A 64901-nucleotide genomic window follows, 5' to 3' on the forward strand; every position below is an offset into this window, starting at 1 on the left:
TCATGGAACAGACTCGAGGAACAGACTCATGGAACAGACTCATGGAACAGACTCAAGGAACAGACTCATGGAACAGACTCATGGAACAGACTCAAGGAACAGACTCATGGAACAGACTCATGGAACAGACTCATGGAACAGACTCATGGAACAGACTCATGGAACAGACTCATGGAACAGACTCATGGAACAGACTCGAGGAACAGACTCATGGAACAGACTCATGGAACAGACTCATGGAACAGACTCATGGAACAGACTCGAGGAACAGACTCATGGAACAGACTTGAGGAACAGACTCAAGGGACAGACTCATGGAACAGACTCATGGAACAGACTCATGGAACAGACTCAAGGAACAGACTCATGGAACAGACTCATGGAACAGACTCATGGAACAGACTCATGGAACAGACTCAAGGAACAGACTCATGGAACAGACTCATGGAACAGACTCATGCAACAGACTCATGGAACAGACTCATGGAACAGACTCATGGAACAGACTCATGGAACAGACTCAAGGAACAGACTCGAGGAACAGACTCATGGAACAGACTCGAGGAACAGACTCAAGGGACAGACTCATGGAACAGACTCATGCAACAGACTCATGGAACAGACTCATGCAACAGACTCATGGAACAGACTCATGGAACAGACTCAAGGAACAGACTCAAGGAACAGACTCATGGAACAGACTCATGGAACAGACTCGAGGAACAGACTCATGGAACAGACTCGAGGAACAGACTCATGGAACAGACTCATGGAACAGACTCATGGAACAGACTCAAGGAACAGACTCGAGGAACAGACTCATGGAACAGACTCGAGGAACAGACTCGAGGAACAGACTCATGGAACAGACTCGAGGAACAGACTCAGGAACAGACTCATGGAACAGACTCAAGGAACAGACTCAAGGAACAGACTCATGGAACAGACTCAAGGAACAGACTCAAGGAACAGACTCATGGAACAGACTCGAGGAACAGACTCAAGGAACAGACTCAAGGAACAGACTCATGGAACAGACTCGAGGAACAGACTCGAGGAACAGACTCGAGGAACAGACTCGAGGAACAGACTCATGGAACAGACTCAAGGAACAGACTCGAGGAACAGACTCATGGAACAGACTCAAGGAACAGACTCAAGGACCAGACTCAAGGAACAGACTCATGGAACAGACTCAAGGAACAGACTCAAGGAACAGACTCAAGGAACAGACTCATGGAACAGACTCGAGGAACAGACTCAAGGAACAGACTCATGGAACAGACTCGAGGAACAGACTCGAGGAACAGACTCGAGGAACAGACTCGAGGAACAGACTCGAGGAACAGACTCGAGGCTCAGCAGAGCACGAGACTTGAAGACTTGTTCACGGCAAAAAAAAAGGAAGTTGGTTCATGAATGACCGTATTATACAGGACTGTCTCAGAAAATTAGAATATTGTGATGAAGTTCTTTATTTTCTGCAATGCAATTAAAAAAACAAAAATGTCATGCATTCTGGATTCATTACAAATCAACTGAAATATTGCAAGCCTTTTATTCTTTTAATATTGCTGATTATGGCTTACAGCTTAAGAAAACTCAAATATCCTATCTCTAAATATTAGAATATCATGAAAAAGTATACTAGTAGGGTATTAAACAAATCACTTGAATTGTCTAATTAACTCGAAACACCTGCAAGGGTTTCCTGAGCCTTGACAAACACTCAGCTGTTATAAATCTTTTTTTTAACTTGGTCTGAGGAAATATTAAAATTTTATGAGATAGGACTTTAGAGTTTTCTTAAACTGTAAGCCATAATCAGCAATATTAAAAGAATAAAAGGCTTGCAATATTTCAGTTGATTTGTAATGAATCCAGAATGCATGACATTTTTGTTTTTTTAATTGCATTACAGAAAATAAAGAACTTCATCACAATATTCTAATTTTCTGAGACAGTCCTGTATACAATGACAATTTATATTTATGACTATTATTATAGGCCCGATCACTGACTTGGTGTCAGAATGGAGGATCTATAGATTATCATATAACGTCGATGTTCGTGGAAGTCACGAGCACACACCCCCCCCCCCCCCTCGCCTATCCTTCTCACCTTTTTCACCCCTGACCTGTTTTCAGACCTGATATATATATATATTTATATATCCGTGATTAATTAGCCGTGCCGTTTCCGTGGAGAGGTTTGGACGTGAAGCTGATGCTCTTGGTTTGACAGCTGCGCCGTCGTTAGTCACTTCCACATGAATAGCCCAATTATTAGGTTGCCATGGCAGCACCGGTCAACTCCTCATCCTCCTCTTCCTCTGTCACGCACGGCGGCCATGTTCTCTTCTCCTCCAGCTGAGCATTATTGTTGGAACTGTTCCCCGATGTGTCAGAGCTCCGGCTGCATCGGCACTGAGCCACCCGGCAACACGCCGGCCCGATTCCCTTCTGGTAACTGACAACAGCGCCGCGGGCTCCCAGGAGCCCGAGTGTAAACAAATAAACAAAAGAAAAAGACAGATGTTAAGACACGCTGGGAGATTGGCCCGGAATCTTTTTTAATTTTTATTGCATCAGCCAACAACAACAACAACAAAAAAGAATGCGGCAGCCCAACGCTCAAATAGAAAAGAATAAGAACAAAATCATGTTGCAAAATAACGTGGAACATTCAGAATAATGTTTAGATTGATCGGCACATAAAGGAGTTCATTAGTTTATTAATATTTTATTTACAAAACTTTCTGTCACTCAAGGGAATTAAAAGGCACATTGTCTCCATTTTCTTTTTAAACCAAATAAATCACATAAAAATAAATTTAAAAAAGTCCACTTAATGAATTGGATGTTAACAAAATTATAAATATGACGTATGAACCTTTATTGTCAGTGAGAACGCTGAGACTTCAAATGCATCGGCGGCCCAATAGCCCATAATAATCATCAGGATATAAACTTTATAGAATATTAAAGCTGCACAAGACAAGAAATACAAAATAAAAATAAAACATCACTGCAGTCCTGAAGATATGTGTTCACCACAGAGAGGGCCGGTGGACATGGAGTCAATACAACAATAATCATGTCCACCAGCAGCTCTCTGATCATTCTGCTATAAAAGAGGAAAAAACATTCAACATTTTGGGTTCTTTTGGACTTTTCAATTTCATGTTGACGTGAAAGAGACGAGACGCCTGGATTAGATTAAGGCGACGAGGCCAAATATATAGATTAAAATATTTTCTTTGTGACCTCAAACAGGACTTTACACACATGTCCTATCAGACCCATCGTCAGTAGTGCAGGGTGGTGATGTGGGGGGGGGGGGGTTAGACTACGGGGGTCTCCGGGGCCTGAGGGGGGGCCTCGGCCTCCGGGGCGTCTCCGCCCGGCGGGGAGCCCTCGTGACTGAAGAGGTAGTACGGAGGCGTCTGGCGAGCCTCGATGATGAGGACGCCCTCCGGAGACAGCGAGGCAAAGACGGTCACGGGGTCCACGTCGAGCGGGATCCTGGAAGGAGAGGTCAGAGGTCAGAGGTCAAGATGCTTAAAGCGGCAGAAGTTTACTTGCTGTGTTTGAAAAGCACGAGCGGGGTGAACAGTTCACTTTCTGCTCGGAGGTCGTTTCCCTCCATTAGAGACGTTGTTTATAACAATAATTATTACATCATAATAATTTGGCTTGGATTATTGACAGTTATAAAAAAATTATCATCCGGTACTCATCACACACACACACACACACACACACACACACACACACACACACACACACACACACACACACACACACACACACACACACACACACACACACACACACACACACACACACACACACACACACACACACACACACACAGGCTCCAGGTGTGAGGGCAAAAAATAAACCAGATTTTCCAATTAGCGAGAGTGTCTGCCCCCCCCCCCCCCCCCCCAGAACAATGATATTCATCATCATTCTTCTTCACATTAAACTTATTTTTCCATCCCCAACTCCTTGCTTTCCTCCTCTCAATACGTCCTCTTAATATTACTTCATAAGCTTTATATATATATATATATGTATATAAATATATTTAAATAAATATGTTTTAATTATTACTTATAATACATATATATGAAAAATAATATATATATATCTTTGTATATAAATATATAAAAAATAAATATGCTTTGATTATTACTTATATATATACATATAAATATATGAATAAATATGTTTTGATTATTACTTATAATATATATATATGTGAATATATACAGTATATAAATATAAATAAGTTTTATTTTAATTATTACTTATAATATATATAAATACATATATATAAATACATATTTTGTTAATTATTACTCAATTGTTAAAACCTTTACATGGATACAGAAAATTAAAAGCCATCATTTTCATTATTATAATTGTTTTCCTCCATTTTCCATTAATTACAATTCAACTTTAAAATATTTAATTTCAGTTGGCCGTTGTTACATCATCAAACGATGCTGCTCTTAAAGTATCGCGTTGATTTCAAAGTTTGTTTTTCAAAATAATACACCTCACCCGAGGAATGAAAATCCTCCAAATGGCCAATGCACAGACTTCGAGGACAACTCTGTTCTCCATCCAGCCAGCGATGACCAAATATGGGCATCGTGGTTTTTTCGCCGCGAGTGGCCGAGTGTCTCTGGGAGTTCATGTAAACACCAGGCGGCCGTGACTCACACTGTGTAGTCACAGAGGACCCTCCTCCTCCTCCTGAGGAAATAAGTCCAGAGGGACCAAAGACCTCATCACACAGAAGCAGACAAGAGGCGTCAAGTCAGGCTAAATATCACACACCCACACAACAACAACAACAACAACAACTTCCTCCAGAACCATCGCACGATAATCAAATAGAGGCCCTACACCTCCTCAAATGGCGAGGGGTGTAATAGGTGGGAGAAAGGCAATAACCAAAACAAAGATGGAGGAAGTTGTTATTTAGGTCGAGCCTAACCAGACCTGTGCCGAGGCCCGGTGGTGTCTGGTGTCTGGCAATGTGCACACATAAGATAAGTCCAACTGTGTCTGCCCCTCGTGAATCTGATCGTCTCCACAGGTTTTATGGGTTCTTCCTCGTTTTTAATGAAAACATCGGGAACCAAGAACATAAACCTTCGTGGCCGGAGGGAACAAAGCCGATAAAACTCAACGCTAAAAAACAATAAAAGTAGCAGGAAGTAGCTCCATGAACATGTCTAAACGTTATTCCAAAGACAAAGGAGGTCAGGTATGTGGAGGAGATGGGGGGGGGGGGGACATATATATAATATATATCAAGACACGAGCATTGGCTCTGCTCCTCATAGTTCTCCTTCATGATAACTTATGCAAATCTATTGAATCTACTGTGTAACGTAATACGTGTCAATTAAAAAAATTACAAAACTTAAATATCATATTATAATACTGTAAAAGGACTACGAGTCCTACAGGCAGGCTAGCGTAGCCTGTAGCTAGTGCTACAAGCTAAATGTTAAAGCTAGTTGACAAACATGCTGATTATTGCAACTTTATTTATTAAAAATGTTAAATTAACTTAAAATATAATTATATATTGCTATTATATACAAACTAATATATTTAATCTAATGTGCAACATGTATATATGTTGTATATACATATATACATATATATGTATATATACAGGACTGTCTCAGAAAATTAGAATAAAATCCTATCTCATAAAATTTTAATATTTCCTCAGACCAAGTAAAAAGATTTATAACAGCTGAGTGTTTGTCACAATTCAAGTGATTTGTTTAATACCCTACTAGTATACTTTTTCATGATATTCTAATATTTAGAGATAGGATATTTGAGTTTTCTTAAGCTGTCATTATATTAGGGCTGTCAGCGTTAACGCGTTAATCTATGTGATTAATTTGGCCGCGATTAACGCACTAAAATATTTTAACGCAATTAACGCAACTTTGTTTACTTCCGGTGTCGTTGAAGTTGTTGCACTCCTCTGAGTGTCAAACCTCGGCAGTCCGCCTCCTTCCTCCCGTCTGCTCCTCGATATTCACAGAGAAGCAGAGGGCGACGTGTCGGTGACGCGGGGCGGAAGGTGCAGGTGACTTTTGTTGTTGCTCCGCCCCGATGCGCGCGCAGACACGCCGGCATGGAGCTCTGCGGCGCGCGGGACGGAGAGCCGAGAAGAGTGAACGACACGTCGAGACAGAATGACATGCTGCTGTAGAGACGACCAACAACAGACGTTTAGTTTAATAAAAGAACAAAGACGTCTTGAAGAAAATAACCTTACATTACTTCTGCTGTAATCTGGCGCGATAGAGAACATTACAGGGGGGCGGGGCCTCACCCTGATAGAATGGTGGGGGAAACACTGGGATGTGTCACATGCAAAGGCCTTTAACCCTTGTGTTGCCTTAGGGTCATTTTGACCCGAATCAATATTACACCCTCCCCCCGCCTTTGGGTCATTTTGACCCGATTCAATGTTTCACCCTCCTGTTACCTTTATATTTACTAACATATTTTACCCTTTGGGTTCAATTTGACGCCAGCAATTAAAACCTCCAGAAAATTATTAGAATTAATATTGTTTTCCAAGTTTAAGTGTGAGGCACTTTATGTTTGTTTGTTGACTACCGAAAGAACACCGACATTAAACATTGAATGGGGTCAAATTAATCCTAAGGCGGGGGGAGGGTGTAATATTGATTCGGGTCAAAATGACCCTAAGGCAACACAAGGGTTAAAAGGTGAATTTACATTTTTTTGTAAAATCGAGAAAATGAGCCCAGCCTCCAGAGGGTTAACATGACATATGTGTCAGTTTACCAAGGCCACTGGTTCTGCTGCTGTTCAGTGTTAAAGATGACAGGACCAATGGGGTCTCTAATACACCTTTGTTTACTAATCTGATGTTTCACTGAAGAAACAATTTATCATCCACGATATTAAATACCTCACTGGCACTTTATAGGTAGGAGCCTCTTTGAAAACACAGCTGTGTGAAGTTTTGTCTTTAAAAAAGAATACAATTAAACAAGTGTCTAAAATACACGCTGTTTTAAAAAAAGAATCAGTCGGAAAAATATATTATTTTGAAAAAGGACCGGATACCCGTGTGTACGTCTGAGCCGCGTTCAGGAGTCTTAAAGTTCGGATTTATCGCTGCAGGCGAGTCTCACGCGCCGAACCCTCTGCTGGCGGCACATTTCTGTGACAAAGAATCTTAAAACATATTCAACCTGCTCAATGAATTCTGTCACTTCAGGGAAATGACAACTGTTTTCAAGTTGGCCGATAAAGTCGCTGCTGTGTGGGCGAGTGAACAGCGGAATATTCTACATGTTTCAGACGTTGACCGGGTGGAAGAGGCTTTTAAAAGAGTTTGAGCGGTACTCCAACCACAAAAGACCCGACTGCAAAAGAATAGACCTGCAACCCATTTGTAAACAAACCCACCCGGTGAATCGAGCCCGTCCGAGCTAGAAGAAAATGTGTTCGAGATGCAAATGACGGTGGCCTTAAGGGACATTTCACACAACAACTCTGCCGGTGTTCTAATGACAGCGACCAGAACTCGGTTCGGAGCAGCGGACCAATCACACGTCTGTGTCGCCGTCTCCATTAGCGGCTCGTTGCAGGTAAACAAGCGCACGGCTCACACTCGGCGTAATGATGAGTTGTAGTTTTGGCACTTTATGCCATTCGTATAATTGTATGACGTCTTATTTATTAAGTCATTTATATTGCCGGTCCGTGAAAATAATTTCTGACACGGATCTGGTCCGTGGCTCAAAAAAGGTTGGGGACCGCTGATTTAGAAGATTTAGTCTTTAGAAGAAAAAAAAACTTGTAATCGCGATTAATGAGTTTCAAAATGTGCGATTAATTAGTTAATTTTTTTTAATCGATTGACAGCCCTAATATATATATATATATAGGCACCTGACGTAAACATATTTTTTTTTAGCATACACACGTACTGCACTGCGGTCGCCACCAGTCTATATATTGATGAAAAAAAAAACCTCAATGATAGCCCCTACCCCCCCCCACCAATACATCCTTCAGGAGCCAATCGGTGCGAAGCAAAGTTTTGATCACGTGGAATCCCTCAGCCGTCCCGTTAACATGGGACCCTTATCTTTCCGGCTCGGGGGTTTGTTTACCTCGAGGCGAGCGCACATTTTATCTCACACATCGATTCTGTACAGCAGCCAAACAATGTCCAATACCCCTCACCCCCCCCCCCCACACACACACACACCAACTCCCACCTAGATGCAGGGACAGAACCGAGACAAGAGTGTGTGTTCACCCTCTGAACTGATTTAACAAACTATATATTTGGTTAATAAGTGACACATTTCATGTTTAACAGAGTTCACCCTTGGACCCCCGAATTACGAGTGTATTCTGTCAATGCGTTCTGAAATGAACACTTTAATCCGCCCCCCCCCTCCTCCCCCCCGCTAGTATCCACATGTCCTTGTTGCGTTCATTTGAAGGTCAAACTAGTTTATCGTAGAACTAAAACTTATAAGATATATTCTGAGACGCATCCATATAAAGCTTCACGCATTCGACCGCTTATATCTTTTATTTGTTAGTTTTTACGGTTCACTTTTTTACTGTTTGATCACTTATTTATAAAAGTACTGATGTGTCTTCGTGGGCCTAATAAAGGATTCTCTTCACATTATCTCATAGTTTATCTCCTTTATTAAACCATCCAGAGGAAATATCTGCATTTTATTAAAAATGATCATATGCCTGTGCATCTATGTCAGTCTGCACAATCTTTCTTTTTCTCATATGCATATCAAGAAAATAAAATTTATAAAAAATGTGATCACAAAAAAAGAAACAGACTAGGACGAGTCTCTGAGCTTTAAGAGTATCTAGGTCAGTTATTTATACATATGACCCCTCCCCCACCAGAACCCCCTATATATAGATATAGTCAGTCATTGATTGCATGTTTTTCTGAGCTGAGAGCTTTCCAATGACCAGGATTGTGTGATAAGCCCAACTTCTTCCTAATTAGCCGACAGGAAGTTAGACCGGACTGGAGAGACAGCGAGCCGCACCAGCGGGTTAGAAACACGGCCGTCTGAACTCCTCTTGCTGCCCAATCAATAAACACACACACACACACACACCTCAGTTCAAACCCAAACAGTATCGTCTAACACCAAAAAGTAAGGACCGGCCAAAATGTCCTCACTTTGCATTTCGGTCCGCACTCCAACGGTTAATAACCCATGATGGTCCTCACTTTGATAGCAGTGCAAACACACACACACACACACACACACACAAACGCGCGGGATGTCGTTGGAAGTGATGCTCTGTATTGATCTTATATGTAAAGTAATACTTCAGTTACAACGTGACAGTTGTACAATGTACATTACTCTCCCTGTGTTACCTTTAATTTATAAAGAAAAACTATATTTTAAGGTCTAATTCATCAGAATACTTCGGCATAAACAGTCTGACCAAACTGTTTTCTTTTTTAATACTCTGGTCGCCATGAAGACACGTGAGAAAAACAATGTTATCACGCACTGGGCGTGTGAATGATATACTAATGACCTGTATATCATTTACTCATTTTGTTGGTGAAGTTTTCCTTCAACAATTCTCCATAAAAACGTTTTTAAAGTCTTCCGGGCTTTTTGTATTCAGTAAACAAACACGTTAAAAAATAGACAAAGAGCTTTTCAAAAGTTGTTCCATATATTATTATGAAAAAGTGTTTTTTTTAAAAGTTAGAATATTCTTTCTCTAAATGAAGCCAATGAGGGAGTTAATGTGACCGAGAAACAAACCTACAAAATCAATCAATCATCTTTTTCTTCTTTTAACCATTTAATCTGAAGACGTGTCGACTAGTTTCCTTTGTGAGTCGCTGGTTAGAAAAGGGATTGTCTTCTGAATAATATTAATATGCATTTAAGAAATAAAACTGCTATCTTAAATATATGATCCTAAACATGGTGCGTGTAAGAGTTATTACTCACTGTATCTTCTTTGTGAAGTTCTTTGTGACGATGCCTCCCTCTTCCTGTTTCTCTTCGTGTTTTCCTGTTTTAAAAAACACATGAAATAAATGAGTGAGTGAGTGGAGAGTAAATAGAGTCAAATAACATCATATGCACTATATATATATATAAATATATATAAATATATATTTATATATACATATCAAAATGTATATTTATATAAATATATATATATATAATATATATACATATATAGTGACGATGTAAAATGCATCGATGAGCTTCGTAACGTGTAAAACACAACACAAACATAATTTTGTTTCCCATTGCTCAGCCAGTGTTGGTGGTTTGGGTTTTTATGCTTTTGGAGCCACTGGGGGATTGAACATGAATATGAACATGAGTATGAACATGAATATGAACATGACATGATGAAACACCTCCCTCTGGCTCGGCTTACGGGACGTCGACTCCAGCAGCTGCTCTGGGGCTGCTAAATATCACACACCCCTCCCCCCCTCACACACACACATAAACACACACTCCGGGCTCCACCGTCCGCTGCCTTCTACCCCTCACGGTGCCGCAGAGGCCTGAGCTGAGTTCACCGGTGAAGTCATGTGACATTATTATTTCCCAGTTCATGAACGATGGAGGTCTGGTCCCACCGGGCGGCGCCTCGGATTCGTTTAAAAAAAAATTCTTACGACAGAGACGCCAAATTCCAGAAGCTCCGTGTGAAACTCGTCATATCGAATGTTCTGGGAGGGAAGATGGCCGACGGGCCGGGAACGCTTCACCGAGAAAATACTTCAATACTTTAGTCCATAGTTATTTTTTACTTTTTCATGGAACTCACGTCATCATTAATTGTTTTAACAAAATATTATATATATTTTTTAACATATTATATTTATTATTATTTGTATTATTATCTGTATATATACATATATATATATTATATATATGTATTATATATATATACAGTACATATATATATATATACATATATATATTTTTTTTCTTTTCTTAGAATCCCACATATTTAACAATGCTCTTGGCCCAGTGCTGTGATGCTACAGGGACCCGATATCCGTTTAGCTGGATTAGCTCGAGCCGAAGAGAACATCGAGTTCTTCTGGAAGCTTCTTCGCTCCTCCGCGTGCCGAGCGCCTCCGGCACGCTCGGTGCATCACCCCGTGTGTCACTCTTTTAGACCGGGGGGTCGAGTCCCCAGCAGGCCCAACATGGCGCTGATTGAATGACCCAGCTGGCATGCCAACGACGTGTTTATTAAAAACTCAGGGAGCCTGCTGTCCCCCCCCCCTCAATCCATCCGTCTCCACCAAGTCATGTCCTGTAACTTAGTGTCCCGTGACTGAGCGTGACTGTGTGGACACCGGGAGACAAGAGGGACCGGCGGGGGTGAAAGAGACCCGTCTCCAGAACACGGCCCCCGGGCGTCCAGCCTGTTGTCACGGGCCCTCGGCCTGAAATCTAAATCGAGCCCCTCGCCGGGCGGACCCAGGGACCCATTCTCCAGGAATCTGAAACAGGTGTCCGGGGCTTCAGGGTCCGCCTGCCAACATGAGGGTCCCCCCCCCCAAAGAAAAGAGAGTGTTTAGCTTCCATATGAAGACTCATTGTGAGGCCCTGTGGTCCGGTCAGGTGGGAGACCCTCAGAGAGAGAGAGGGCTTTGGCTTCTGATTGGCTGGACCGCTGCTCTTGAGCAAGTTGTATGTCTCCCGTGACGGTTGTTTAAGATATTGTCTTAAATGTGGAGGGAAAATGGTAAATATATTGAAGGGATGGGAGGTTTTTTTGAAATATTGGAGGTCAAGAGTCCACATTCCCTAAATTAAAACAACGATTTATTCTGTTTATATTATAAATATAAATGCAGATGTTCAATTATTTTGAATTTGCAATTTTTAAAATCTTCCTAATTCAGATGTATATATGTTTTTATTCATATTCCCACACAGCCAGAGACAATATTACTCATCCAAATATAAATATTCATAGAGCTGGAGTCCTCAGAACTACACCTTTAAAAACACATGATGTAATATTCCTCCATCCTGAGGTCGCGCTGCACCTTTAATTAGTTTTTTAGGTATTTTTCACAAGCATGTTTGCCCTTTTTAAAGTGTGTAATCTTGTGTTATGTCTATTATTTTCATCCTGATGATGTTTTTGCACGATGACATCATCATTTAAAAAAAGGCATTTGATGTTGTGTTCAATAAAACTGACCTGATGATGTCACAGAGGTCAAAGTACCAGCTGGGTTCACTTCCACCTCCAGATATCAAGTAAGATCCTCATTAATAACTTATATAATATGAATATAAGTGGTTTAAACTCATTAATCACTTATATAATATTAGTATAAGTGGTTTAAAGTTATATAATATGAATATAAGTGGTCTTCCAGACTCACCGGACACGTCTACAAATCCGTCCCGGGTCTTGATGGTGAGCTCTTCCGGTGTGAAGCTGTGGACATTCACGCAGACCTTCCACGGTTCCCCCCCGGTGGCCCCGGTGCCGCCGGTGGGGGAGCTCCGGGAGGAGGGCTCTCCGTACCGGCTGGTGTACACCGCGGGGCCTCCGGCCGCGGACTGCCGCGACGGGAACCCGGCGGCGGCGCGCAGACCTCCGCCGCCGAACGGCGACGTGCTGAGGCGCGTACCGAGCCGACCGGGCCGAGCCCAGCCGGGCCAGTCCATCGCCAGGTCGTCGGGGAACGCCGGGATCCCGAACTCGTCCTCCATGAACCGGGAGCCGAGCTGGTCCCTGAACGGAGACTCCGCGAACGGGTCCCGGGGGAACCGCTGGCGGCTCCCCATCGTGTAGAAGTCTCCCTCGGCCATGCCCACAGAGTTCTGGACCACTTCCAAGTTCTGCTGGACCAGAACACCCGAACTGAGACTTTGTAAAAACTAATGAAATAACTATATAATCACTTTAATCTGCGCTATCTATCCGGTGTTGCGCGTGACGCGGTCACCGACACCAGCCCGTGTGACGCGGCCTGTTTCCCGTTAACACGAGCACGTGAAGCCTCTCCTGGTCTGGGGTTTTTATAACGGGACCGGGATTTCACAAGACCACGAGTCCTCCTGGGAGGGCCTGGAGGAGCAAAAAATATCCGCCTCTAGAAGTCCAAAAAAAGAAAAGAGTCCTGCAGGAGACCCCCCCCCCTCCCCCCTCAGCTGTTTATTAGCTTCAGTAGGGGGTCAAGGGGTCAAGTCAGATGACGTGACCTGTTGTGGATTCTTTTTTTGAAGCGCAGGGGCAACAGCTGACCGCAGCACCCCCCCCCCCCCCCCCTCACTTAAATTAGTGTCCACATGGAGCTGGAGCGCCATCCTCCTCCCCCTCCTTCTCCTCCCCTCCTCCTCCTCCTCCTCCTCCTCCTCCTCATCCTGCTCCTCCTCCTCTCTTGGTGACTCACTGGCTTTTTAATAGCAGAATAATGTTATGGGTCAAACGCACTGATGATGTCACAGTATACGGATAAACAAGGGATGGGGGGGGGGGGGGGGTCGTGTTTCAAGAAGCGTGTTCTGGACTAAAACAAGACGATTTTTTTTATTCAGGACATGATTTCATATACAGATAATTCTACACACACACAAACACAAACACGCAGTAAAAGGAGAAGTGTTGTTTTTTTATCCCCTCTTCAGGCGACACGCGGTATTACAGGGTGGCAGCCTGTAAACATTACGCTGCTTCGCTTATGAATTATTAAACACTGACACTCACTTTCGCTTTATGACCTTGTTATTGGGATTTATTTGTATATATATTTATGTTTTACGATAACAGAAGACTTGATAATCGGAAAGAGGAATCTTTAGCGCAGAGACATCTCGAGTCCGTCGAGGGGCCTTTAGTCTCCTCCCCCTCGGTCCACTAGCTTATCCACATTTATAACATCCACAAGGCCCAAACCACATTCTGTACATTTAAATAATTAGAATTGTACAATATATACAACGCAGATGTAGATATTTACTCCACAGTAATCACATCTTCAAAAATGACTCTGCACAACAACGGATGTAAACTTTGTTCCCCGGAGCCCGATCTATAAAAGTTCATCGACGGCATGAACCCTCCACGGTGCAGCTGGATGATCTCTTCCTCTCCTCTTCTTCTTGCGTTACTTCCGCCTCACTCGTCCAATTTCGTCAACATTCAGGGGGAAATCAAAATGAGTGTGTTGAGAGCAAAGAGTCCGTCGGGCCTGGATCGGTGACAGGGAGGATGATGGATTTTAAGTGATTGAGAAATATAACTTCTAAATATATGGTTTAATATTCCTTTAGCACAATTTAAACTCTGCAGGCAAAGCCTCCTGGAAATGAACTTATTTTCAACCGCTTTGACACTTTGATAAAGTTTCGATTAGCAGCTGTTTAGCCTAGCTTAGCATACGGACAAGAAACTCCCAATATTACGTTTCATATCTCGTTTTCCGTCATGAGGTTTCCAGAATGACTTTCTGTCTGCTGAGAAAAACTTCCGTAATCACAACGTGTCATTTTAACACTTAAAGTCACTACAGGGAACGTTAATGTGGTTTATGGCGGCCCCTGTGGACGAAAGCGGTACTATCCCTTCAGAAAATGTAAAAAAAATCTATTATGCACAGTCTGGGTTCTCCCGTGTCCCCCTTTCCCTCCTGCAGGAGCCAGCTGGTTTCAAGTGGTTATGCTAAGCTAACTGAGCTTCATATTGAACACACGTATATGAGAGTGGTTTCAGTCCTCCAACTCTCTCAGGACAGCAACATGTTTCCCAAAATGTCAAAGCACCCAAAAAACTAAAAGGTCAAACTCTTTATTTTTTGTGCTGGTGTTGAACATCTGCCTCCGCGTTGAGGTCGACATGTGAGATGTGAGGAAAACCCCAAATAACATCAAACTAAACGTAAACCACAGCAGCGTCTTCACAACTACATTGGCGCTGTTGCATAGAAAGACCGCCGACCGCCGAGAAGGACGACGAACAATGAATAAATAAATAAACAATAAATATGGAGGGTAAAAAAATAAAAACGTGTTTGTTCCCGCGAGGACTCGGAAGGCTCAAAGGTTGCGTAACACGGACTGACGTTTCAATCCTTTCCACTTCGATCGGAGGATAAATGAACTTGACATTTACTCTCCGTCGGTTCATTTCTCAAAACACGTTTGTTCTCCCCGTTGAGACGAGATCGAGCACTGAAGATATTCCTTTCACCCCGAGCCGCTCGTAAAAAAGAAGTCCAGACTGTACATCCACGCCGCGGCCCGCCAGCTTTCCGTTAAAAAAAAAAACCTAACGGCGGGTGTTGTGCCGTTTGCGCATCGAGCCACGACTCCGACTGCGACTCCGGCTGCGACTTCGGCTGCGAGCCCCGAAGATGGAGTTCCAGGACGAGCTGCGGCTGTAGCTCCGGTAGGAGGAGTTGCTGCGGCTGCGGCTGCGGGTGAAGATGCTGCTCCAGGACGACGCGCTGGTGGAGCGGCTGCTGGACGACGGGCTGGGCCGGAAGTAAGGGATGGGCCGCTTCCTGGCGCTGTGGAGAGAGCAAGAGGTGTGAGACAGGAAGTAGAGCGAGGCTGCAACACTTGAGCCACGTGTCACATGACCACTTCATTCCTTCAATGTCACTGTCGTGGTCCTCTCTTCAGCATCCTCCTCAAAGGAAGTGAGCGACCAGCTGTCAAAGGGGGGGAGAGGGGGGAGGGGCGTTACCTGGTGATCCGCCGTGCCTCCAGATGGCTCGGCGAGTCTCTCCTCCTCTTCTTCATCGGCGAGTAGGATCTCCTTCTCGGCCTCTTGCCGCCGACCTTGTGTCCACGCGTCACGCCTGTCGGCCCGGAGCCGGTCGTTCTCCTTCTGTCTCGGAGTCTGACGGGAAAAACACAACAAAGAGGTAAATTTAACGCCATTGGCGTCGACGCCTCCTCGAGACGTGTTCCCCGCGGTCTCACCTGTCGGAGCAGCTTCCTCTGGAGCTCAGGCTGCCGCGCCGCCTCGGAGCCGCCGACGAACTTCTTGGCGAGCGCGAGTACGAGCTGGCGGGGCGGGGAAAATAACGAACCGTTATCCGGCGAAATGACAGCTGATACAACTTCCTTTGAAATGTAGCCCGATGGCAGGAGTGTGTTTCTCTTCTTCTGTTTCCAGACTCATGAACCGTGGTTTATATTTTGGTGACATCATTTTGCTCCGTGTCTTCTGAGTTTACTGATTTATTTGAACATTTCTTAAAGTGCTTTTGTTTCCTAAAGTTAAGACGTGGAGAGAAAAAGCCGAAAAATGCCCTTAAAATATCGATGTGCTATTTCCACGCTTCGTTATTCTCAGGATCTCTTTGACAATCCGTTTGACAGTTGTTGAGATTATTTCAACACATTCACATTTTTAAAAAGTATAAGCTTATATATCATAACCCGGCTATTATTGGATATCAGTGATATAAACATCGGCGCGGTGAACCCACTTGCAGGATGACGGCGACAGGCTTCGAGAGTAGCGGCCAGAGTATCTGGAGCTACCCGATGACCGGCTCCGGCTCCGGCTCCGGCTCCGGCTGCTGGACGGCCGTGTTTTCTTTCGCCTTCCGGACGACTTTCTCCTCCTCTGGGAACACCTGGAAGTCTTTGGTGACCTCGCGACATTGACCCGACACCCCAAGGTCACCGGCCCTCTGCGACCGACACAATTTTCACTGCGTTTGAGCGATGAAGCTCTGAGACGTTCACGCATCAGATCAATATATTTATTTAAGTTACCTGTCGCCGTTTCCTCCGAGCGGGCCGTCCTCCGGCTCGCAGAGCGAGTCGTAGCTGGTGACGGAGTTTCCCGAGTCAGAGGCGTCATCTCTGTCGGGGAACCTGAGCTTCTCCGGCGAGGCCAGACGCTCAACGCCGCCGCCGCTGCGGTTCCTCTCGTCGGCGGCGGCGCCGCTCGGCCGGAACACGCCGGTTTTGCTGGACGACGGCGGCGACGACGTGTCGTTGCCTGAATCGTAATCACGCGTGGCTTCGTTGCCGCCAGAAAAACGGCGAGAGCCTTTCCCGACTTCCGAGGACAAAATCTGCAAAACAGACGAAATGGGCGTCGGCTTAAAAACCAAAACGCGAGTGGATAAAACGACTCCGGCTCATCGGCTGTGAACGCATCTTTACCCTTTGAACTCAGAGGAGGATTTATTCTCCCTTTCTTTTCTCGGGACAGAATAAAAATGCTTAAAGATAAAGAAATCATGCACATTTTATTTATTAAAGCATGCGATTGATCCCACCCCCTGAAAAGAAAAGCCTAAACTCAAACTTAAATCGTAAGAAGAAACAAATTGATATTAAAAGAGCTTAAAACACTATTCTACATGAAAGGAAAGAACTAAAGAGCAGAAGGAGAACGAGAAGCTGAGATCTAGCGGCTCTACCTGGAGAGGAAAGAGAAAACAATAGCCCCCTGGTGTAAGAACATGGAGCATCACAGGATGGGTGTTCAGGAGAATGAAACAGGAGACACAGAGATCCCTCAGAGCGACTAAGAGCCCTCAGAGCGGCGGGTTGTGCTCCCGCTCCCGTCAAGAAGAAGTCAATCATTTGCTTTGCCTGAATCTGGGAGAGCATCGACTTACCAATCGAGATTTCCTCCTTAAGTAGGTAAGGTGTAAGAAAAAGGGGAAGAGCGGGCAACATAAGTGCATCGTTAGAGTCGTGAATAGCAAGAAAAAGACAATTACCCCCTCTCTGCAAACCCCGAGGCAGAGTTCCTACAACACCGGAGACTCTATGGGGGGGAAACAAGATGGCCGACTCTACTTAGTTGGCTTATTCAGTCGAAATGATAATATCTTTTTACTTTCAGGACGACAGTTCATCCTGTCGGTCATCCCTGAGGTCTCCCCATCATCTAGTCTAAACCCCCCCCCCTTCCGACTTTCGACTTACATTTCTGGTCTAAGAAAGGTAAAACATTTTTTCAAATATTTTCTGAGCTGCTTTTCTGTTTATTACATCTTATTTCGGATTCAATATGGCGAGAACATATTTAAAAAGTCCATAACTCTTGATCCCTAAGAGATATTAATGAATAAGGAGGGAACAGGACCGCCACACAGTGCGTCACCATCATCTAGTCTGCAGACCGGCGCCCCCTGGTGGGAGATCTAGTCTCTGCTCGTCTTTGCCGCTTCTCATCGAACCCCAGAAGTAAAAAATAATCAACTTATTGGACAAAAATAAAATCAGGGACATTCTCCAATGTTTTTTGACGACATTCAGATAAATCATGTCTGCCGCAACGTTTCTCATGAATCCACCACACAATAAATTCATCGCTGATATTTTTACAAGAAAGGTTAATCAACCAGACTCAGGTTATATTTTTTATATACCTACCTTTCCCTTTATGGATTGCTTTTTTTGAGGGAGGAGGGGAAGAAATATTAAACAACAGATAATTCTGCAATACTTAATAAGTGACCAAACCCCAAATAATAATAATAAAAGAATAAAACAGCGGTTAATAACCGTGACCTTCCTCCTCCTGATGTTAATATATTGAATGCACGACTCGATATATGGATTCATTTATTGAATTTCAATTAAAAGCCTGTGGTGTGTGATTAAAAAATAATTTCTCTGCGCAATTAGCCTAATTTAATGATCACTGGAGAGAAATTAATTACGGCGCACGCTCCAATAAGCTGGAGACAAAGAGTTGAAGGACATTAAATGTATTTATGCTCTTTTAGGCTCTCTGGGAGAACATCACTTAAAAAAAGAAATAAATCAACCTGCAACAAACAGCTCCAAGTCGCCAACTAGGAGTGGAAGGGAAAAGGACGTATTTAAAAAATAAAAAATAAAAATTATATATATATATATATATATATCCCACTTCTGGCTCCAGAAAGACTGCATTTTGTAAAATTGTAATATAAAAACATCTCCAGGAGAAGAGTCTCATCTACATAAATCTAACAAAGTTAATATTTTTTTTTCTTTTAGCATTTACAAACATTTTCTGAGCTGCTTTTCTGTGTTTTAGTATTTTATTTAGTATTTAATATGACAAGAAAATAATTTTTAAAATCCATAATCAATCTAAGTGATCACTCTTGATCCCAAACAGATATTAATACATAAGGAAGGTAGAGAGCCTGAGGGCCAGAGGCCGCCATTACACTTTTGAAAAGCCCAAATTTCAAGATGTTGCCGTTTCTGAATATCAAAATAAAGGAGGACTTTAGTTGTGAAGAACTAATAGAAAATAGTGTGTTAAATATGTATAACAATGTATTATAGCGGAGCTTTGTTGGTGGTTATTCTTCACGAGAACAAGTCGACTAATACTGCGAGGAGGAAGATAATAAGGGAGGCTTTTATTTTGAAGGAAAATGAATGAAATGTGTTCGTCCACCGATTTACAGCAGCTCATTTAACGACGAAATGTCTCCAATCACAGGCAAGAATAACTAAAATCTCCATAGCGAGATAGTACTAGAGTTACGCAAGAAAAGAAAAAAAGAAAAAAAATTAAATATATATATATATTTATACTCGGCACAAATTGAAATGCCTCAGATCAAAAAAGTTGCATTGAAAATTTGACCGAGTGCTTCAATTCCTGTTTTATTTCCCTAATTGTAATCACAGTGGCAATGCACAGTGTGTTGAAATAATTAATCAAACATATTGGAACTCAATATTCATTAAAAACCGACACGTAACAAACACATATCCTCTGATGAAGGACTATAAACATCTAGTGGGTTATTGAATGTGTCACTATATTTCTCAACCGGAGGACCAATTTGCTTTTAAAATGTGATATAATATAGATAATGTTATGATATATATATATATAAATATAAAAATATATACAGTATATTTATATATTAATATATAAATATATATGTATTTCTTTTACCTCTAGTGAACAGGAATTTTCATATATACAATATATAAATATATATATACATTTCTATATATATGTATATATATATACAGGACTGTCTCAGAAAATTAGAATATTGTGATAAAGTTCTTTATTTTCTGTAATGCAATTAAAAAAACAAAAATGTCATGCATTCTGGATTCATTACAAATCAACTGAAATATTGCAAGCCTTTTATTCTTTTAATATTTAATAATTTTTTAATTGCATTACAGAAAATAAAGAACTTTATCACAATATTCTAATTTTCTGAGACAGTCCTGTATATATTACACTTTTAGTGAACGGGCATTTATCATATATATATATATATAAATAGATATATACTGTAGATAATGTGTCTTTTTTGCATCGGTACCATTATTGTAGTGGGGGAGTCTCCATGTTTTTGTTTTTCCATAAGTTCTCTCTCTTCTACAGAACCAACAGAATAACTGTGATATAAAGAATGTATGAAATGAGCTCAGAGTCAAGACACGAACAGTTTCCATACATTAGAGAATAAACAGCTAAACGGGTTTAGATGACTCATGGCAACAACAAAAATTTGAATCCTGTATTTTGATTGAAGATAATACCCGGATGTGGAATTGCAATTAGTTTTTACTAACGAGCTAAAAGAAGAAGAACGCGGTTTCAAACCCGGCTGCCGTGACTGAGCCGGTCCTGAAGTGGACTTACGGTGGCGGTGGAGTGGGCGGAGCCATATTTTGGGGCCATTTTATAGCCTGACTTGGTTGCAGGTCTCCACTCCGTGTCAACGCCGCTGGACTCCGGGTCTCCGAGTAGCGGGCGCCCCATAGAGCGACCCAGGTGCCTGCTGGGAAAAAATACACAACAGACAAAGTTCTGAAGTAAATGTAACGTCAGAATAATTAAACCCTCGGTGTCATAGAGGAAAGCGCTCAAGTTGAAAAGGTAATGGAGGAAAAACACTGAAGACTAATTTCATCTGAACGGACCACGAATGCATCATTATGGCTCCTTACTTAGTTTCACTGATTTTATTACTTACTTTTAATAATATGTATTACTTACTTTTAATGCTTTTTATTACTTTAATACTATTACGACTAAGTTTTAACTGTACATGGTCCCTTTTTAAATAAAGATAATAATAATAATCACAATGTATCTCAACAATCTTTCCACCTGATTTCTACGCACATTTGTTGTTCACCACGCGGCATCAACAGGAAGAATAAAGAGTGTTTGTCCACAGGTGTTGCCATACTAGTTGACACACTTGCAGTAGCACATCTGGCCACATGGACATCAGGAATATGGACCCGGCATCCAGAGGCCATGTGGGAGACTTCTCACTAACTGAGCTCTTTAAGGACACCGCTCCCATTAAACAAGCAACACTTTGCATTCAGCAGGCGATCAATGATTTCATGATTTCATGATTTCACGATTTATCTCAGGATTAATTGCCTGTCGGAGCTCCGGGGAGAAAAAAAATGGTTACAGTAAAATCCATAAAAACCCCCGAGAAAAACAACATTCCTTCATCCTTTCAGAAACTTGCAATGTGTCCTTATAATTGAGTTCTTCGATCTGTGGAGTGAATATGGGGGGGGGGGGGTACTTCCTGTGAAGCCGCGATAAGGGATCATGAAGTCACCTCTGCCTTATCAGTCATCATGTGGTGTGACCAGGAAGTCTGCAGACACCTCGAGCTGTTAAGATAACGGAAAGGACTAAGAGAAGATGGTGTGTGTGTGTGTGTGTGGGGGGGGGGGGGGGGCATCCTACCTGTCCTCTGCAGCAGATTGGTAAGACAAACTGTCCGTCTCTGACCTCCGATAGCGTCGCCTCCGCCGAGAGTGAGTCCGAGAACTGATGGAGGAGATGAGGAGAGAGGACACGAGTGGATAAGGAGCCGAGAGCGTGACGATGAATCCATTGAAAGGAAGTAACGTGTTGTAGTTTATCAATGATGTCATTTAAGTACCAAGTCCAGCATCTCAAATGTGAGTACTTGCTGCTCTAACTTTTATTTTCTCTTTTCTGTTTGTTCCCACTCTGTTCTATTTTTACACGCTCTTTCCTATTTCCCGCACTTTTTTATTTTTCCCGCTCTTTTAAAAATGTTCCCGCTTTTTTCTATTTATCCCGACCTTGAACGTAACTTTTTTTTTACTTTTGAACCTTTTTTCAGTGATGTACCTCCTTGTGACTTTTTTTGGGACATTTTTTAACCAGCCTAAATCATTTTTGGTTGAAAAAAAAAGGAATGGTATGTGATTTAAACATTTATTTAGACATAATTATATATATATATATAATATATAAATATCTATATACAAATTTTGTTCATGAACTTCCCTATCTTATATTTTTTAATGAATGCTAATTTAAAAAAATAGCTGTAGTAAATCTGCCGTAGCCCCTGGAGCGTCTTCACGTTGATAACCACTGAACTATAAATATATTTATCTTGTTTGTTTCCAATATGTTTATGTTTGAGAGACATGAATAAACCTTATGTGTAAATGTATCTGTCGTGTTTATGAAAATGAAATGATCATCATGGTTTTATTAAATATAAAGTTTCGTATACCAGTTTAGTTTAGCATGTGGAGACACTGTACAGATGTCTATTCATAAAGCATCATAGGTCTAGTTCTAAGTATTTCACTTGTGATTTTATTTGTATTCTATCTTATTTTAATGTTGTGTACTCTCTGGACCTTCAGTCTGAAGTGAAAGTTTGATGGATTGACAGGAGAGCTCTCCGGAAGAGAGTATGAGAGGAGCGATGGAGGGATGAGGACCTCAAAGAGAGAGAGGAGAGACTCTCACAGACGACGTTCAGCCCCAAAGAGTCCAGATTGTAAAATGTTTTGCAAGAACATGGAATTGGTTTCTCTCGCCCTCTTTCACCCCTTTATCTCTTTTTTTCTCTCTCTCTGCGGCTCGAGCGTTCAATCTGTTCTCCTGCTTCTCTTTCGGAGGGTTTTATCTTTGCGCATCAGGGAAAAAAAAAGAAGAAGATGAAAACGAAGATAAAGAAGAAGAAGATGACGAAGAAAACAAAGAAGAAGAAGAAGACGAAGAAGAAGACGAAGAAGAAGAAGAAGTCTGCTTGTTTCTGCATTCAGCCATCGGGCCCTCAACATGAGAGGATGTTCTCTCTCTCTCTCTCTCTCTTCTTCATCGGCGACAGGGGGAAGAAGAGGAGGTGAGTGAGGAAGTGGAGGATGAGACATTGATTCTCCCTGCAGCACACTGACCTTTTCTTGTGTTTGCGCTCATACTTCCTCTTCTGTTTTAAACTGGACGAGCTGCTGAGTGACGAGAGGAACAGAGGGATGAGAGGAAGAGAGGGATGAGAGGAGGGTGGTTAAGGCCACACACACACACACACAGACACAGACAGACACACACACAGACACACACACACACAGACACACACACACAGACACACACACACAGACATACACACACAGACATACACACACACACATACAGACAGACACACACACAGACATACACACACACAGACAGACACACACACACACACAGACAGACACACACACACACACACACACAAGCACAGACACACACACGACAATGCTGCTATATCTTCGAACACACATACCTGTGTTTTGACTTTTTGGAGGTGAACCTGGAAGAGACGAAACATTTATATGATATATTTATATTATATATGTATATTATATATGTATATTATACATTTATATTATATATTAATATGATATATTAATATGATATATTAATATTATACATTTATATTCTATATTTATATTATAAATTTATATTATACATTTATATTATATATTTATATTAATATTATATATTAATATTTCCTCCCCTGATGATAATAATCTCATGTGGCTGAGTTAACGTCGCGGCGGCGAGTTTTACCTGTGCCGCTTGCTTTTCTTGGCACTCTTCTTCCTCTTCTTCTTCTTCTTCTTCTTCTTCCTCAGCGGCGACAGGCTGAAGGATGGAGACCTGAAGGAGAGCAGAGGTGAGCTTCACCTGGCGGTCATCTCATCCACAGAGGCGTCCACATGTATGCCGGGGGGGGCCGGACTGACCTCCGGACTGACCTTTTCCTTTTCCGCTCAGACTTTCTATTCTTCTTCTTCTTCTTCTTCCTCTTCGGCCGAGGGGAGAGCTCCTTGTCGAAGGAGGCGCTGTGAGGAGAGACGGGGACGCTTTATGATTTATTAAACATATATTTCATATACGATGTGAAGAGTTACGGCTTCTGAATTCCAATATCTGCACTTTTAGAATCTAAGGTGCACACAGTGTGGGGAGGGTACTGGTACTGGCCTGTTTGTGTGTGTGTGTCTGTGTGTGTGTGGCCCATGTCGGGTGTCTGATGTCTCTGCCTCCTCTCCTAAGGTGCCTTCGCAAAACAGAGTAGATCATATGCAAATTTTGCGGAAGTCCTTCAGACGTAGAGGTGAAAGTCACGGAGCTGTGTGAGCCTACAGGTGATGTCATGTATAAATATATATATATTCATATATATACATATATATACATATATGTATATATATGAATATATATGTATATATATTCTCTAAATCAGTCCTGAATAGTTTTGAGGCTTCAGGGTTTTTAAAAAGGACTTAAAAAAGTGGTGAGGGGTGACGGTACAAAGCTATACTTTACGTTGCTATTTTATTTAATTTTAAGGCGAAAATCTGATTTCTTTCCTTTTTTTATTAAAAAGAAAATGGCTCCAAAAATGTGCAATAATTACATGTAAGAAATAAATTCTAAATTAAATTAATAATTAAATAAAAAATAAATTCTTCTCTGCACGTGACCCGTCCTCCGTAGTTTAGGAGCTGCAGACTGGTCTGTTTGAACATCTCGACACTCAAATGAAACCGAATAAAATTAAAATAAAAGTCATCCCAGGGTTTCTTTTCTCAAGTTAAGCAGCTTTTGTAACATCCACTTTGTTAAAAATAAAACTCCAGCAAACTGATCATAGAGCGGCGCCATCAGAAGCTTCAGGTTCCACGTCATAGGTTCGGGGGGGAATCGGGCCGTCGACCAATTACAAGATAAGAGTCCAGAGAAGAAACGCGTCGCTCGGCCGAGGACAGTTCTTCTCTGAGCTTAGTCACCGAGACAAAGACTTTAAATGACTTCACCTCATTAGTGGAGATGAATAAACACTAACGCATTATTCTCACACATTCATTATTGGCTTATAGCCAACAACACTGTCTCTCTTTTAAAACTCATCTCAAAACCCTTCCTAACAAATACTATATTCTCTGATTATCTTGGTATATACAGTACATTGAGTGTATTATTGTACAGTCAAACAGTATATATGTGTGTGTGTGTGTATTTATACATTTCTTGTCATAGTTTTCTCCCCCTGGAGCAGTTGTAATGCTTCTTTTTCCCCTTTTTTTCCGCTCTATAATTGACCTTTATTAATCTGATTAATTGCTCTTAAGACTATGATGAGACACAAGGTGTGTAGCTGCTTGGTGGCGGGAGTTGTTTTTAAACAATATTTATTAAGGCTCGAGAGAAAAGCAAACGTTTTTTAAAAATCTTGAAAATCTGCCATTTTGAATGTATCACAACTCGTTTTCTGCACCTCGTGTTACTGAAAACGTGTAAAATGTTTTATATAACTAGAGAAAATAAATAACTCGAGATGGAGTTTTGTATTCTTTCATTAGTAAAATAACTTTCATATTGGATTCAATGTTTTAAGTAGCTGCAACCAGGTCAATACGAACATCCAGGCTCCCCCTCATTTTATTTTTTAAGTACGACTTTGGAAGAAATTCCGCAAATGTATTTTGGCGACCCAGACAACGTCCCTCGCGGCCCACCTGCGGGTCCCGACCCAGTCTTTAGGAATACCTGCTCTACGGTGTAACTGTAGCTCACAGAACAGAAGGAGAGAGAGAGAGAGAGAGAGAGAGAGAGAAAAAGAGAAACTCTCAGTTTCAAGCACAAACACAATAAATCTTTCTCCCGGAGCTTTATTTTTCCAACAGAAGTCTTTGACTTGTTCTGAGGCGCTCGCCGTTAAATAAAAAGAAAACATTGAGGATCAGTGATTCATGTTTATGATCCTGTCCTGTGCCTCAGATCTGGCTCCGGTCCTGTTTGACATATTTCGCTTTGAGGTGTCGTATTATTGAGGGTTTAACAACAAATGAACAATTTGTTTATAATATATTTTATCATATATTTGTAATAAATATTTTGTTAAAATATTTTGTTGAAATATTTTGTTGAAATATTTTGTTGAAATATTTTGTTGAAATAGTTTGTTTCCCACTTCGGAAACACAAAACAACTAAATTTTCCGCGTGCGAAGAAGACTTTTAACTGAATGCGCCGGTGAAAAGATGATTCTGAATGACGCCGCGTGGAAAAATTCCTCACGCCGCGGTTTTTTTCTTTTCTCCGCTTTGGCCGAACCAGATAAGATAAATACAGAGAATCTAATAAGAATCTTTACATCAGAGTATAGAGACTAGCTCTGTGTCCTGAGTCAGGACCTGAAGGAGCGTTTACAAGTGCTTTTATCATCAGCACCTGAAATATAAGAAAATATAAATAAACATTCATCACCACAAAATATTTCAGCACATCAACAATACAAGTTTCTGACATGTTGGACTCACCTCCGGGCTTGGCGGTGGCCGTGGTGTTTGCGTCTTTTCCCTTTAATGCCGCCGTCCACCCTGAGGTCCACCCTGGGGTCGAACCTGAGGTCCAGCCTGGGGTCCAACCTGAGGTCCACCCTGGGGTCCATCCTGAGGTCCGCCGCTGTCCTCTCATCGGTCTTGAGCGTCTGGCCGGCCGTCTTCTCGAAACTGTGAGGAGAGCATAAAAAAGTACAATAAATAAACAAGTTGTTGTCCACAGTCGACGCTCCCCGTATAGTTCCAGACGCTCGCTTTAGCCGCGTTCCCTCCGGTCGGCTGGCTGTGTGTTCTATTCTCCTCCATTTCTCCCACCAGCCATTCTTCTCTGGGAGACGTTGGAGGTCAACGCTCAACATTCAGATCCAGCTGTCAGTGTCAATGTAGTTATTTACTCGCCGAGCTCGGCCTGACATTTGGGGGAATGGTTCTTTCTATCTGGCGCCGAGCAGACGCAGAAACACGGTCATAAGAAAAGTGGAAGTTGTCCTTGACTTAGTTTCTGCACCATTAGCACCATTAGCAGCATTAGCACCATTAGCAGCGTTCTGCACCATTAGCAGTGTTAGCACCATTAGCAGTGTTAGCAGCATTAGCACCATTAGCAGTGTTAGCAGCATTAGCAGTGTTGGCAGCATTAGCCGAGCGTTAATGTGTACGGTTGTAGTTCAACTCTGTGTTTCAGTGTTTGATTAGCTCGTGGCCAGACAGGTGAATCATCTCCAGCTTCCAACACTGACACAATGCTGCTGCCATACCCCCCCCCCCCCCCCCGATTCACAGTGAAACGTGTCCGCAGAGCGGAGGACAGATCACCTGATGATGAGACGTGAGCTGACAGATCTGAACTCCTCATCCTCCGGTTCTTAGTCACAGGAGATTTGAGCGTAATTACACATTCTGCTCTTCTTGGAGCGCCTCCGTCTGATTGTAATGACGAGATAAACGGAGGCCGGAGATTAGGCCCCCCCCCCCCCCCCCGGCGACGAGCAGGCAGGAGCCGTTGTCGGTTCCCATCTTCCTCTACTATGCCCCCCCCACCCCCACACCTAATATGCAAAGCGCTCCGACATGCCGAGTGTCGTCGGGAGGTGAGGACCGCCGCTGGTCGGATGATGGAGGGCTGAAGGAGGGAAGTAGCTCTCCATGGACCTGACGTCCTCCTCTCCTCTCGGGGAACGCAAATGCTTCTGTTTCTATGATCTATTCATAGTGGGCGGCTAACGGGGAAACACAACTACAGTAACTACTCAGAGAACTTGATGACATGACATAGATAGATAGATAGATAGATAGATAAATACTTTATTAATCCCCAAGGGGAAATTTGTCGTAGCAGTAGCAGCACCAATAAACTAAACACACGAGAATAAAAAAAAAATATATATATATAAAAAACAGGGATGAAAGATATAGATGTATACAAGAAGTATACAAAGAAAAATATAAAATAAAATATATATGTATATATACAACATATATGCAAACACAATACAATACTACATGAGGACGATTGTCACGCCTTCAAAGCACCACAACGCTATCCACAAGCATCCTCCTCCTCCTCCTCCTCCTCCTCCTCCTCCTCCTCTTCATATTTGCATTTAGATGTGTGTGGATGTGTGGATGAGTCTCTCTAATCAACCACAGGAGGATTGTGGTGAGGGGCACGTTGGTCCCGGTGGTGCCGCTGGCTACACCGGCGGTCAGGGTCACCGTCAACGTGCCTCCATTTATTAAAGAGGAGACTCTGATGAAGGAGCTGGTGAAGCACGGGAAGGTGGTGTCCCGGCTGAGGATGATCCCCTCGGCGTGGAAGTCGCCCCGGATGAGGCACGTGTGGTCCCACACGATAAAGGTTTTCTAAAAATCCAAAATCTCTCTCTCTCTCCCCTCTCTCTCTCTCTCTCCCCTTCTCTCTCTCTCCCTCTCTCTCCCCCCTCTCTCTCCCTCTCCCCTCTCTCTCCCTCTCTCTCCCTCTCTCCCTCTCTCTCCCCCTCTCTGTCCCTCTCGCTCTCCCCTCTCCCTCTCTCTCTCTCTCTCTCTCTATATATATATCTCCTTCAATTCAGTTTATTCTGTAGAGCCCCCAAATCCCAAATTTTAAATGTTCCTCAGAGAGCTTTACAATCTGTTCACATCCCCCCCCCCCGCCCGGGTCTCCTCATTGGTGGTAAATAACTTTTAGTCGATATCTGTGTTCAGATGATAAAAACCTGAGACGTTTGGTTTAGTTTAGGAGTTCATCCCGTCTGAGTCTCGTGGTTTTATAGGAAAGGGTCGGAAAATAATTAATTCCCAGAATGAGAAATATTTGAATCTGTTTATTCTTTCAGTGGATTATATTTGATTATATTTTTATATATATTTGTATTTCTTTTAAGCCTCTTGAGCATTTTAGATATTTGGTGTGAATCTTTCAGCGATGAGGCTTTTAGTTTCCAGAGACTTCCTGATTTCAATAAACACGTGTCGGTCACAGCCTCAGAGATCCATAGCGGTCGGACCCTGGGTCGTCTCGGTTACCATGACGACAACACATGCTGCGCTGGTTACCGAGAAGTGATCAACAAAAAACAAGTTAGGGGCTCTACGTGGAAGGAACGCTGACACCCGAAGGAACAACAGGAAAACAACAAGAAGAAGACAACAACAGGAAGACAAAACTTGGAAAACAACATCAGGAAGACAACACCAGGAAGACAACACTTGGAAAACAACACCAGGAACACAACACCAGGAAGACAACACTTGGAAAACAACACCAGGAACACAACACCAGGAAGACAACAGGACAACCAAAGCAGGAAGACAACAACTGGAACATAAAAACAGGAAGACAACAATAAGAAGACAACACCAGGAAGACACCAGGAAAACAACAACAGGAAGACAACAAGAAGAAGACAACAACTTGAACACAAAAACAGAATGACAACACCAAAAAAACAACAACAGGAAGACACTAGGAAAATAACACCAGGAAGACAACACCAGGAAGACAACAACAGGAAGACAATAACTGGAAAACAACAAAAGGAAGACAACAACAGGAAGACAATAACTGGAAAACAACAAAAGGAAGACAACAACAGGAAAACAACAACTGGAAGACAACAACAAGAAGACAACACCAGGAAGACTAAAAGAAGACAACACCAGGAAGACTAAAGGAAGACAATACCTGGAAGACAACAACAGGAAAACAACAACTGGAACACAACAGCAGGAAGACAACAATAACAAGACAACACAGGAAAACAACATCAAGAAAACAACAACAGGAAGACAACAGGAAAACAACAACAGGAAGACAATAACAGGAAGACAAAAACAGAAAGACAACAACAAGAAGACAACACCAGGATGACAAGAAGAAGACAACACCAGGAAGACAACAACAGGAAGACAACAACATGAAGACAACATGAAAACAACAACAGGAAAACAACAACAGGGAGACAACAGCAGACAACAACAAGACAACACTTTATAAGTTCCCCTTTCCAAAAACTAAGAATCATTATAATTATCATGATTTATTAATTGTGTGCAAATGTAATGAAGTTTATTTGAAAAACTTTTCTTTCAACTCTGATAAAATAAATGTTCAGAGGAAGTTATGCATTCATAAAACATTTTTAAAAACAGCAACTTCTGCTTAAATCAATAATAATAATAATAATAATAATAATGCTCAAAGGGATGTAAAATTATTTAGTTTTAAATCAAAAACCTTCAGATGTATCTCCTAATATCTTTCATTCGCTCCCCACATTCATGATGTGATCATAACTGCAGAGACGCATTTAAATAATGAAGATACTGACATTTCAATAACTGGTTATACATATTTATATAGAGCATAAAATGAGCTCCATGCTTAAATACAGTTTACTCCCTGAAGCAGCGCTTTGAATGACTCACATGTCACATGTCAGGTAGAGAACACTACATCGGGGATATTAAAATGCTTTTAACTGGTAATAAACTATTAATACTCGTCACCGCCTGTGGATGAACTCTGGGTCCCTGATTGTGTGCGTATGATGATGAAGATGATGATGAAGATGCGGCTTCGTGATTACAGACACGGGAGAACAACCGGCCCTGATTACCACAATCAGAAGAACCGCCGAGCATTTTGAATATTAAATAAAAGTCAACGGTCCTCGCCTCAGCCATCAGCCAATCAGCTCGCGGCGAGCCCTCTGACCTCCGGGCTGAACGCTGGAGTGACTTTAAAAGGGCGAGCGAGGTCTGTACATCACGGATTGATTTCCTTATCACGGCAAGCAGAGAGCAGTTAGAAGTGAATCCACCGGCTCGGAGAAACCAACGCACCAATCAGAGGAAAGCAGTCGCTTCTCAGGACGCCGACGCCGCCCGAAGAGCTCGAGACACCCGGAGGAGAGAAATGTCACACAGAGGTCACACAGAGGTCACAAAGAGGTCACCTCTAAACACCTGAGACATCATGAGTAGAAATGACATATAAACACTTATGATGCCTCTCTGACACACACACACACACACACATATACACATATATACACAACACACACACACATACATATACACACACAGACACACACACACACACACACATACACACACACACACACACACACACACACACATACATACACACAGGGCTGCCCCCCCGAAGTGGTTGTTAAAGCTCGTCACAATCTTGACCTTTGGCTCCGCCTCTAACTACGAGGCTGCGACCAAACGTTAAGGCACGTGACCTCTACGACCTCCAATCACATCCACGACCACTTAGCACACAATGCTCATCACCCAAAAGTTATAATAGTTCTGAAATCTTGTGAAGAGGCTGGTACGGCGAGGTGGAAGCAAAGACGGTGACCTTTGACCTCGGCGCCCAGGTCTTACACGGCCGCTCGTCACATTTCTTTAAATAAACCGTGAGGAAGCGGAATGAAATTCACAAGGTACGATATCATATTAAGAAGCACATGGTATGTTTAAAAAAATTTCATTTGTACGTTGTTAAAAGTCAGATCGACCATTTCTCTGCAGAAATAAATTAATAGAAAGCTTTGAGGTCAAGTCTGCCAGAGAGACTCTCTCACATGGTGATGGTTGAAAAAGCTCATTCAGAAAGCGCTTCACAAGTGGTATGAAACAAATGAAATGCAGCTCATTAAAATTAAAATAACGTGCAGACAGAGGAGCTGCCGGAGTCCAGGCTGCTGCAGGCCTGTGTGGGCGGAGCCACACGGAGGCTCCAGGCTGCTGCAGGTCTGTGTGGGCGGAGCCACAAGGAGGCTCCAGGCTGCTGCAGGCCTGTGTGGGCGGAGCCACAAGGAGGCTCCAGGCTGCTGCAGGTCTGTGTGGGCGGAGCCACAAGGAGGCTCCAGGCTGCTGCAGGCCTGTGTGGGCGGAGCCACATGGAGGCTCCAGGCTGCTGCAGGCCTGTGTGGGCGGAGACACAAGGAGGCTCCAGGCTGCTGCAGGCCTGTGGGCGGAGCCACATGGAGGCTCCAGGCTGCTGCAGGCCTGTGTGGGCGGAGACACAAGGAGGCTCCAGGCTGCTGCAGGCCTGTGTGGGCGGAGCCACAAGGAGTCCAGGTCGCTCGTTAAACCTCTTTAGCCCCACATGATTTTTGAGGTTTCTGCTAGAAATGACATACACAAACTAAAAAGGGTGTAGCTCTGCAACCACAACAGCTATCTGAATAATGTTGGTGTTATAATAAAGGCAACACATGTGAGCTTTTGTTCAGATGTGTAAATATTTGTATATATGTTACTGGTTAAGAGTAAATAAAGATGACACTTCGATGAAAATAGAAGTTTCAGGTTCGATTAGGAAAAAAACCACTTCTAGGATGAATATCTCCTGGATGGATGCACAACAAAGGCCTCAAATCACCCAGATAATAACACAACGTGTGAACAGAATCTCTGCAAAGTATGTCAAATAAAGTAAAACAATAGTTGGAGAGTTTTTAGTAAAGATAGTTTAGGTGAGGTCTCTAAAATGTGCACATTGGAGCACCATCTGTGCCATTTGACTTTTCTCATGGACCAAACCATTTATTTCACTTTCACTTTTACTTTTGGTGTTCAATACATCCAAATACATCATTCTGTGGCTTTAAAACAGTAAACCAAAGATAAAAAATGATCAAACAAAGTGCACGCGCGCGTGCGTGCTGCGCGTTAAATACCTGTATAATCTCCACGTGACCTGAGTGTCGCCGTCATCTCATCGAGCTGCAGCGAGAAGCTTCTGATTCATATCGTCTGAAGAGCTTCGCAGATGAAAGATTAACATTTTGGAAATGATCCAAAGACGCGAGGAGCAGGTCTGAGAGTTAAACCCCGTGACACGGAGATTTTTTTAGTCTATTTAGAACTTCTGATTCATTCTAATTTTACTGTAACTGAATACAGTTATTTACAGTTCTGAGTGGTTAGTCACAGTTATTAAAGGAGAGGATCTGCACATCAGTGACTCCTCACGTTGGTTTGTATACTGACACTTTCTTTTATTTTAAATGTCATAACTTGTTTGACACAAGGCCAGGGGGCGTGTCCGACCACCTGGAGAGTAAATAATCATGTTGTAGTTGTAGTTGTTTTTTACAATGCAATGCTAATAGTCTTATTACTGCCTAATAGTCTTATTATTGCCCAATAGTCTTATTATTGACTAATAGTCTTATTATTGCCTAATAGTCTTATTATTATCTAATAGTCTTATTACTGCCGAATAGCCTTATTACTGCCTAATAGTCTTATTATTGTCTAATAGTCTTATTATTGTCTAATAGTCTTATTATTGCCTAATAGTCTTATTACTGCCGAATAGCCTTATTACTGCCTAATAGTCTTATTATTGTCTAATAGTCTTATTATTGTCTAATAGTCTTATTATTGCCTAATAGTCTTATTACTGCCTAATAGTCTTATTATTGTCTAATAGTCTTATTACTGCCTAATAGTCTTATTATTGTCTAATAGTCTTATTACTGCCTAATAGTCTTATTATTGCCGTTTTTACGACAATAATAAGACAATTATTATTGTTATTTCACAAGTTTCAAAAAGTGCCCCCAATTTCTTTTTGAATGCCCCTGATTTCAGTCCGTGGTGTAAAAACTGATCCGAAAAAACATTTCCATCCCGACCGTTGTCTCTGTCACGCGTCATGAACCAGCATCAAGGTACAAGTTTGCTTAAACGAGTTGGAGGAGAAATTAGAGGGTTCTGTGTGTGTGTGTGTGTGTGTGTGTGAGAGAGTGTGTGTGTCTGTGTGTGTGTGTGTGTGGGGGGGGGTAGTTTGGGTTTAATCAGCCGCTTGGTGAGGCGCACTTCCTCGCTGCTCTTCTCTTCCTGTGTGAAGGAGATTACTGAAGAGCCTTCTGCACATGCTAATGTGGCTAATGCTAATCACAGCATGGCAAGTTTTAATTGGCGCGACGACGAAGACGAAGATGAATAGGAAGGCCGCCGGAAGGAAGGAATCCGAGAGTCGGAGGACGTTTTATATGCAGAGATAGAGAGAGAGAAACTGAAGAAGAAGAAGAAGAAGAAGGAGAAGAAGGAGAAGAAGGAGAAGAAGAAGAAGAAGGAGAAGAAGAAGGAGTAAGAGGAGAAGAAGGAGAAGAAGAAGAAGAAGGAGTAAGAGGAGAAGAAGGAGAAGGAGAAGAAGAAGGAGAAGAAGAAGGAGGAGTAAGAGGAGAAGAAGGAGAAGAAGAAGAAGAAGGAGGAGTAAGAGGAGGAGAAGGAGAAGGAGTAGAAGAAGAAGAAGAAGGAGAAGAAGAAGGAGGAGTAAGAGGAGAAGAAGAAGAAGAAGAAGGCGGCAAGAAAGAAGCGGACCTCCTCCTCTTCCTCCTCCTCCTCCTCCTCTGATGTAAACAAACAAACAGCTCTCCCAATTAATTGTTAGGACTGACAAGAAAAATAAGAAAGTGTCATCTGGTTGAAACTCAGTCAGCCAATTAAACCTCGTCATATTTACCGCAAGAAGAAGAAGAAGAAGAAGAAGAAGAAGAAGAAGAAGAAGAAGTGTAAATGACTTCCTCCGTGACACGGAGAGCGTTGGGAAAATCGTCTTTGACGGACCGCGGCGGCCATTGTTTTGTCTTCCGTTTCTCCAATTATCCTCCGTCACGTTTCTCCACGGGGATAATTCACACACACACACACACACACACACACCTGCCTGGATGTGCACACCGCCCGCCTTTAATGAGCTGCCGGTGTTTCCGCTCTAATTTGAGTCGGTACACAAATCAGGGTTCTGCAGCCGGCCATGACGGAGGAGACGAAGACCCAGAGACGAAGACTGTGTTCCTCTGCTTCCTCCTCTGCAGCTTCCTGGTGCTGGAGGTGACCTCCAACCATGTTGGTACAAATAATTATCTTTTCCCTCCGGGGGGGGGGGGGGGGGGGGTCAATGACAGCGACCTTCCCCTCTGCACGCGCTCCGTCCTCAAAGTCGGATAATAAATTGGCTCACCGACCGGCTGTGTTATTTATTTCCCGGCTGCATCGGAGGGGAGGCCATTACCGTTTTATTTTATGGAGAGGAGGTTCGTTCACATTGCCGTGACCCCGAAGACCCGGAGAGGAGAGAGGAAAGAGGGGGGGGGGGACAGGACAGAAGAGAACCCGATGAGGAGCGACTGAATTCATATCCAATTCATGCTATTATTGAACAACGTGCCAACCTCAGTGTCTCCTCGTCAGGAATGAGATTTTTTTTTTCTCCCTCTGGCAAAGAATCTGAAGATTTAAAAACACAAAGAATCCTGATGCAGGACGCTGCAGAACATCTGCCTCCTCCGACCACGTTCACCTTCTTCTACGTGTATATTTGGATATGCAGAAGAACGCAGAACGCTGCATTATTATCATCAGCATCATGTGGAGGACAGGTTGACTGCAACGCCGTCATCCCGCTTCATGGATCCATTGCTGTACATCTGTGAAAGGGGGTTTACGTTGGGGTTGAGCTTGAATGTGGGCGTGGTCTAAGGGGGCGTGGTCTAAGGGGTGGAGGGTTGCAGCTGCTGTGATCCCATCGGAACCTTTGAAACTTGGTTATTTCAGCTTTGTTATTTTCTGTTTTTGTATATGCTAATCATAGTAGTGGGAGAGTTGCATTGTGGGTAAATATGGAAGGTATCAAGCTTTATTCCTTCTACTTCTTTCATTTCATTTAATTCCAATACCTCATCGTTATGTATGCTGTATCATGTGCATTCATTTTTGGATCAAATGTGTCATGACTCCTCAAGACTCAAGACTCACAACCGTACTTCAGACCAATATCAGCATATTTTGGGGTTTTTAGTCTCATGTTTTGAGGAATCTTTTGGAGGGCCGCGGTTTGAAGTCGGGAAGTGAAACTGAGCTTCAGCGAGACTCTGACTTCTAATTCAGCGTCAGCTTTAATTTGAGATGTAATAATGTGTGATGGAGGGATGAGGCGCTCTAATAAGGCGTCCCGTCACCTCACCGCTCGCTGTCACGTCGCCTCACCGTCCTTGTCAGGCTCAGGAGCGCTCAGACAAACCCCGTCGGACACATCGCTAAGAAATCCGGTTTAAATCCATCAGATATCTAAAATCCATTATTACAACCACAGAAACTGTGTTTCTCTTTCACATCAACGTTTAAGAAATCCGTCTCCGGCTCCTAGCATCCTCCATCTCGTTTGAGGTCATCCAGACAATTTGGTGTTTTCCATGAAAACTCACTTGTATTTATCAAATGAATATAAAATAAAGTCAAGACATTGACGAGGTTATAAATAATGATTTTTGGAGTAAATATTAATGTAGTTCTTTTTGTATCTCAAAGGAAGGCCAGTTTTTATAGCTTCTCTCACCAGCATTACTGTTTTAAGCTGCGCTCACATCAAAAGGGTTGCAAGGGTTTTCTACCCCTCCGTTTGTCTTCTAAGGCGATAACACAATGTACCATCTGAACACTGGAGATGGGCCTCTACACACCTCTGTAGAGACTTCATTAAACACCAGAGAATAGTCATTTACACATTAACTTTGTACAGAAAGTATTTATGATTCATTTAATGTGATCTTCATTGGAAAAAATAAGGACATTTCTATGTGACCCCAAACTCTTGAACGGTAGTGTATGTATTTTGGTGCTATGTGATGGGGAACAAGGCTTTAGGCCCCGGATTAGAGCCGATAGTTGCCATGGTGACCCCGAGGCGTAAGACGCTGACTGGCTTTTGAACTGGACTCTAACCTGTCAGTCGATGAGCGTCTGTCCGTCAGGCTGGTTTAAAAGAAAAGATAGGGGGTGTTTGAGGGATTATATTCCTGCCTTTCAACACATATTGGCCCTATAATCTCCCGCCTCTCTCGGGCCGTTCTCAGCAGGATGAGGTGTCGTTCAGGGCGGCGGGCAGATGGAGAGAGGGATGCTGGAGGACTCCAGGAGTAAATATGTAAGAGATGAGAGAGAGATGAGATATATACTTTATTAATCCGCAAGGGGAAATTAGTTCTCTGCATTTAACCCATCCTTAGTTAATAAGGAGCAGTGGGCTGCAGTGATGCGCCTGGGATTCAGTGCCTTGCTCAAGGACACTTCGACTTGCAACAACTAATGGGGAGAGCCGGGATCGAACCGACAACCTTGGGGTTGCAGGACGACCCCCTTACCCCACTGAGCTACAGCCGCCCATGTAAATCACTTCAGGCGCCGAGGAGGAGCCTTCCTCGCCAACATGTCCAACAGCCGACGCACTGCCGACTGTCTGCTGCCGGGGACTCATTATGCAGAGAAATGTTTTCCTCATCGACACGCAGCACAGACGCTGGTTTGGATTCATGTGCAAAAAAACAACAACCTGTAGTTTAAAAAACATTTCAAAATGCATATTTCATCGGGTTGTGAATAACCAGCCAGACGAGACCATTCCGCTGTTTGACTTTGACGTTGACGTATCGTTGCGTTAAGTTTGCCCTTTGGCCACCAGGAGAGGGATTACGCCACCAGTCAGGGTGTATTTGTTTGTGCAAATCATCCCTTGATAGGCCTCTCCCCCTCCCAACAGAACGAGCCCCCCCCCCCCCCTACCAACAGAACGAGCCCCTCCCAACAGAACAACCCCCAACAGAAGGAGGCCCTGCAGTCCACACGTAGCCGGCATGTCGATGATAATAATGCCATTTTCATGATTCTCCATGCAGTAAATCCAGAATTAATATCCACATGTAGACGATGTGGAGTAAATGTGGGTTGGATGTGTGTTGGATGAGGCAGATGTTCTGCACGAGGCATTGGGATCACATTCTTTAGTATTTAAAATCTTTGGATTGAGGGGAGGCAGGAAAATCCAAAAAATGCTAAATTCTTACATCTGTGGAATAAAGTTTGAGTCTTCCACAGAAGTATGAACAGAAGAGACTCGAGCATCAGTCCTTAGCGTTTACTCTGAGCCTCGTGCCGTCCTCAGATCTGATGCTTCCCTAAAACTGTCCTCGGAGTCAAAAAAGAAAGAAAGATGCTGAGACAAAGCCATTCTATCCCCCTGCGAGGGCTTCTGCTGAGCCCTGAGTTTAAATTGAATGCCCCCAAAAAATACCCGTTTAATTATGTGGCTGCCGGAGAGGAGAGGCTTTCATGTGTTTCCCACATGAATCAAAGCGAGTGCGATAACCAATTCTCTCATCGATAGGCAACTAAAGGGGGGAGTAGGGAGGAGGGAGGAGAGAGGAGAGAGGAGAGAGGAGGGAGTGATAGGAAGCCACTGAAACGAGCTTGCATGCCAGAGACATTAATTCTATTTCTTATAATTGGGTAGAATATGGCCCTGATCAACCCCCTGATTCCCTGCTAGATAACATTAATTAGTGGACAAATTAAAGTGTCCGTATCTTTGCCCAGGATCCTTCTGAGGCTGCCGGATGTCTCCGTTCCTATTGGCTTACGCTCACGGTGTGGTCAAAGACAGTTACACCACACCGGGACCGGGCTGATGAAGCTGTATTGTAAAGAACATTTCATCTCAATGTTGTAATGCCGAATAATTTTTGACGAAAAATACCGTTTATTAGTTTTTAATTGAGAGATGTGTGCTGAATGGAAGCGTGTGGCAGCAGACGTATGACCCATGTGATCATGAGAACTGCTGGCCTGGATATAGAACCTCTCCATGAGGCTGACTTCACAAGGCAGGAGGAGTAAATTAAACTTCATCGCGGGGGCCTCGGCACTTCAGAGAATCATTGATTATTTATGTTTACGAGACAACATGTCACACTACGAAGGGTTCTTATTTCCCAGGTGGTCTCGAGACGTTGAAATTACAGCGACACAAAGACTTTCATGTCGATGTCAAATTTCATGACAATGCGGTGAATAATTGTCGAGACATTTCACTCAAAACCACAAAGTAAAAACCAAAGTTATTAGAATTCATTGTCTGGGAGCCTCTAACTATTCACTGACACGTAGCTGAAGTCCATTGACTGATTGAGAATGACTATTAGCCACTATTAGCTGAGTAAAAACTAATAGTGGCTAATAGTCATTCTTTAAAGGCCCACTTTTGTCATATTGTGGTTATAATCATTTAATGTATGGTGATAGCAGGAGTTTTTAACTGCAGTGAAAATGAATATATATTTCATTATTTTAAGGCTAAATGCTAAAAAAGAATGTATTGAAGCAGAATATTTATAAAAACTAGACTATTAGAAAATTAGATAAAAACATGAAAAAAAATACGTATTTGACTTATGGACTGGATATTTTCATATTTTCTCAAACGATAACAATAATTCAAATAGCAAAGTTATGAATGAGGCTTCGAAGCTTCAAACTATTGGGTAAAACCCTGATATTAACCCAAGTAGCTCTAAATCCATGAAAGTTTGGTTCATAGATATCTACATGCGTCGTTTGTACCATAATTATACTGTTCTTTTGATTAAAGCAAAATTGTCAGTAGGGGAATTTTTTACGTCGCCCAACCCCGAAGACGGAGCAGCTCCCCCGGCTGCTTCTTAACATAATTAAGGAAAGATATGAGCCATTTCCAGAGCCACGGCAACAGAAACACCAATCTTCTGGGTTTTTTGGGGCAATGTGCTGATGTTGGTGAAACATGAAAAACCCTCTTTAATAATTTTTTCTTTGTCGTCCGCAAATGTGCAAAAATTGCACGATGGTGCTTTCCTGAAGTCGTTATAATTTGAGAGATCATCAATATGCTGTGTTGCTTGTCCTTTGAGGTTGTTGCTGTTAGAAGGTCGTGAAGGTTACGCCAAGAAAAAAAAGTCGACAAGAGGCAATCCAAAGTTTGCTCAGAAGATCATATCTCATAACCTCAGAGTAATGTGACCTGACAGAACAAGAGATTCTGACTCCCCGAGCTCGCCCTCTCACTCCGAGAACAGCGCCCAACCCCCGTTAACTCCATGTGTCCTCATCAGTTCTCACTGGGGACGCGCCGGCTACTGGAACGTCACTGGGAATGACGCTCACACTGGAAAGGACGAGCCTCGGAAACGGCCGCCTGATTGCCCTCTGCCAGAACGCTCTCGACCTACGAGACGCCGACGCTCCGTGACCTTGATGGCGACCTTCACGGAGAAGCGTCTCTCGCTCGGCTCAGAATCCCCCGCCTGCTGCTGCTGCTCGGGATTTCTGATCCGTGTTGGTCTGATGTGGCATTAGGGAGTGAGTGTGCAGAGGGAGACATGAGCTGGAGCACCACAGATGTGCATTGAGGTGGAAAATAGCACCGAGAGCTAAAGAGCAGAAACGTTGCCGAAGGAACTTGTGAGGCCGCATTTATTTTTATTTTATTTCTTACTGCTGATAAGGAAATGTGTCACACTTAATGTGTAACAAAAATAGTTAAAATGCAATATTCACACTCTCTGTTAAAGCCTAATGTTATCATTTAGATAGGCTGTCAAATAGTATATACCTACTCACAAAAAAGCCAGCGCGAGAGGTTTAGTGACGTTGGGAATATTCAGTTGTTGAGCTAAACAAAGGCTAAAAGCATAGGCTAAATGTGTAACGGCATATGCTAACGGCTAGAGCTTGAATGGGTAGGGTAAAGGCGTTGGCTAAAGGCGGAGGCTAAAGGCTAAAGGCTTTCCATCTGCCCGATGGATTATCGAGGTCTGGATCGTGGAATATGCTTACTACCAACTATTCATACACTCTGTCATATTCATTGATTGTGTTGTTACTGTGTTTTAATTTGTGTATAATGATTTCTTCTGTACACATGGCATCTATTACACCTGTCCATCCTGGAGAGGGATCATTTGTAAAGAATATATATATTATAGCTTAGCATAGCCTAGTGTATTGTGCATAAATGTTATGTGTAAAGTGGAAAAACACTGGACGAGAGTTAGAAACATCAGCAGGGCATTCCGGCGCCTGAACTGATCAAAGAAGATAACAGTGACACACTAAAGAACTTTATGCACCAACGCTCACCCTAGATTTGAATAGAACAAAGCAACACTCATGCTCACATGAACAGGAGAGCCACAGAGACAACTACTGAGTGCAGATAAGATAAGGAAAGGTCCAGCTTTGACAATTAATATCCGGATTCAACCACAGCCCTCTCTGACACACACACATACACACACACACACACACACACCGACACTGGCCCTTTGTAAATATCCTGGGAACGACCTTCTAGAAACAGTTCGTCCCACCTCGGAAGAGATAAGATTATCTTAGGAAACTCCCCAGCTCAGTCAAGGAAGCTACATGTGAATTCCATCTTCCTTTCTCACACTTTCACAACATATGCTCTCATTGGCTGGCCACAAGAACCAATGAAGGAGCGACAACGATGGAAGCAGAGGAACAAGACCCAATGAGAAAACACCGCCCTCTTTACTCCTGACCAATCAGAACTGTCCCTGTTGATTATTTCAATGGCCGTGCGAGCTCTGCTCAGCATCCTTTCTGCAGCGCTGGGGCCATTGGTGACAGCTCTGGATTGGGGTCCATGCGCATGATTGTCTATTTGTATCTTGATTTTGAATAAACGCTTTATAGAGTTAAAGTAAAAGTCTACTGCTGTTTTTCCCAGTGAGTGCCGTCCAGGTGGTGTGTCGCTGTCCAAATCCAACAAATGGTAGCAGAGGATGGTTGTGAAAACCGGTCCAGAGACCTGAGGAGGACAGCACCCGAGACCCCCGGACGGACCACTGCTTTCAAAGCCCGCTCCGAGAAACTGATCAAACCTGCAGGTGTCGAAATAAGGTAAGACTGAACCTGTTTATTTCAAATCAGTCAAATTGAACACTCTAAATTTGATCAGGAGTATTGGAAGTGAGTATTGAAACTGCCAAATTTTTGACTTGATTTAAATAAATCAAATAAAGCGTAAAAACAGAGATCACAATACAGTTTGACAGAAAGACCTCAGGGAGGCATAAAAGACTCAACAGAGAGCCGGTCAGGGGCCCGCATTTAAAGACTCCACAGAGAGCCGGTCAGGGGCCGAAGACGGGTCAGGGGCCCGCATTTAAAGACTCTACAGAGAGCCGGTCAGGGGCCGAAGACGGGTCAGGGGCCCGCATTTAAAGACTCTACAGAGAGCCGGTCAGGGGCCGAAGACGGGTCAGGGGCCCGCATTTAAAGACTCTACAGAGAGCCGGTCAGGGGCCGAAGACGGGTCAGGGGCCCGCATTTAAAGTCTCTACAGAGAGCCGGTCAGGGGCCGAAGACGGGTCAGGGGCCCGCATTAAAAGACTCTACAGAGAGCCAGTCAGGGACTGAAGACCTCAAGGAGGCATTAAAAGACTCTACAAAGAGCCAGTCAGGGACTGAAGACCTCAGGGAGGCACGTAGAAAGACTTCATAGGAAGCCGGCCAGGGGCCGAAGCCGGGTCAGGGACCTGCATCAGAACACATGTGTATGCATAAACTGTGAATGAATGTTGAATACCGGTGGTGAATACATGTTATCAAAGTGGAATCAACAGAGCAAAGTCGAAACCTTACGGTGTCAACGTAAGCTCTGGTCTGTTGAATTGCACGAGTGATAAATGAGGATTTATTGTTCTGAAAGGCACGTTGCCGAGTAAAGAACACATTGTAGGGCAATTATGTACTATGTTTAAAGAGCAGTTACGAGTTTGAGATTGAGGAGGATACTGAGAAACAACGAGGAAACTCCGCTTAACAAGAGCAGAAACGTAAACACACGAGGGGGAGACCAGTAACAGAGCTGCTGCGCGGCCCCGCGGAAAGCACGTGCCTTCACAGAACAGCAGCCCCTCCCCTCCCCACTTAGCTGCGCGAGCCGTTCTTCACCCTGCAGGCACTCAGAGCGAGACAATAACAGAGCAGGACAGAGCAAGAACAGTGACGGAAGAATTCCTTTTGAAGATAACTATTAATTAGTAGAGTGTGCGACCATCTTTTACTTTTTGAAATGATGCTTTAAAGAAATGCATTGTTTAACCAAACTTTTAATTTTTCTTTAAATTAACTGATCAATTGCCTGGCTAGCTCAGTCGGTAGAGAATGAGACTTCTAATTCAAAGGTTGTAGGTTATTCAGTTTTAAATTGATCCCCTTTATTATTTTATATTTTATATTTTTATTATAATTTTTCCTCAGTCTCTCTTAAAGATTTGACCCCTTTCAAGCATAACTGCAGTTTTTTCAGCCACAAGGCACCTCTCTTAGCAGTTCAGATAAAAATAATAAAAGAAAAAACTGAGAAAAAGGTTGATGTTTCTAAGATAATGATGATGCCACCATTTGATGGTGAGGGAGGAGCAGCCTATTTAGGTAGAATCAGAGAGTTGTAGAACGACAAACTAGGGAAGATTTCCTTGAAGATAGCATGACTGAACAGTTTTTAGGTTATCAATAGAATCATCTGTGACTGTGACCATACAGACTGAACTGAAAGGGATAGTAGGACTAAAGTACATGAACTTCTATGACTTGGAAGCTCAGGTCAGACGCCATATAGATACAAATAAACAAGAGCAGGGAAAAGATGAACCTGACCAAAGCAGAAGTAAATGGCACAAGCCACGGTGCAGCAGACTGCAGCACAACTACATGGACCTTAAGTCCTGTATAGTCCGTATCCAGCCCCTCCTCCAAATCCATAAGCACTGATCTATCAACAGCCACAGCAAGCCACGTTTGCACCGCTTCAAGCTTAGTTCCCTCAAACCTTATGTTCCGCAACAGGCGGGTCAGCAGCCCATAAATGGGGCCCAACAACAGAGAGAGAATATGCATAAAAGAAGCCCGTTCAGGAGTAAGAGGGGTAACAACTGGGGCGACGGAGGCTTTAGACGATCATTAATAACTGTTTTTATTATAGTCAGGCTGGAAATTGGGCTAATTTTTGTCCTTATCCACCACAGGGTTAGCAATCTCAGTCAGGACCGCTTCAGTGCTCCCATAATGTCAACCCCGCCATAACAAGCACCCAACACACAGCCACAAGGCAACAGTGATCCACGGCACCAGGCCCGGACCAGAGACACAACATTAGGAGTGCCCAGATCCAACAGCTGACAGCGAACTGTATCCACTGAACAGAAATGTGCCACACCCACTAGTCACCCAATGATTCAACTGGAGACTAAAGAGACACTGAACAGGAAGCAAAGCGTCCGGTGGGACAGAGTAGATGATGATGACATCACACCTCTGCATGACAACATCCAGCAGTGGAGACTTTGGTTCAAAGTCCTGCATCCCTACTCGCCACCAGGGGACCAAAAACATTGTGCCCTCAACTACACCTTGATACAAAATGAGATCTGAGATCCTGAGGGACTGCCTGTAACACGAGATTGAGGTTCATGAAAACCCAACTGTGGAGGCTTGGAGATCTATGCAGAGAAGCAAGGAGTAGCAGCGGCTGTTGAATGAACACCAGAGCTGCAGATTGTATGCAGTCGTTGACACCGCAGCTCCACATCACAGTGTTTGTCCAGAGTGGAGGCACAGAGAAGAACAATGGTGGAAGCAGAGGTTGAGGCTACGGACTGGGTGCGCACACAATGAACACTTGCATTACTCCACATTTGAGAACATGTACAGAACTGCACACACATCGGAGGTCCAGTTAGTATTAGAGACACATGCTTAGCCACACACATAGTAGAGAGAACACTGATCATGGGGACACTGACAACATGCTTAACTTATTTCCAGACACTTTTAGGACTGAAGGGTGAACTGATGTGTGACTGATTCCGATAGCTCCCGTTGAGATAGAGTTAAAACCGTGTACGATTCCTATTTAATCGTCACCAACATCCCTTAAGGATGGAACAAACTGTAGATATTTCTAAAACAATAGAATGGTTGTTATAAGCAGGTGTACTGGAGAGGACGAGGGCTCCCTGGAATACATTAATTAATTAATTTCCTAAACTTGGAAAATGGGCCTTGATTTGGGGCCAATAAATGAATTTGTAACCCGTTCTTTACTAATTATGCCGACTTATTATGACATTCCTAACCCAAGCACAATGATGACGCTATGAGTTCAGACAAGACATGGTTCTCCTGCATTCATTTGACAGACGCATGCATTTTTATTTTATTTCTCTCCTTTCTTCAAGAGGTTGACTGTTTGTTAAGATTATTATTATTGAAAAGGACGGATTTAGGAATTCCATCCTATTTCAAAAGAGGGATAGAAGCACACAACAATCTATGTTGACGCCAGAATAGGCAGAAGAGGGCCAGACAAGTACAGACTAATAGATCAGATAGCAGTAGGTTTAGAATCAGTGACTCAAACGAGAACCATAAAAATATTTTTTTGAAATCATAATATGCTTGATAAATGAAAAGATGTAATCTTATTTGTGTTCCTTCCATAGTTGTGGTGATAGTAGATGGGGTTCAACGTCGTCGGATTCGAAGAAGAGCCGCCACTCCTGTACACATAACTTGCTAGTGTTTGACCACATCCCATATAGTGCACACATGCACACACTCAAGGTATAGAGTTACAAGACGCATCAGGTCCGACAACGGAACACATTTTAACAACAAACTGCTGGGGAAAGTTGATATGCACTGGGCATAACCCACAAGTTTGGGTCCATATATCACCCTCAGTCTCAAGGATTGGTTGAGAGAGCCAAATCAAATTATTAAAAGGAAAATGTGCGAAGGCGCTTCCACTAGGTATTGATGACCATGAGATCATTACCAGGGGGGAAGACGTCACCAAGTGAGTTGTTAACAGGAAGAAGTATGCCAGAGCCACCCAGAGATGGAGGTCATATGCCACCTCTGGATGTCTGTAAAATTGAAATGTCAGAATACATAAAAGCTCTAATTTCTCTCTCACCAAAGCTCTCTCAAACCAGGTTGTTCGAGCCCAGACGAGCGATCAGGAGGCAGCAGAGCCAAACAAAGTAGAAGTAGGTGACTGGGTCAGGGTCAGCGTTCACAAGAGAAAGTGGATTGAGCCTAGGTGGACTGGTCTGTACGAAGTGGAGGAGGTTACTTCACACATGGTCCAGGTCAAGGGTAAGGCAGAGGCACCTTGACACCACCTGACACATTGTGCCCCAGCCACCTGTCCAACAAGGACATTGACAGAAACACAATCAGATCTAAAAATGTTGATGCCACAGAGGTCGTTCCGTAGGTGTTTCAGGGAGCCTGATAGCCCAGCTAGAAGGTCCCCCCGCAAACCACTATAGTAACAGTTGGGAGTCAGACAAAATATTCTAATAGTGATGGGACTAACCCTTGAGATTATCGTAGGATTAGTCATGTGAGGTTTAGAGAAGAACCTGCCAAAAAAGACATTATAATAGAAAAGATTAGGGAGAATATTGTTTTTAATGAATGTTGCATGAGAGCGACTGTATGTTGATATTATAAATTGACGAAGCCAGTTGAATTACGTGAAGTGACTTACAATAACAATGACAGGACTTTTATTGTGAAAATGACTTTGGAAAAGAAGTCATTGAAGAACACTATTGTCACGAGGGTACGCTGGCGCACGCTGGCTGCCGCTCCTCTTGACACTTTGTTATCGCTTGTATGATTTATGTGACTTTTTATAGCTATTTTATTCAACCGCCTCTCGTGTTGGAAGACACTAGGAATACGGCGGACTTTTGATTGATCAGTGAAACTGAGAGCCTACCTGCTCTACTGGAGTCCCTTTTTGTTTTGTTTTGTTTTTGTGATGATTATTGGTGTGCTTTTTGAACTGTTGGCATCTGGGAGAGGTGACGTTGCCCTGGCTGGAGCTGGGGTTGGACGGGGTGTGGTCGTTGCAAGACGGCGCGGTTTGTTTTGTGCTCCGTTTTTGACATCAGTGCTGGCAATGATTTCCTACGCCGCCCCGCAGCTGCGGCGTTTTCGCAGCTTAATGGTTCCATCCGACAAGGGGTTTATAGCCCGCTGTCAAGAGTGTGGGGTTCTGAGGAGCAGACCTCGCTATATCCACAGAGGTTCGCGCCGTGGTCTCAACGTGGAATCAGGAAGCAAAACCAACCTGGGAGTCATCGTCGGAAACATCGCGAGACTACCCAACACTAGGCTCAATAGAAAACACGGAGTGGATCGCAGTGTATTACGGAGCTTGCAGAGACTTCCACCCCCTGCTCTGTCTCCTGCCATCATTGAGCTGCTAAACACTCAATCCCTCACAAACAAATCCCTCCTCATATACGACCACATTCTGGACAAAGGGCTTGACTTCATGTGCCTAACAGAGACCTGGCATAAACCAGGGGACTACTCTGTGCTTAATGAAGCATGTCCCCCTGGCTATAGCTACATGGAGAAAGCCCGCAGCTCTGGTCGTGGTGGTGGACTAGCCATCATGCACCGGGCTGAACTAAAACTGTCCCCTCTGCCAATGCCTGATCTTTCTTCTATGGAATGCATTGCCTTCAAATGCAAATCTCCTTACTCCATGACAGTGCTTCTCATATACCGTCCTCCAAAACCAAACCCATCTTTTCTACCGGAGATAAGTGATCTCCTCACCTCACTCTGCACTATGTCAACTAATATAGTCATTGTTGGTGATTTAAATATCCATGTCGACAACCCCTCCTGTCAGTTTGCAGCAGATTTCCTGGGTGTGCTTGAGGGTCTTGGCCTGCAGCAGCATGTTGAGGTTCCTACGCACACCAAGGGGCACACTCTGGATCTGGTTATCACTGACTCTGCTTCCATCAGTAACATACAGGTTTATGATCTCGGTGTGTCCGACCACAACGTGGTCTCAGTGGCCTTGACTTTTATGCTACCTACCATTAGTCCTAAGCGTCAAATGTCTTTTCGGAACTGGAAGAACATTGACCCAGCCACTATGACCATGGATCTCCAGCTCATCACCTGCCCAGCCTCTGCATCAATGGATGAATTAGTGGAGCACTATAATACATCCTTGAGCAGTGTTTTTGACCATGCCCCTGTCAAATCACGTGAGGTCAACTTCTCACGCTCCGCTCCCTGGTTCACTCATGAGCTGCGGAAAATAAAAACAGCTGGGCGTGCCATAGAACGACGCTACAGACACTCTGGGCTCACTGTCCATAAACTGGACTTCCGTGAGCATCAAAGGGCCTACTCCAACTCCCTTAAGGATGCTCGCTCACGGTTCTATTCCAGCGTAATCAATAAAAACCCTGGAAACTCTAAACAGCTTTTTTCTACAATAAATCATCTCCTGAAGCCACAATCATCCTCTTCAACTGAGGCTACAGAGGAGCGATGCAACAGCTTCATTGACTTCTTCAGAACAAAGGTCAACAACATCCGCTCTACGATGGCCAGCTCTCCAACTCGGCTTCCCTCTGACACCAACATCTTATCTGCGAGTGTGCTGTCTCCTCTCGATCTCGCTGAGGTTCAGGAGAGCCATGTTGAGAAAATCCTCAGAAATATGAAATCCTGTACCTGTACCCTGGACCCCATTCCCACTGCTCTGCTCAAGTCACATATCCCCACTCTCAGTCCTTTCATCACCAAAGTTGTTAACCTTTCCCTTCGCTCTGGCTGTGTCCCTCCTGTGCTCAAGGTTGCTGTCATCCGTCCCATTCTGAAGAAGCCCACCCTGGACCCGGAGGTTCGAGCCAACTACAGGCCTATCTCCAACCTTGCCTTCCTGTCCAAGGTGTTGGAGAAGGTAGTTGCTTCTCAACTTCAAGACCATCTCAAAAACAACAACTTATTTGAAAAATTCCAGTCAGGATTTCGTTCAGCCCACAGCACTGAAACAGCTTTACTAAAGGTGACAAATGACCTGCTGATGTCAGCCGATGCAGGATCACCCTCACTCCTCATCCTCCTGGATCTGACTGCTGCATTTGATACAGTGGATCACACCATCCTCCTAGAGCGCCTCCATACCACCATTGGACTATCAGACTCTGCACTCCAGTGGTTCCAGTCCTACCTTTCTAGCAGAACTGAATATGTTTCACTGGGAAGATGCAGGTCCAGACGGCTCCCAGTCTCCTGTGGTGTTCCACAGGGGTCGGTGCTTGGACCAATCCTCTTCATTATCTACATGCTCCCCCTCGGCCGTGTCATCAGCAGACATAGGATGTCCTTCCATTGTTATGCTGACGACACACAGCTTTACATCAAAACTGCCCCAAACCCCTCTGCAGCCATGTCATGTGTCACCGCCTGTCTTGGGGAGATAAAGGCGTGGATGAGCAACAACTTTCTCCAGCTAAACAGCAGCAAAACTGAAGCCCTCCTTGTTGGCACTCAACACCAGGTTCAGACATCATCCATAACTCACCTCACCCTTGACAGTCAGGTCATACCCCTCTCCTCCACAATCACCAATCTGGGAGTTCGGTTTGACCCCCACCTGACCTTTACTGACCATATAAAATTCCTGTGCAAAACCTCCTTTTATCATCTAAAAAACATCTCAAACTCCGCCCCATTTTAACCCTGTCAGACGCAGAGAAGCTCGTCCACGCCTTTGTCTCCTCAAGACTGGACTACTGCAACTCTCTCTACACTGGGATCACTGACAAGAACATCACCAAACTACAATATATCCAAAACAGCGCTGCCAGGGTCCTGAGGGGAGTCCGGAAATATGACCACATATCACCCATTCTCCAATCACTGCACTGGCTCCCTGTTTCATTCCGGATTAACTACAAGGTCCTAGTACTCACATATAAATGCATCAACGGACATGCACCCCCCTACCTACAAGAACTTATCACTCCCCTAACCTCCACCCGCACCCTCAGATCCACAGGCCGCTCGCTCCTTCGGGTCCCCGACACCAAGCTCCGCACCATGGGCGACCGGGCCTTTTGCTCGGCAGCGCCACGCTTGTGGAACAGTCTCCCTGACCACCTGAGGGAAACTCAGACACTGAACTCTTTTAAAACTGGCCTAAAAACCTTTTTATTCAGGAAGGCATTTCTTTTACCTTGAGTTAATTTATTGTCAGCTATTACATTCTGATTTTTTTTCTTTTTATGGGTTGCTTTAACTATGTTTTAATCGGTTTTATTTGTTTTTACTATATGTGTGGCACTCTGAGATTCTTTGAAGGAAGAGTGCGATAAAAATGAAATGCATTATTATTATTATTATTATTATTATTAATACAGACAATAACAAAGATGGGACTCTTATTTTGAAAATACTTGGTTAGCAACTTGACCGGAAGTGACCGTTTGACCGTGGGTTAGTGACATTTGACCCCTCCATTGTTCTAACGGAACTTTGAACTAATCACTAGGTGGTAAAGGCTGGACTCACCCTTGAGGGTGAGGATTGGCTGATTTTGAGTCTAAGACTCTGGGGATTGGAGATAGCGGGGTCTCATCAACAGATATCTCGACGCTGGAAGGCTGAGGAAGCAGAGGAGCCGGGAGCCAATGAAGAGCACGCTCTACCACCCATGATGCTGCCCATGGGAGTCATGTCGTATCCAGGGCCCATGCGACACCAGTGGAAGAAGAACAACAAGCCTGACCAGGACGATCCAGACGAAATCAAGTTCGAGACCACCGGATAAAGACCCCATCGACGACCAGAAGAACCAGAGGACCAGAGGACCAGAAGGACCAGAAGGACCAGAAGGACGATACAGAGGAGACCAGACCCAGACCGGGTTGAAGCAGACGAGTTGCAGAGGAGACCAGACCCACAGGTCGCAGACGAGTACCAGGATGAAGCAGATGACGCTGACCCAGCCAGGATGAAGCAGATGAGTTGCAGCGGGGACCGGATCGTCAACTGGTTATCAGGATGCCAACCTGCTACTCACCAGCCGCTAGGATGCAAGACCCAGGCCTGCCTGACCACTCTCAATTTCACCTCTTTCCTTCTACACCTGCACATTACAGATTTAACGCACACAGACCTACTGACTTCCCTAGGATGGAAGATCTAAGAGGGTGGATCGGGGTACCACATGACAGAAACCACGCCCCTATTCCCATCCCTAACAGAGAGAGACTCTCTCCCCGAGAAATAGGTATCTTACAGGTCTTATGGGACCTTAATCTAGGCAACGAGAGATCATATTTCAGGAGACTCATTCACGTCAAGTGGCAGAGCTAAGACAGGACGAGGAGACCAGGACACATAGCCACTTAGGGAGGCCAGGCCATGACAAGATCTGGCATAAAGAGGGAAATAAATATTCCCGGAGTAAGGGTTCACATCCAGCGGATGTGAAAAGAGGGATTTGTAAAGAATATATATATTATAGCTTAGCATAGCCTAGTGTATTGTGCATAAATGTTATGTGTAAAGTGGAAAAACACTGGACGAGAGTTAGAAACATCAGCAGGGCATTCCGGCGCCTGAACTGATCAAAGAAGATAACAGTGACACACTAAAGAACTTTATGCACCAACGCTCACCCTAGATTTGAATAGAACAAAGCAACACTCATGCTCACATGAACAGGAGAGCCACAGAGACAACTACTGAGTGCAGATAAGATAAGGAAAGGTCCAGCTTTGACAATTAATATCCGGATTCAACCACAGCCCTCTCTGACACACACACACACACCGACACTGGCCCTTTGTAAATATCCTGGGAACGACCTTCTAGAAACAGTTCGTCCCACCTCGGAAGAGATAAGATTATCTTAGAAAACTCCCCAGCTCAGTCAAGGAAGCTACATGTGAATTCCATCTTCCTTTCTCACACTTTCACAACATATGCTCTCATTGGCTGGCCACAAGAACCAATGAAGGAGCGACAACGGTGGAAGCAGAGGAACAAGACCCAATGAGAAAACACCGCCCTCTTTACTCCTGACCAATCAGAACTGTTCCTGTTGATTATTTCAATGGCCGTGCGAGCTCTGCTCAGCATCCTTTCTGCAGCGCTGGGGCCATTGGTGACAGCTCTGGATTGGGGTCCATGCGCATGATTGTCTATTTGTATCTTGATTTTGAATAAACGCTTTATAGAGTTAAAGTAAAAGTCTACTGCTGTTTTTCCCAGTGAGTGCCGTCCAGGTGGTGTGTCGCTGTCCAAATCCAACACCTCCTCTGTTGCTCTCCTGAAGGTTTCTTCCCTTTTTTCCCCGTGGAGGGTTGTTTGTGAGTTTTTCCTGATCCGATGTGAGGTTCCGGGACGTCTATGTGTACAGATTGTAAAGCACTCTGAGGCAAATTTGTAATTTGTGAGAACGGGCTATACAAATATACTGAATTGAATTAAAGGCTAAAGGCCAAGTCATAATTCCACATGCCCTATCCAAAGAATAAAAAACAACGTTGTGAATGTTTAACTTTAACACTAATAAACTAATTCAGCTCCACATTGTATATCAAAACAAAAACAATAAGTCAACGAGCTGAACCGGGGTCTTCCACATATGTATCTTTCATAATATTAAAGGTGATTCACTGTCTGTCCTTTTTTAATTACTAATATTCCCCGGAGCGGCTATAACGACATTAATGACTCGTTGTTTTAAGGAGTCTTAAAGCGAGGAGTCACGGGTAGTGATCAGGTATTGATCCACAGCCCCTCAGATGTTTTATAATCACTTTACAGCAAAACAGCAGTAAAAAGTGATATTATCACTTTTAATAAAAAACATGAATCCTGGCCGGTGGGTGAAACTGTACGCTCGTATCAGAATTGTTGAACACAATCGCAGAATGGATTCATTATTTACGACTGGATGTAAAAAACCAGGAATAACATATTGAGGACGAAGAGTTCGGATCACTTACGGTTCATTAACGGTTCAGTGGCGTAAAGTCAGAATTATTTTTGCCCCCGTTTCAAACGTTACCTTTCGTTGATTGACAGACTCTCAATGAACTCAATGAACTCGACCCCACCTGCAACATTTTCGATCTTTACAGTTTTTTGGAAGCGTTCGTCATTACGGTGACATTTCGTGTCACGAAGGAGAGACAGCGGAGGTGAAGGGCCAATTAAATCCTTCGCTCCTGTCTTGGATTGCATTTCGTGACATCAACGCCGCTGCAGCTGCACCCCTATACCCTGCACCCCCCTACCCCCCCCTGCTTCTGTTATGCAAACGGTGGCAATTTCACATCAACGGCGGATCGTCTTCCCCGAAATGAGGACGGGCAAGAAGCGAAGATGAAAAATGGAGGACGAGGCTGAGACGCGGGGAGCTAGTCAGCCTTGAAATGATTTAATTTAAGCGATGAGGAGTTGACTTTGATAAGTTCGCATTTTAATAATGAATCCTACGACTGCTTCGGGGGTCCAGTTACAAAGAAGAAACACACTTGGCACAAAAAAAGAAAGAAAAGAAAGGAAAAACATTGAGACCAAAAAGGCTGTAGGACAGAACTCATGGTCTGAATGTCCTCTGTGTGTGTGTTTGTGTGTCTTCAGCCTATCATGTAGGATTTTTTCAGTTCTTCCAATAAACCCACTCTGGGGTGTCTGCATATTTAATGAGGCCTTAGACTGAGATGGGCTTCAGCCTCCTGTCATTATGAGTCATTGCGCCTCCTCATGGCATATTCCAGTTGGATGTGGCAATAACTATCTGTCCCCTCCCAAAGCACCGCTGATCTTATTATGATTATGACTGTTTTCTGCCTCTGTATATTCAAAACCTGTCGCTTTATATAATTTAAGCTATTGGCTCCTCCTAACCCGGGAGTTCCTCAGGCAGGAGCAATGTTTATATGTTGAGATGTTGATTGTATGCAGTACGTGAGAAAGGTGTAAATAACTTAGCAGTTACAGCACAGACATGTTGTTAAAGCAACAGACACAATCAAAAAGGACGAGGCGGGTGAAAAAATATATGGAATGGTATTTATATATATTTATTTTGTTATTAATGTATATATATATATATAACTATATATATTCATTTCATTAGTATTTTATATATATAAATAAATATATATATAAATAAATATTTTAAATAATAAATATATATTAAAAGTATATATATACATATACAGGACTGTCTCAGAAAATTAGAATATTGTGATGAAGTTCTTTATTTTCTGTAATGCAATTTAAAAAACAAAAATGTCATGCATTCTGGATTCATTACAAATCAACTGAAATATTGCAAGCCTTTTATTCTTTTAATATTGCTGATTATGGCTTACAGCTTAAGAAAACTCAAATATCCTATCTCTAAATATTAGAATATCATGAAAAAGTATACTAGTAGGGTATTAAACAAATCACTTGAATTGTCTAATTAACTCGAAACACCTGCAAGGGTTTCCTGAGCCTTGACAAACACTCAGCTGTTATAAATCTATTTTTTTACTTGGTCTGAGGAAATATTAAAATTTTATGAGATAGGATTTTAGAGTTTTCTTAAGCTGTAAGCCATAATCAGCAATATTAAAAGAATAAAAGGCTTGCAATATTTCAGTTGATTTGTAATGAATCCAGAATGCATGACATTTTTGTTTTTTTAATTGCATTACAGAAAATAAAGAACTTTATCACAATATTCTAATTTTCTGAGACAGTCCTGTATATGTATATACATTTATATATATGTATATATATATATTTATATATATACATGTTGGTATATACGGTGGGTACCTACATGCGTTCTTCTGTATTTGAGGACAAAATCAAAAACAATCAAAAAGGACGAGGCGGGTGAAAAAATGACAATTAAATTAAATGGAAATTAAACTTTTGTTCAGAAGATCCACTCGTCATGACGAAATACACAAATGCTAATGTGTTGGGTCAGACTTTCACATTAAGTCAAGCAATCTCTGAATAGAATATAAATGATGCTCTGGGCCGTAAGGGCACATCTCACATCGAGAAGCCAGCGCTCCTCGGCTCGCTCTTTGCTCCGCGGGCCAGAAGACGAACCGATAAGAGGTGAAAGTTGGGGGTCGTATCTTTTGGTCCCTGGTTTGTGAAGATCTGATAGATCCTAACGAGCGAGAGCCGTCCTTCTCTCAGCCGCCACTTGCTGGTCATGAACCCCTCAGAGGAAGAGGTCATCTACTTCCTGTTTGTAAGATTGACTATGGTCCATTTCATGTCGAGCTATCAGGACAAAGGGAACGTTTCACCTCCTCTCTTCTCGTCTTTACGAGTTTATTCCATGCTGCACATGCGCCTGCTTTGTATAATTCAATTCCCTTTGGCCAAGACTCAAGAAAGGATTTCTATTCATGGTCTGGATTATGATATTGAGTAAAGTGTAATAACATTGGCTGCTCCAGTGTCCTGAAATGGACGATCTTTGAATGTCACTCACAGAGTCTCCGTCCTCTGTCACAGAGTGAGTACAGACACGATTTGCTCTCCTCTTCATTGAAAATGATGAATATCTTACTTTCCCCTCATTGTCTCCTTCACTCTGGTTCCTCGCAAAATACAGAAGCCAAATTACATAAAGCTATATCCAAATATATGTATATATATATATATTTATATATAAATGTATATATATATTTGTGTATATATATATATAAATATAGATACAAATAGATATACAAAAATATATACATATTTGTAATTGTATCCATAATTATATAAAAATGTATATAAATATATCTACAAATGTATATATATCTATAAATAGATATATATACATATATATTTGCATATATATATTTGTATATATAGTTGTATATACATATATATTTAGATATCTAAATATATATAAATAGACATACAAATGTATCTTTATACATATATCTTTATAAATCTTTATAAAATCTGTGTTTTTACATTTTTCAGAGATGTTTTTTTTTAATGCATTAATAAACGACTCGCCCACCGTCGCCTCTCGATGTGTTATATTCATTCTTGCAGCATCTGCGCTTAGCAAACTGACAAAATGAGTAGCACACACACACACACACAAACACACGCGCGCAATGTGAACAAGTATAACAAATGTACTATGTAAATGGAGTTAAATGTCATGAGTCTTTTTAAATGTCAGTGCACTCGATGTCTCCGTGACTTCAGGCCAGCCAGGTGCAGAGAAAGATCTGTGCTTTATATATTTGTTTATATATAAAAATATATATATATATATATTATTATAATTATTTATATATATATATATAATAATAATAAAATGAATATATATATATTTAGATATATAATTATTTATATATATAAAATAATAATAAAATGAATATATATATATATTTATATTTATTTATTTATTTTCATGAATGAAACAATAATAAAATGAATATATATATATATATATATCAAGTAATAATAAAATAAATATATATAAATATATATATATAAAAAATATCTTTCCATTTGTAGACACGGAACAGTTACAATTTCTATGGAAAGGACCGTAACTTTCAAACAGGGCAAATCCTTTAATGTTTTCATTATTTCTTCGCTGTTATGATTATGGCATTAAAATAACTCAGGCGTAGAAACACATCGTGTCCCCGTCTGTGGGAGCAGAACATGACTCGTAACATATCACACCCTCTCCGCTCTATGTTTTGCGGATGCTGATTGAACGTTTAAATCTTTACACACGGCTTTTCATAAGAAGACATTTTTAATAAAGACTCACTGAACTACCTGAGTACATTTCAGAAGCACCATCAATGGCATCCCCGAGGTGGCGTACGTCTACATATCTTCCTCGGATGAACACATTGTGCTATGTAAAATACCTCAGGACATAATTAAACATATAGGACAGTATAGGAATGCTTTAAAAGGAGCTGGAACTGCGTTATTTATGTTTTTATTCCACGTTTTCAATGTAGAGATAAGATTAAATTTGACACGGAAATCAAATACGCGTGAACTCAAAGCTGTGATAATGCATGATGGTCATTATTTGCCTATAAACCAGGTCAGGAGTGCTAGCTGATGTCTGAAATAGCCCAAACCAGCCGGCCCCTGTCAGGTTGTCAAGAGGATTATTTATGGGCTGCTTGAAGATGATCCACATGACATATTGCTGCAGGCGTGTGGTGTGTTCCTGAACTGAGGTGGACCCCCGCGGGCGGAGAAGCTGTTTGACGCCTGAGGGGAGATTTCACAGCATCTTGGAGTCAGATTTTTTCGAGGGAAGGGTTAAGTCCCAAGCTCTCTGCTTTCATCTTCCAAAATGCTGCTTATGCTGTTCAGCTCTGGAGGAATTATCACGTTGAACCCCCCGATGGCGCTTTGTGTGTCACGCTCCGTATTTGTACAGTATGTGCATATATATTAATATTAATATTGATTTATTGATTGATATATAATATCAATTATTATATATACACTACCGTTCAAAAGTTTGGGATCACTTAGAAATGTCCTTATTTTTCAAAGAAAAGCATTGTTTTTTTCAATAAAGATAACATTAAAGTAATCAGAAATACACTCTATACATTGTTAATGTGGTAAATGACTATTCTAGGTGGAAACGTCTGGTTTCTAATGAAATATCTCCATAGGTGTATAGAGGCCCATTTCCAGCAACTATCACTCCAGTGTTCTAATGGTACATTGTGTTTGCTAATCGCCTTAGAAGACTAATATCTGATTAGAAAACCCTTGAAAACCCTTGTGCAATTATGTTAGCGCAGCTGAAAACAGTTATGCTGGAGATATAAGCTATACAACTGGCCTTCCTTTGAGCTAGTTGATTATCTGGAGCATCACATTTGTGGGTTCGATAAGACTCTCAAAATGGCCAGAAAAAAAGAACTTTCATGTGAAATTCGCCAGTCTATTCTTGTTCTTAGAAATGAAGGCTATTCCATGCGAGAAATTGCAAAGAAACTGAAAATTTCCTACAGCGGTGTGTACTACTCCCTTCAGAGAACAGCACAAACGGGCTCTAACCAGAGCAGAAAGAGAAGTGGGAGGCCCCGGTGCACAACTCAGCAAGAAGACAAGTACATTAGAGTCTCTAGTTTGAGAAATAGACGCCTCACAGGTCCTCAACTGGCAGCTTCTTTAAATGGTACCAAAACGCCAGTGTCAACGTCGACAGTGAAGAGGCGACTCCGGGATGCTGGCCTTCTAGGCAGAGTGGCAAAAAAAAGCCAGATCTGAGACTGGCCAATGAAAAGAAAAGATTGGTATGGGCAAAAGAACACAGGCATTGGACAGAGGAAGATTGGAAAAAGGTGTTATGGACAGATGAATCCAAGTTTGAGGTGTTTGGATCACACAGAAGAACATTTGTGAGACGCAGAACAGGTGAAAAGATGCTGGAAGAGTGCCTGACACCATCTGTCAAGCATGGTGGAGGTAATGTGATGGTCTGGGGCTGCTTTGGTGCTGGTAAAGTGGGAGATTTGTACCAGGTAAAAGGGATTTTAAATAAGGAAGGCTATCACTCCATTTTGCAACGCCATGCCATACCCTGTGGGCAGCGCTTGATTGGAGCCAATTTCCTCCTCCAACAGGACAATGACCCAAAGCACACCTCCACATTGTGCAAGAACTATTGAGGGAAGAAGCAGGCAGCTGGTATGCTGTCTGTAATGGAGTGGCCAGCACAGTCACCAGATCTCAACCCCATTGAGCTGTTGTGGGAGCAGCTTGACCGTATGGTCCGCAAGAAGTGCCCATCAAGCCAATCCAACTTGTGGCAGGTGCTTCCGGAAGCGTGGGGTGAAATTTCAACAGATTACCTCAACAAATTAACAGCTAGAATGCCAAAGGTCTGCAATGCTGTAATTGCTGCAAAAGGAGCATTCATCGACGAAAGCAAAGTTTGAAGAAAAAAATTAATACTTCAAATACAAATCATTATTTCTAACCTTGTCAATGTCTTGACTATATTTTCTATACATTTTGCAACTCATTTGATAAATAAGTGTGAGTTTTCATGGAAAACACGAAATTGTCTGGGTGATCCCAAACTTTTGAACGGTAGTGTATATATTATTATTGATTTATATACAGGACTGTCTCAGAAAATTAGAATATTGTGATAAAGTTCTTTATTTTCTGTAATGCAATTAAAAAAACAAAAATGTCATGCATTCTGGATTCATGACAAATCAACTGAAATATTGCAAGCCTTTTATTTTTTTTAATATTGCTGATTATGGCTTACAGCTTATGAAAACTCTAAAATCCTATCTCACAAAATTTTAATATTTCCTCAGACCAAGTAAAAAAAAAGATTTATAACAGCTGAGTGTTTGTCAAGGCTCAGGAAACCCTTGCAGGTGTTTCGAGTTAATTAGACAATTCAAGTGATTTGTTTAATACCCTACTAGTATACTTTTTCATGATATTCTAATATTTAGAGATAGGATATTTGAGTTTTCTTAAGCTGTAAGCCATAATCAGCAATAAATCAGAATAAAAGGCTTGCAATATTTCAGTTGATTTGTAATGAATCCAGAATGCATGACATTTTTGTTTTTTTAATTGCATTACAGAAAATAAAGAACTTCATCACAATATTCTAATTTTCTGAGACAGTCCTGTATATATATATATATATATAAATAAATATAAATATATCTATATCAATATATATTTCTTATTTTCTTATTATTTTATATATATAAATATATATATATATATACACACACACACATGTTGGTCTATACAGTGGGTACCTACATGCGTTCTTCTGTATTTGAGGACAACAACAAGAGGAGACATAAGAGTACAACCCTCCAAAGTGAAGTCTTCATTTCCTCAAAGTTTTGTTAGTATAATAATACAAATCTTTTTTCTATTTAATGTTCAGGCGACCGTGCCATCAAAACAAAGATGCATGAAGACCACCATGCACATCTGAGTCCTACAACACGTCACTGGATCCATATCAGACGTTCTTGTGTCTCTAGGTTCTTCATCGTCAGCTGCTTTGGTTTCAGAGCTCGAGCTCATAATGAATTCTTCAAAACGTCTTTGCTGAACACATTAAAATGTGTCTGTATCTTCGTGATGAATTACTGCTTCTGAAGTCTGACGTTCTCCCAATCTGTCTATAGTTGTTGTTGTTGTTGTTTGACATTTCTCACAGTTTATTTTTCTCTCACAGCTTCACAGCCAACTCCTAAATATTGTTTTCCTGTTGCCTGCCAGGCAAAATCATTTATTTTATAAACAAAGCCAGCCGCCAACATTTATTTTATAAACAAAGCCAGCCGCCAACATTTATTTTAACCATTTGGAAATGTTCAGTCTCAACATTTTGAACTTGAAACACGTTTCATATCTTTCACTTTGTGTCAATAACAACACAACAACATAAAGTAACAACACAACAATCACTAAGTAATGTAGCTCTTGTGGATAAACAATAACAACATTACAACACAACAACAATGACCTTCTCACACATCCTCAACATAACAAGGTCAACATATGTCAACATTTACTTTTGGCTTCAAGCGGGACTCGAACGGAGGTCTCCTGGGTGAAAGTCCAACCATAAAGACCCTTGTTGTTATCCTCTTGTTGTTGTATCACGTAACCTAGGCAACGGTCGCTCTCAACGGGGGCGGAGACATGTACGACTTCAGTGTTGATTAATATGAAGGCAAGATGATGCCTTCAGGGGTTTATTAATACACTCGACCACTAAATACAGTAATAATAATGCGTGTGTATGTTTGTATGTGTGTGTGTGTATGTGTGTGTGTGTGTGTGTGTGTGTGTGTATGTGTGTGTGTGTGTATGTGTATGTGTATGTGTGTGTATGTATGTGTGTGTATGTGTGTGTATGTGTGTGTGTATGTGTATGTATGTGTGTGTGTATGTGTGTGTGTGTGTGTATGTGTGTGTGTGTATGTGTGTGTGTGTATGTGTACGCGTGTGTGTGTATGTGTATGTGTATGCGTGTGTGTGTGTGTATGTGTATGTGTACGCGTGTATGTGTGTGTGTGCGTGTATGTGTGTGTGTATGCGTATGTGTGTGTGTATGTGTACGTGTGTGTGTACGTGTGTGTGTCTGTGTGTACAGAGCAGCTCATTCCTCTTGATGCAAAGCGAGCCCACGATCTTTCCATCTTTTCATGAAGTGTTTGCGCGAGAATTAAATAAAGTCTGGATTAAATCATCAAAGCTCCTTTAGAGCTCTTTGATATATTTTTATGATGTCATCTCAAGTTGAGCACGTTGTCTCATTAAAGCCAAAAGTTAATTTACAAACAGCACGAGTTCAATCTGGAAACGTCAAAGTGAATCAAACTGCAGCTTCTTAAAGAGACGGCGTAACGATGTAAACCCTGTCCACAGCTACAGGAGCCCTTCAGGGTCATTAGGACGTTTGTAACTCACACACTTAATGAGCCTTTCTGCTCGGTGAATGGAAATCTTGCAATCTTGTGTAAAACAAGATAATATATATTTTGTGTTATTATCACCACCTGATGGCTTCTGACTGTCACAATGCAGCCCGCTGTGATTGGTCCTCCTCCTCTTTCTTCCCATTTCCCATGAAGTCATCGTGGGCCTCAATCACTGATCAATAAATCAGCCGTGTGAATGAACCCGCTCCGTCAGGCCTGGAGACAAAACTGTTACCTGCATGAGATTTCACAAATAGTTTTCTGAATAATGACATTTCTCGTGGTGTTTTCCACTTCACAGAATATTCTCTCCATTATTGACGGGTATCTTCGCCTCGAGCTCTCGTCTCATTGCTCAGCTCCAGTTGTCCTGAGCTGAAGTCCACGGGCCGATTTCAAAGCCTCCAGTTCTTTCCAAAATCTATTCATAACCAATGCATTTTATTTCACAAACAAGTGGCATGATTTCTCACCGCATAATTTTATCTATTTATCTATTTATGTGTTGGCCGACAGCTCGTCCAAATAACTCCAGTAAATTGGATGACATCACTCCCATTCTACATGTTTTAGAATTAAACTGAAGAAAAAGCCCAGAGTTATTGTTGATATGCAAATCCCTGATGGGCCCCTGAGAGCCTCCGCCAGAGTGTCCCATGGGTTCCACCCACTAGCTTATATATATATATATATATATATATATATATAAATATATAAAATTATACATATATATAAAAATAAATATATATATACACACCTGTTGGTCTATACGGGGGGTACCGAAATGTGTTCTTCTGTATTTGAGGACAAACTCTAAAAATCATCTTGTCATCTAATTAATTTGGCTTTTTTTTTTACTGTTTATTAAATCTCTGTTTAGACAAGTGCTACACACATATATATTATTATTAACATTCATTATTTATTTGCTCTGCAGTTTATCCTCTTGTGATGATTCATCTTTGATGGGAACATTTCATAGAAGTGTTGAACTTTGTTTCCATGGCGCCGCATTCTCTTCTTCTTTGGTGTTCCCGTTATTTTGTCCACCCCGCTGGATATCCCCACCGGAGCCCCCCCCCCACCCCCACCCCTCTCGTCCTCGTTAAACCAGCATCTGCTGAGGTAAGAGGCCTCAACCCCCGAACACACACATGCACACACACACACACACACACACACACTCTGTCGGTGCTGGTTACCTTCTGCCCCCAATGGATGGGCTTAGATCACCCAGTTGTTGGATTACCTCCCCTCCCCCCTTCCTACTCGTTGCAAGTCATGTCTAAAATGTATGTGCTTATGTGCTCAGGTGTTTTTTTCCTGCTCCCACACTGTACCCCTCTCGGGGCATAGTCGGGGGGTTGGTGTTTTTTCTCGCCTTCTTCCCTCATGTTATGCTGTAATCTTTCATCCACCCTTTCTTGTAATTTCGATGCTTTTGTACCTGTACTCTGGCAAACGACAAATAAATATATCAATCAATCAATCAATCAATCAACACACAAACAAACACACACACACACACACACTTTCCCCCCTCCTTTGCATTTCATTCTCTAGACTAGAGCCTGCCATCTGCCAGAGTTGGACAAGACCCCACTAACACACAAACATACACACACACACACACACACACTCAGACACACACACAAACACACACAGACACACTCAGACACACACACACAGACACACTCAGACACACACACAAACACACACAGACACACTCAGACACACACACAAACACACACAGACACACTCAGACACACACACACACACACTCAGACACACACACACACACACTCAGACACGCACACAAACACACACAGACACACTCAGACACACACACAAACACACACAGACACACTCAGACACACACAGACAGAAGCTTACATCCTCATTTCAAAGCCTTGCAATTGCTGGAAAACATATCCAGTACAGATGCACATGAATGCATACACACACATACACACACACTCTCTCTCTCACACACACACACAACCCTGCAGTGGGCCAGGCTGCATATTTAATGAGGAGCCCCCCCCCCCCCCACGAACAAAGCAGCTTGCGTGGGTCACGATGAGCCAGTGAACTCCTCCCCTCAAATGACTGGCCCGAAGAGGAGGAGAGAGGGAGGCAGGAGAGAGAGGAAGGAGGGGGGAGGAAGGAGAGAGAGGATGGAGGGGAGAGGATGGAGAGAGGGAGGGCGGAGAGAGAGGACAACACCCTCTAATTACTCCTCCGTGGCTAACGGCCTTCCAGCATTGTGTTGCGTGTTCAGAGGTAAGGGGAGAGGGAGAGAGGAGGAGGAGGAGGAGGAGGAGGAGGAGGAGGAGGAGGAGGAGGAGCGAGAAGGAGGGAAAAGGAGGAGGGGGAGAAGGAAGGAGAATGAGGAGGGAGAAGGAGGAGGAGGGGAGCAGAAAGGAAGAGGGAGGACAGAAAATAACATGAAACCTTTCCCCCTCTGCTTGGTGTCCATGATGCCCCCCCCCCCCCCCTCACTTCCACTACAATTGTTCATCCCCCCTCAGTTACCCACAATGCATCAGGAGTTCTCCTCTTGGAGAGAAGGAGGAGTGAGCCTCAGGACACGCATTGTGATGGACTGAGTGTTACCCAGTTACCCATAGGGAGGGAGGGAGGGAAATAGGGTGGGAGGGAGGGAAGGTTGGGAGGGAGGAAGGGAGGGAGGGAAAGTGGGCGGGAGGGAAGGAAGGTGGTAGGAAGGGAGGGAGTGAGGAAGGGAAGGAAGGTGGGAGGTTGGGAGGGAGGAAGGGAGGGAGGGAGGGAAAGAGGAAGGGAGGGAAGGTGGGAGGTTGGGAGGGAGGGAAAGAGGGCGGGAGGGAAGGAAGGTGGTAGGAAGGGAGGGAGTGAGGAAGGGAAGGAAGGTGGGATGAAAGGAGGGAGGGAGGAAGGGAGGGGGGAAAGTGTGTGGAAGGGAGGGAAGGGAGAGCTGAAGAGAGGGAGGGAGCGCGGGAGGAAGGAAGGAACGAAGTTGAGCAAGGGAGGAAGGGAGGGAGGGATGAAGGGAGAGTGAGGAAGGGAGGAAGTAAGCGATGGAGGCCGGGAGTGAGGAAGGAAGAGAGGGAGGAAGCGAGGGAGGAAGAGAGGGAGGAAGCGAGGGAGGAAGAGAGGGAGGAAGCCTGGGCTTCATCCTGCGTTGTTGTTGTTTGTTCATCATCCCTCTGCATGTTACCCAGATACACAGACAGAGGAGGCGGGGTCAAGCTAGGTCTTCCCAGAGGAACGTCACATGACACAGAGGAGCGTCAGAGGAACGTCACATGACCCAGAGGAACGTCACATGACCACTCCACAGGAGACAAGGAGTCAAGAAACATTCAAAGCTCAAGTGAGACCATTTCAGATGCAAGTGCACACCACACATCTGTGTGTGTGTGTGTGTGTGTGTGTGTGTGTGTGTGTGTGTGCGTCTGTGTGTGTGTGTGTGTGTGTGCGTCTGTGTGTGTGTGTGTGTGCACGTGTTC

The 64901-nt window shown here is 42.9% G+C and overlaps 3 protein-coding genes across 3 annotated transcripts; all 3 read right to left on the bottom strand.

The window, feature by feature from the left end:
* Positions 1-3334: 3334 nt before the first annotated feature.
* hspb8 (heat shock protein b8) lies at positions 3335-13243 on the bottom strand. Its single transcript, XM_056419752.1, has 3 exons — positions 12484-13243; positions 10058-10121; positions 3335-3524 (listed from the first exon to the last, which is right to left on the bottom strand). The coding sequence occupies exons 1-3, from the start codon at positions 12914-12916 to the stop codon at positions 3344-3346; spliced, it is 678 nt and encodes a 225-aa protein (XP_056275727.1). The 5' UTR covers positions 12917-13243; the 3' UTR covers positions 3335-3343.
* Positions 13244-13629: 386 nt separating this feature from the next.
* Positions 13630-17860, bottom strand: srrm4 (serine/arginine repetitive matrix 4). The gene is made up of 6 exons (XM_056419815.1): positions 17695-17860; positions 16838-17142; positions 16546-16752; positions 16034-16117; positions 15795-15950; positions 13630-15615 (listed from the first exon to the last, which is right to left on the bottom strand). Exons 1-6 carry the CDS (start codon positions 17761-17763, stop codon positions 15375-15377), a joined length of 1062 nt encoding a protein of 353 aa, XP_056275790.1. The 5' UTR covers positions 17764-17860; the 3' UTR covers positions 13630-15374.
* Positions 17861-20654: 2794 nt separating this feature from the next.
* LOC130196082 (serine/arginine repetitive matrix protein 4-like) lies at positions 20655-27051 on the bottom strand. The gene is made up of 8 exons (XM_056417946.1): positions 27008-27051; positions 26672-26863; positions 24101-24187; positions 23913-24002; positions 23626-23652; positions 23258-23311; positions 21777-21860; positions 20655-20835 (listed from the first exon to the last, which is right to left on the bottom strand). The coding sequence occupies exons 1-8, from the start codon at positions 27049-27051 to the stop codon at positions 20655-20657; spliced, it is 759 nt and encodes a 252-aa protein (XP_056273921.1).
* Positions 27052-64901: the final 37850 nt, after the last annotated feature.

This window comes from Pseudoliparis swirei, chromosome 7 (genome assembly GCF_029220125.1).
Source record: "Pseudoliparis swirei isolate HS2019 ecotype Mariana Trench chromosome 7, NWPU_hadal_v1, whole genome shotgun sequence".
In the NCBI taxonomy this organism is placed as follows: Eukaryota; Metazoa; Chordata; class Actinopteri; order Perciformes; family Liparidae; genus Pseudoliparis; species Pseudoliparis swirei.

What these genes read in the sequence shown, in the direction of transcription:
- hspb8 (XM_056419752.1), bottom strand. Translation starts at nt 12,916, where the DNA reads ATGGCCGAGGGAGACTTCTACACGATGGGGAGCCGCCAGCGGTTCCCC. An exon ending in CGGATTTGTAGACGTGTCCG is followed by an intron (nt 10,122 to 12,483) that starts GTGAGTCTGGAA and finishes TTTTTAAAACAG; the next exon opens with GAAAACACGAAGAGAAACAG. An exon ending in AACTTCACAAAGAAGATACA is followed by an intron (nt 3,525 to 10,057) that starts GTGAGTAATAAC and finishes CTCTCCTTCCAG; the next exon opens with GATCCCGCTCGACGTGGACC.
- srrm4 (XM_056419815.1), bottom strand. Translation starts at nt 17,763, where the DNA reads ATGCACTTATGTTGCCCGCTCTTCCCCTTTTTCTTACACCTTACCTAC. An exon ending in CTCGGAGGAAACGGCGACAG is followed by an intron (nt 16,753 to 16,837) that starts GTAACTTAAATA and finishes TGTCGGTCGCAG; the next exon opens with AGGGCCGGTGACCTTGGGGT. An exon ending in CTGTCGCCGTCATCCTGCAA is followed by an intron (nt 16,118 to 16,545) that starts GTGGGTTCACCG and finishes CCGCCCCGCCAG; the next exon opens with CTCGTACTCGCGCTCGCCAA.
- LOC130196082 (XM_056417946.1), bottom strand. Translation starts at nt 27,051, where the DNA reads ATGTTGAGCGTTGACCTCCAACGTCTCCCAGAGAAGAATGGCTG. An exon ending in CTCCCAGAGAAGAATGGCTG is followed by an intron (nt 26,864 to 27,007) that starts GTGGGAGAAATG and finishes CTCTCCTCACAG; the next exon opens with TTTCGAGAAGACGGCCGGCC. An exon ending in TCCAAAAAGTCAAAACACAG is followed by an intron (nt 23,312 to 23,625) that starts GTATGTGTGTTC and finishes CTCGTCACTCAG; the next exon opens with CAGCTCGTCCAGTTTAAAAC.